Genomic DNA, 60,948 nt, shown 5'->3' with positions numbered 1-60,948 from the left:
ATGTAGTGGACTGTAAGTATCAAGAAGCATTAAATGGAAATACTCAAAGTATAAATATGTTGATAAACTACCGAGCTACAATACTTGAGTAAATGTACAACGGTATATATTTAGAAATAGCTGTGACGCAGTTGCAATATAAGAGGGAACAAATATTCATGCGTATTTTAACCTGTTAAGCCCGAGAGGACCCTAATCCGGGTCTGGCGGGTCGTTTTTTCACGAAACTGTCTCAGGGCTTCTTAATATTTAAAAACCTATTAATGTGTCATACTCACTTAACGGTTAGCCTGTTACGCACCATCCCCCCGGTACCGGGCGGATAAACGCGTCATTTGCAGGAAACAACGTCTAAGGAATCTTAATATTTAATAAACTATGAATGTTTTATATCCATGTAACGGGAAGAAACTCAGCTAACTGATCTTTTTAATTTTCGCCACGAGCGAAAAAATGTAACCTATCTCTGCACCTAAACTCACAATAACTCCCTTATTACTTATCCTAGATGCACAGCCAACCACTCGTTTTGCATCAGCTGGAGAAACAGAATCTGGGGGTGCCCACCTCAACACTCAGTGATAAACATTTGCGACACATCATAACATGTGGAGCTTGGTAGCTAGAAACGCTAACATGGCTTACCTTGGTCAAAACTGGTCTTCAATGGCATTAAAACGATAAAAAAACGATGCTGCAGTTAATCCATAGGTTAATCCAATGTGTCTGTGCCCTCTTTGAAATGATTTCTGATAATCCATAAGCAATAAAACTGCTTTTTCGTTTCCAAATGTCAGAGCTAGAGATAGGTCCACTCTGCTGCAAAATTACATGCGCGCAGCCCCCACCTTTTCTCTTCACAACGTGTGTGTGTGGGGGCCTCCCCCTTCGATTATATTGGCTCTAATGGTCAGAAAGAGGTGTCAACCATCAAAATCGACCAAGGGGGGCCAGAGATATGGCAAAAAACCCATTTTCACCCAAATCACCTCAGAGGTGGGGTGGTTTTGGCTAAACCTCTCTAAAAAGGTCAAATGTCACTTGTTTTGCTTTTAGTCTACTAACCCATCACCCAAGGGTAGTTTTCACTATCTGTAAAAAATAATTTTTGGACGGACACTATAATTTACAGTTTTTTACTATGTAAAATCTGAATTTTCTTTAAAATAAAAAACATCTATATTGATTCTGACACTTCTACATCCAACTCACAGATGTAACCTTGCTTTGATAAAATACATTATTCATATAACCCTTTTAGAAGTTAAGTTGTAGTCATTTGTTTTGGGCATGTCATTTTCGAGCCTGAAACATGAAAAACAGGCTTGGTGCTTAACAGGTTAAAGAGTCCTCTCCTGCTGATGTTCAGGTGTATATCAGTATGTAGTGTCTCTACTTTAAAGAGTCCTCTCCTGCTGATGTTCATGTGTATATCAGTATGTAGTGTCTCTACTTTAAAGAGTCCTCTCCTGCTGATGTTCAGGTGTATATCAGTATGTAGTGTCTCTACTTTAAAGAGTCCTCTCCTGCTGATGTTCAGGTTTATATCAGTATGTAGTGTCTCTACTTTAAAGAGTCCTCTCCTGCTGATGTTCAGGTGTATATCAGTATGTAGTGTCTCTACTTTAAAGAGTCCTCTCCTGCTGATGTTCAGGTTTATATCAGTATGTAGTGTCTCTACTTTAAAGAGTCCTCTCCTGCTGAGGTTGAGGTGTATATCAGTATGTAGTGTCTCTATTTTAAAGAGTCCTCTCCTGCTGATGTTCAGGTGTATATCAGTATGTAGTGTCTCTACTTTAAAGAGTCCTCTCCTGCTGATGTTCAGGTGTATATCAGTATGTAGTGTCTCTACTTTAAAGAGTCCTCTCCTGCTGATGTTCAGGTGTATATCAGTATGTAGTGTCTCTACTTTAAAGAGTCCTCTCCTGCTGATGTTCAGGTGTATATCAGTATGTAGTGTCTCTACTTTAAAGAGTCCTCTCCTGCTGATGTTCAGGTGTATATCCGTATGTAGTGTCTCTACTTTAAAGAGTCCTCTCCTGCTGATGTTACCGGGGTAATCCAGGTTTATTTAAAAATAAATTCCCAGTGCTTTTACCCTTTTAAAATCCAAACTACATCTTAAATTGTTCCCCCCGTAATCTATCCCACAAATTGCTGAATTAGAGGAATATAAGATGAGAGTTTTTCTGGAGAAATCGCCTTTCCGAATTTGCAATAAAAAAAAGTACAGAGACTGCATATAAAAGTCTATGATGCAATCATAACAAAAGCTGCATATTCAATATAAACAGCTCCATAATCACAGAGTGTGGTTCATAAAAACATGAACAGGTGGTGGTTTGCATATAATGTAGAAAAGTATGCACAGTAATGTCAGAGTGCATGGTGGTTAACACAGAAGCAACACCATTAGCCTTAGTGAGCATTGAGCGTTGAATAAATGTGAAATATTGTTCGAAATGTATTTAAATGTGTATTTTTGTAACCTGTGTGGACATGATTTATGATCAGCTGATGTTTTGCTGGAGTAAGCACATCCCTTTATTGTTCTGTACCACTAGAGGGAGGCAGTCACCTGTGAAACAGCTCATTGCTTTCATTTCACACACTTTTCATCATGCAGGGACATTTTAGCATAATAGGTGACCTTTAAATATAAACACAATCCACTTACCTACACTGTATGTATGTCAACATATTCATAGATATGTAAAAACTGGTGCAATGATTGTAATTGGATGGTGCTTTTATTGTCAAAAGACTTTCACTTGAAGACTATTTGCACAACAGAATATTCAGAGATAAAGATACGATAAGATAAGAAGGACTTTATTGATACTAATTTTGGGAAATGTTTGCGTTGCAGCAGAATAAAAAGACATGGCATTGTACCTTAGAGAAATTAATGATCTGGTTTCTAAATAATAGTTTTAGTTTAGATAAACGTACAATATTTCAGCTCACCATTAGTTGTAGTAGTTAATCAGAATCAGAATCAGAATCAGAAACAGGTTTATTACCAGGTAGGTTTACACGTACGAGGAATTTGACTTGGTGTCATGATGCATAACAACAAGAATTAAAAACACAGGTAGAGAACTAGAAAAATATTATACATTTTTGTGACCAGTTTACCCAAATGTCCCTCTACCCGATATAAGACCAATGAGCCGGTGTGGGACGAGGCGTTCACCTTCCTGATCCATAACCCCCGCAGCCAGGAGCTGGAGGTCGAGGTACGGAGGCTCAATCTGTCGTTTTAAAATATTTTCTTTGATGCTCTACTCTAAAATATATAAGCAGTAGAGGCGAGACAGTCTGTGGAGAGACTCGGGATCTTAATTTTGACGATTCAGTGAAGAAAGAAGATGTCGAACTCTTTCCAAATTAAAGATTAAATTATCTAAAACCCCACTTTATATAGAGCGAGAGAGAGCAGGAAACTGTTGTGCTTATTCATAAAGATTTAATCAACATTGCTATCATTTAATGGTTTGATTCTGCAAACTGTCTCCAAAAAGTCTCTCTCTGTGAGTCTTTTTAAAATATTTTCTTTGCTGCTCTAGTCTAAACATTATTCGCAGTAAAGGCGAGAGACACTCAAGACAAAAACAATGACTTCCCCTCCGTGTGTTTTCAGGTTAAAGACGAGAAACACGAGTGTACGTTGGGCGTTTTGACGGTGCCGCTGACTCGCCTTCTGGAGGCCGAGGAAATGACCTTAAATTAACGTTTCCCCCTCAAGAACTCCGGCCCGAGCTGCACGCTGAAGATGAAGATGGCTCTGAGGGTAAGATAAGAGAAGAAGTACTTTATTGATCTCAATTTGGGAAATGTTTGGCACAAGGCATTGCACATGACTATATAACACAGATTCTACACTGATTCTGATTCTGTTTTAATTTCAGGTGCTGAGCTTGGACAAATGCCCTCCCTCTTCCTCCTCCCCCTCCTCCCCCTCTTCAGTGCAGGTCAACAAGAACAAGAAAACAAACCCTCAACCTGCCGCCTCTTCCTCCGACTCCCCCGTTCCTCCCTCCTCCACCTTCGATATCCCTCGCTCCGCCTCAGTGTCGGCGCAGGACGTCATGAATCGAAGGAAAGAAGCCAACGATCCTTTGGGGCAGGGGGGAAGAGGAGGAGGTTTAGCTCTGAGTGGGAGGAGCTCCTCTAATCTCGCCATTTCCGGGTCGCAGCAATATCTGGCGGGCGGAAAAGAGCTGACTCCAAGCATCGCTTCTGATATCTCCAACCCTTACGCCACTCAGGAGCTCCAGCAGAGACTCGCGCAGCTGCAGAAGTAACTATCAAACTATCATATATCAATTTATCTCAAGTCAAGTCAACTTTATTGTCAATCTTTCAGTTTGTGTGTACCAAGCCCCAGGGAAGTGCCCCGGACTCTGAGGAAAATATTTGTTGTGGCCAAACGGCGGTACTACAACTCCTGTATCAGTCCGTGACGTCATCCGGCCCAGAAAGACTTTTCCCCATTGACTAACATCGGGAAAGAGTAGTCTGTAAATCAGCTTATCATTTTTTTTAAACGAAATAAACTACCCAGCACGAACACTATTACATCCCTTATTAGAATAATTCGGTCCTTAAAGTTGTAAAATGCACTAAAAGCCGAATCTAAATGTATTTTCTCTCTCCATTCATTCTATTGAGCCGAAGGTGGGCAGGGCTTAATGACAGGGGGCGGGGCTTACGGGAAAACGCAACTGCGCTCTATGAGCTACATACGGGTACTTCTGCTCTGACAGCAAGGCATGATGGGTAATTTGTGACGTTTTGCTCTTGAGAATGTCAGGCCATTTTGTCCTCATGCGCCAATGAGCAGCTCTCATAGGAAAGAACGAGACCCCGCCTCCCTCGCTGTATCCAGTTCTTATTATACATCCATGGTTTAACCCTCTCTCTCTCTCTCTCTCTCTCTGCAGTGGTTCTGGTCCTGGTCACTCCCCTCTGGGTGAGATCCAGCTCACCATCAGACACTCCTCCCAGAGGAACAAACTCATCGTGGTGGTGCACGGCTGCAGGTACGAACAACAAAGAACCAGGAGTTTTACTGACTCTATATATCAGGAGAGGGTTTTTTAAGTCTTCAGTTATAATCTGTTGTTTCCCTTCCCTCAGAAACCTGATAGCGTTCACGGACCACGGCTCGGACCCGTACGTCCGCCTCTACCTGCTTCCCGACAAACGGAGGTCAGTGTGAAAACTCACACCTTCAAGAAGACCCTCAACCCCGTTTACGACCAGACGTGAGTCCCACCTTCACTGGCCTTTTTGGACAACTTATTTTCATTAAAATGTCAAAAAATAACTAGATCTATGATGCGTAGTTTGTGGAGTTATCCCACATCTTTCTAACAATTGTCAAACCAGAGAAATCTGTCGTTATTAATCAGAATCAGAATCAGAATACCTTTATTAGTTCCACAGAGGGGAAATGTACATTTGTTACAGCAGAAAAGAGCCAAAGACAGCGTAATGTTACCTAAGAAGCATGCATGAAAAAAGTTGCATAATTTACTAAATGCACATCCAGTTCTGAGGATTTAGCAGCCAGGTATATATTGCACAGTTATTAACGGCATATATATATTGCACATATTGCACATAGTTGGTTGGTATTTAACAACAAGGGGTGTTATCGTCTGTTAACAAGGTCAGAAACCTTCAAGCCACATATTTACAATACACTTTGTAGATTTGTAGATAAAAAAACAGTGACTTGATGGGATGGTGAGAGCAAATGATATCACCAAACGCTGTCTTTAGTTAATTTGTTGATTGACAAGAATCAGAATCAGAATCCCTTTATTAGTCCCACAGAGGGTGTGGTGGGGGAAACTTCTGTAGCAATGGAGAGTCAGGACTCAAATGGCGCATTTCCACTACACGGTCGGCCTCGGCCACACTCGGTACGGCTCGGTACGGCTTGGCCGCGTTGGGCCTTAACAGGGCCGACTCACTTCATGCTGCGCTTCCATTACAGTTTAGGAACTGGGGTAGTTACTATAGTAACGCAGTGTAGGCGGAGCCGTGACGTCATCTTCAATGAGAAATCTAGAAACACAACACAGCCGTTAGCTGTGAGCACTCAGAGCTCACAGCTCCTTATATATGTTCAGAAACTCGACAAAAGTTAAACAAGTACACACCACAGACTGCCTGTGTCATGGTGAATACAGTCGCTGCTTTATTTATGTCTGTATAGGCCGTTGTTGTGAGTGTGGACGGTCGGGGCATATACTGCGTTAGCTTAGCCAATCTCCATCTAGAAAAACACGAATTTTAAAAGGTTTTTCGCCTGCCGTCTGTCTGCAGACTTGACAAAGCATTAATTCATGGTTTTTACTAACCGGTATCAGTATGTTGTTACTTCGGCATCATTTTGAAACGTGTATTACAATTAAATCACGGTCAAATATGTCCATCTTGTTGTAGTTCTAGCCCTCTTGCCAGCGCTCCTCTCTCTAGTTTAGCATACTCAGCCCGACTCAGCCCTGTTTGTTGGCCCCGATAGAACCACAATTTTCTAGGGCCAGAAAAGAGGGGAAAAAGTGGCCCCGCGCCGTGCCGCGCCGGAACGAGGCCTAGTGGAAGCACAACCAAAAAAGGGGACGGCACGACACGGCACGCTTAAAGCGAGCTACGCGCTGCAATGGAAATGCGCCAAAAGAGACACGAGGAGAGCTGGAGCTTTGATGGCAAACACTGACGGTTTATTTGGAGCTTCGGCCGGAGAATTGACAAGACAGGTGGTGTGTCACGAGTTGACACAGCGGTTGCCAAACCAATTCTGAAGAACTCTTTCTACAGCTCGAGGTTTTAACTAGTTCGGAGTGTAATAATCAACATTCTTCATCAGCGAGATTAAACAATTATGGACCCTGAATCCAGTGGCGTCGCCTGGCCTGGGCATCCGGGGCTTTAGCCCCGAATGTTTTTTCTGTAGCCCCGGACAATTCTCCCTCAATAATATAATACATTAACCGTGCTTTACGTGAACCTCATCATGACACAAGAGAGGACGGCAGCACTGTAATTTCCCGTGTTCAGTGAATGCAACAGAGGCATGACACCAGACCAATCAGAGAGTTGCATGGAAATAAACGTGTGCTTGTGTCATTCAAGCTCGGCTCTGTGTGTGTGTGGCAATAGCGCATTTAGTGTGATAGAGAGAGAGAGAGAGGGGCCGGTGTCAGCATGGACCGTGTTGTTAGCATCTGGTTAGCTAGCTGCACTAACGGACATAAGGAGCTGTTTGTTCCACAACAAGCTGGAGGAGAGTCCTCTCCTCTCAGACTGAGAGACTCAGGTGAGCTAAAGGACTCTCTGAGTGTTTAGATAGTTAACTTTAGTCTAAGTTATCTCAGTGGGTCTCAAACGGTTTGGTCACAAATTATTCAAAAGATTATTTCCGCGGCACACCTTCATATGATCATTATAGTTATTAAAAAAAAGAGAATAAATGAAAAACAGTTATGAAATACTATATGGCAGTAAAAAAAGAATAAAGTTTAAAAGGGGAGTGATTAGTAAAATATCCATAAAGAAAAAGTACATCTGTTTACAGTTCTGCTTCATATGGGTGTTGAGAGAGGTATCCATAGATCTCTTCATTTTGCTCTCAAAGTGCACCAGATTGATGCTTTTAACTTCAATATTTAAAAAAAAATCTTCCAGGGGGAGCATCCCCCGGACCCCCCGAGAGGAGGTGAGCCACCCACTCATAAAAAATACCACTTTACCCCTGCCTATATGCCGTGAGCTGATTATCGAGCCTTCATTGTAACAGTCGCGGGTGTACTGTGCGTGTGGGGAGTGTTGCAGTAAAAAATGCCACTGTAGTGCCGCCGCCACTGTGGGCTAAGCCCCGAATGTTTTCAGGTCCAGGCGACGCCCCTGCCTGAATCTAACTAGAGCTCTCGTCCATAGAAAAGAATGTGCGGCAGGGAACCTTCGTCCCTGAACAGTAAACTACCTCATGGCGGCTTGTGCTCGGTCATAGACTGGCAACAACAATGCGCCCAAGCTGCCCCTCCTTACGAGAGATAGCAGCAATACCCAAGGCCGTAGACCTATGCCATGGGAAGGAGAATGTGAGATGAGAACATGATGAACTGGGTCGAAGGTTGAATACCTAAGCATATTATTCCCTAACAGTGAGCATTTGGTGAGGGATATTGTCAGATATCTGGAACAAACTCCCAGAAACCTGCAGGTCCGCTGCAACTCTGACTACTTTTAAATCCAGGTTGAAGACTTTGTAACTTTTATTTATGTTTAATTATCTTTGCTTTTTAATGTTTCTAATGTGTTTTATGCTCTTAATGTCTTTGATTTTTGTAAAGCACTTTGAATTGCCTTGTGTTGAAAAGTGCTATATAAATAAACTTGCCTTGCCTTATAGTCTGGAGTGGCAGGAAAATAAATACTATAGGCGCTTTCACACCAAGTACTTTTCCCAGGAATAGTTCCCGGAACTGTTATTTCCTGGAACTATCTAGTAAATCGTGTTCAAACCGGAATAAGTCCCTGAGGGAGCCGCTGACGTCACTTCTTCTTCTTCTGCTTTGGGTTTACTGGCAGGCCGCAAACAACTTCACGGCGTATACTGCCACCCGAAGTCCGCGGCCGGAAGTCCCCGGAGTTGGGGACTGGCTTCAGTAGAAGCTGCTGGGACTCCCAGCAGCTTCTACTGAAGCCTTCCGAGTAAATTGCCAGAAGCGCCGACACCTCCTCATCTCCACCGCTCCCCTTTCTTTTGTGTTGCCATAAGTTAGTCTCTCTCCGTTTGTGCGCTGGGCTAATGCTAATGCTAATAATGCTAATGCGAGCAAATAAAATGGCGGCTTCACAAAAACTTTTCAGAGTTTTACGGGGCGTGGTTTGCAATTCGCCCAGCCAATCAGAAATTGGAACCTTTTCCTCCCCAGGAAAGTACCTGCTCTCTAGCAGGGACTAAAAAGGGGTGAAAAGGTTTGCAAAAAAAAGTTCTAGTTCTTTTTGGTGTGATCACAAAATCCCAGGAACTATCGGAAATATTCCTGGGAAAAGTACTCCGGTGTGAAAGCGCCTTGTGCTTTTAAACGTAGTATTTTAGCAGCTGATGATTGGTAATGTTTCCTCTCCTCCTCAGCTATGAGTTCAGTGTGTCTCTCGTGGAGCTCCACAGACGCACTCTGGACGTCGCGGTGAAGAACGGAGGAGGACTGCTCTCCAAACACAAAGGCCTTCTGGGAAAGGTACGCTCTCTCACTACAGATTCTACACGCTTCATTAAATACAGAAATGTCTTGAAATCAATCCAATTATCTATAAAGCAGTCTTTGTTTGAGGATTATGGATTTAAATCTTGAGTTTTGACAATATTCCAGTGTGTTCATCTACCTGAAATAGTGTTACAAGAGTATCTTCAAGGATGGTAGATTATTCTGCTCATGTCATATTTCAACTGTTTGCAGTCTTTTAAACACTTGATGTAGCATTTTTAAATAAGCTCTGTTGTCTTTTCTCCTCAGGTTCTGGTGGATTTGACGTACGAGGACACGTCTAAGGGTTGGACACAATGGTGAGTGATTGATATCTCACTTATTATTTATAAAACTCTGATCATACAAATATGAAGACCAACAAACAGCTCAGTTTCATGTATGTTGTTAAGAAATCTTTGAATAAAAATAAAAGCATGTATCTGTCAGACTTCCAAAATAAAAGCATGTATCTGTCAGATTTCCAAAATAAAAGCATGTATCTGTCAGATTTCCAAAATAAAAGCATGGCTCTGTCAGATTTTCAAAATAAAAGCATGTATCTGTCAGACTTCCAAAATAAAAGCATGTATCTGTCAGATTTCCAAAATAAAAGCGTGGATCTGTCCGATTTTCAAAATAAAAGCTTCTCTTTCTCCTCCTGCAGGTATGAGCTGAGTGAAGATGGTCTGACGAAACCTCAACAACTATAGAGCGAAACAACCATCACAATCACCATCATCATCATCATCACAATCATCATCACCACAACCATCATCATCATCATCATCATCATCATCATCACCACAATGATACGAGACATCTATTATTTTTACTAAGTGTACAAAGTAAAGAAGAAGCAGCTTTGATCCATTTAACCACATCAGTCGCAAGGCAGACCTCCCCTTTAAGAAGAGCCAGGCTTTAAAGGGAGTATTCCACATGTAGAATATTCAATATATCACCAATACTACTATGTACTGCTGTGGAAAATATATTCCATATTTATAGGAGAATATATATACCAGCTGTAGATGAAGACAATCTATTTTTTTGCGGTAAAATATGTAAAAGTTTGTAAATATATAAACGATGACGCTCGACTAAAGAGGGCGCCGTGTTTGAGAGAGATTCAGGCCAAATGATTGTTTGTCGTTTTCTTTGATTTCTTTGAAAACATTCTAGACGCCACCAAAGAGACGAGAAGTCATTTTTTGTATTCTCTTCCCTCGTTTGCTTTCCTCCGGTTTAATTCCACTTTGATAACATGTGTTTAAAACATCTTAAAGATAAGTATAAGTACACACAGGGGCGCCGCTTGCAAAGAGGCAAGGCAGGGCTTGGGGCCCCGGACCAGAAGGGGGCCCCCAAAGAAGGTAGATTAAGAAGGTCCACAACATGAAACACCCTTTCATTTACTGCAACGACATGTCGGGAAACCCCCTCAAGGCGGCCCCATGCATAGCGCGCCGTAAAATGCTGCTTCTTATTTTAAGTTTCGTTGCCTTGCTCCGCTCGGGGGGGGGGGGGGAGAGTGTGTTGGGGCGCCACTGATGGCTGGTTCGAGGGGCCCCCACTGAATTTTTGCCTAGGGCCCCCACAGACTCTAGAATCGCCACTGAGTACACAAAGGGTGTGTTAAATCCACAGTTTTTGTATCCGGAAATACACCTGTTGTTATTCTAGAATAAGGCCATTGTTATTGTTTTTAAAGCTGAATATTTTGTGTTTTTTTTATCTATCTGGGATCATCAGTCGGTTTTAGCGAGTAGTTCTTATCTCAAATTAAGAGTATTTATAATAAAGAATTGCCAAATTAAAGAGTCATGTACTGCAGTTATATAAATAACATATTTATGGAGTAGTGTTCCCTTCCTTTATGAGAAAAGACCTATTTTTTCTGTTAAATATGAAAGTTAGAAGTTGAAAAAAGACAGATTTATCCGTATTTCCCCAAATATTAGTATTGCAATTATCACGCATATTTTCTTCATTTATCTAAAGCCACTATATATAAAAACACATTTTATACACATTTATAGTATTGTCATGTTCCCCGATTAATGTGTATCATAAAGAAAACATCACTTCCTGTCGGCTTTTCACAATAAGATATCTCCAGTTTTTTGTCTTTTATTTTGAAAATACAGGAATAAACCAGTGAATAAAGACAGTGTTTGTGATGTTTAAATTACAGAAGAAATCTAATAAAAGTGGCTTTAAAAACTGATACAATTGGGAAAAAATGACATTAACAAAATGTACACATTAACAGTTTACACTTTAAATTTACACCAAAAATATTCCTAGTACAAATATGTTTGCACCACTTTTCACATTAATAAAAACACTTCTGATTGCTTTTTTTTTTTTTAAAAGCTTTTTAATACACAAAAAAGTTCATTTAAAAAATTCACATTGGTACCCAAACTAAGAGAAATTATCTGCAACACAAAAATGTTTCCCCTTTTTGTAACATTGTCAAAAATATGCGAAAAATAAGCTTTATTTACTGGCCAATAAATATGGACAAATAATGGCTTTAAAAATAAAGAAAATTGGAGTAAGATGACGACAAAATCTTCTGAAAAATATCAAATAATTACAAATAAATCCACAAATAACTACTTTTAAAGTTGAGAAAATTGGAATTAATTGACATCTCCTAAAATTTGAAATACGTTTTTTTTTTTTTTTTTTCTTTAGTTTGTCGCCATTTCAGTCTGGGTTTATATCGTCATGAGTTCCGCTATAATCAAGTTTTCCACATGTTGTTTATGAATCAACATGAGTCTTAACGTGTCAATAATACGTGTCATTTTTAGGTCTTGAAATTGTTGAAATTCACATTTACTTATTTTATTTGGTGTACATATATTTGTTACCACGCATATCATGTTAAAAAACTGCATTGATTTCACAGCACTTGCTCAAAAGGGATTTATATCAAACTACAACAGTAGTAGTACATATCCCGCTTCAATCTCATTAGTATGCATAAAAAAGTGACAGGTCACACCTTCTAAGTCCCGCCCCCTAATTATGTTAATGACCCCCCTTTGATATGCTAATGAGCCCCTTTGTTCGAGGTGTTATCGCGTACAGGTGTTACATCCTCACCGGTAGCCCCCACCCCCCTCAGCCCACCCCCCTCCCCCTCACATACAGGTGTTACATCCTCTCAGGTAGCCCCCCACCCCGCTCAGCCCCCACCCCTCTCAACCACCCCCTCCTTACAGCAGGTTTCACATCCTCCCTGTCGCCCCCCATCCCCTCCTCAGCCCCCACCCCTCTCAACCCCCTCCTCCTCCCCCCTCCTGTCCGGTCGGCATGTTCGTTACAGTTTAAATCTTCCGTGGCAAAATTAGAAAAGTGCCGGCTAAAGGTCTTCTATGTTATTTAATGAGCTTTGAAACAAACTGATATGATTCGATATTAAACCAACTAGTTATAGTAGATTAATTAACTATTCAAAACGTGTACAGTAATTTACAATAACACGGGAATAATAAACGGACTGCTCTCCCCCCTCCTGACAACACGCCAGTATCATGCAGCTCGCGGGTCCAATAATGAGTGACTCGACAGTAAAACTAAAACAAACTTTAACTAGTTTAGGTAGTTTGAGAGGTAATTAAAATAGCTACGTGTGTTATCTACGAGTGTGTTTTGTTCCGCTCACCGCATGCAGAGATGCATGTCGAATAGTCCGCAGCACCGGGGTCTCCCTCCGTCAGCAACAGTGGGTATCCCCCGTCAGATTAGACGTTACTAGCGTTTATGTCCATGCATAATCAGCCCCTATAGGACATCTTTTGTCTGTCACACACTATTCTTGTATGTCACATAAGAGGTGCAACTGATGCGGTATTGCGCTAAAGGGGATATCCTTCTGGCCGGAGAGATTTCCATCCATCCACACACACACACACACACACACACACACACACACACACACACACACCCATACCCGTATTCCCCTCCTACCCCGCCTTTTAAAAAAAAATAAGAGTTGGGTTAATAACTAAGGAGGCTCTCTTGAAGTGTACGGATGGTGAACTAATGTTTAATTACTATACTAACTATAAGGGCCTCTCTTTGTTGAAAGGAGGGGTAATCTGGTAATAAATGCAACAAAGTCTCTCTGAAGAGGTTGGCAATAAATTAAAGATCTTAATGACCCCATGGCGTTTGTTTTTTTTCCTTATGTTTAATTACATCAAATCCACTAATAAAATAATCCCTATATGAAGTTATATGTGTCATCTTTCCTGAAACTGAAGTGCTGTCCGTTTTACAAACAAGTTATCTTTCTGCTTCTTCACCCCTGAATTGTCCTCCCCCGTCCCTATTACTTCAGCCATCACATCAAGTCAGATCTGTGAAATTAAACACCTCTTCTCAAAGCGTGACTTCCCTATTGGGGGAGTGGGGCAGTAGGGCCTAACCCGATTTGGCCAAATATACTAACATGCAGAACATATGGTATGTTTTGAAAAAAGACTAACCATCTATCCAGTTCAAGCTGTCTTTAAGATGTGACATTGCGCTCTGACTTTTTCCCGTAAAATCGTGACAAACTATTACTTATTAAATTTGACCTCATACTGCTTGGTTGAAAATGATAGATGAGCATTTTACCAACAGATCAACGCGCAATCAACCCATACAGGACATCTCTTTCTACACATTATGTGTTATCACTATAATATCATGTCATTATTTAATGTTGTTTTGTTTGTGTGTGTGTGTGTGTGTGTACAACGAAGTCTCTTTGAGAGGAAAATTATAATTTAAAGATCTTATTACCCCCTTATTGTTTAACTACTTCACACAACTATTAAAGAATCCCTATATGAAGTTACATGAGGCTACATTTACTGGTGTGCTTCCCTAGATGATGTAAATAGTCTAAGTGTCATGTTAGGGGGGCATTACGGACCTCAGGAGTCCGCCCTTGGAGGCTTGGAGAGCGGATAAAGAGAGGTGTAGAACTAACAAAAAATAATTAAGTATTTGCAATGCATAAACATAGAAGTTATCACTGTCATATTATGATCACTTAATGTAAGTAAGTTTAAGTAAAACTAACACAAGTCAATATTATTCACCTAGGCATTAGTGGGCTTGAGGGTCTCAGGGAGCGTGGACAAAGTGACTTGTCTCTGTATTTGAGGATTCTCAGTGCAGGCACTAACAGGAAGCTGCTGTGCATTAGTGGAGAGTCCTCTGAAGGCAGCTGTTATTTCATTCACACACTCATCTGTTACCTGCTGACTCCTCATAGTAAGTCTAGCCAAGTCAGCTGTTAAGTTGTCCATACCATCGCTTGATAACTGGTAACTTTTGATTGACAGTCCAGCCATGGCAGCTGCCAACTCGTCCATATAATTCTTAAGAACGTGGTGCCAATACTACAAAAAAGTATATATATTAGGTCAGTTAACCTTGAAGAGCTAAACAGTTCAAGTGGTAAGTAACTAAGTATTTGCAATGAATAAACATAGAAATGATCACTGTCATATTATATAATCACTTAATATGGAGATAAGTAAAACTGACACAGACAGTTTAAACTGCTTGTTAAAACGCTATTGCTTATTGTGTTTTCTCAGCCCACTAACATAAATAAGGATGTATAATATAAAAAACTAGAAAACGATATAGTATTTTCAAGTCTTACTTTAGTATGGTAAAATTAAGAATAAGTCACATTAAAGTGTGTCATGATTTTCCGTAAAAAAGTCAAGTATAGTTTGTCAAAAGAATATGAAAAAATCATTTTGTAGAGTAGTATGTTGAAAATCTCAGTGTTTAACTGAACACACCTACATGTGATAACGCCTCGAACAAAGGGGTAATTAGCATACAAAGGGGGGTCACTAGCATCAGTGGGGGAAAGGTGCTACGGGAATGAACTTTGAGGAGGGGGAACTTGTAAGAATTTCCAGCTTTTGAAGACAATTATGTGGTACCCGTCCTTACAGCTAAACAAATCCTATGCCAGGTATTCAACAGACCACAAGAAGCACAAGAAGCCCCAGAAAGGATTACATTCAGAGCTAATAATGGTGAAACCGAAGAAGAAGCAAAGCAGATTATAATCGTTGCGGGTGAAAGGATAGAGAATTTGCAAGTGATGTTAATGCACTTATCTGATATAAAAAATGCATTCATTTACTTCCAAGAGACCCCTAAACATCTAGTTGGGCAATGTGAATTGAACGATAAACCGATCACTGTAAATGAAACGCGGAGAGAGGCAGCAGTGCAAATCGTTAAGTCTATTACCTTGTATGCACTACGACATTAACTTGGTCAAATGTAATATGTCTTTCCGAAGATGTGGCGAATGGTGTGTTTTTCAATTAAACAACCATAACAAATGAAAATGTGTTTTATTTTTGCTTTCATATATAGTAATAGTATTAACTCCTCTGACTAGACTGTACTAAAATAAGACGTTTCACTGTTAAATAAAAATGGAAGTAGAAAATCGAGATAATGATGAGGCTCGTTATGTATCCAGTAACTATGAACAGCAGTTTGAAAATGTTATTTAACCCTTTAACTCTAATTGACAAATCTAAAATAGCCTCTAGCTTATCTATAAGTTTGTGATTTTCACACTTATTCACTGACACAAGGCAGATTATGGCTTTTTTCTCTTGCCAAGATACTTTTAGACACACTCTGAGGTATGCAAAACCTTAAAACTAGAAAATGAAGTACATTGTCTGATTAGATTTTTTCGTAAAGACTGTTTCTCTAAAAGGCAAGTTTGTGATTTTTAACACTTATTTACTGACACAAGGCAGATTTTGACTTTTTTCTCTTTTCATGTGTTACCAAGATACTTTTTAGATACACTTTTATGTATGCAACACTTAACAAAGGGGTATAATATGAAGTACTTTGTAAGGGAATGGGGGTTTCTTTAATACCCCTTTTTTTATTTCTAAAAAACACTTGTACAGTTAAATAATGTAGGTTTTTCTCTGATATTCTAGTTATTTTCAGCTACCAAGATACTTTTGTTGATACACTTTTATGTAGGAACATTTGGCAACTGGTAGAATGTCAATTATTTTGTAACAAAAATGTATTTTCTTAAAGACTGTGACTCTAAAAGGGAAGTTGGTGATTTTAACACTTATTCACTGACACAAGGCACATTATGGCTTTTTTCTCTTGCCAAGATACTTTTAGACACACTCTGAGGTATGCAAAACCTTAAAACTAGAAAATGAAGTACATTGTCTGATTAGATTTTTTTCGTAAAGACTGTTTCTCTAAAAGGCAAGTTTGTGATTTTTAACACTTATTTACTGACACAAGGCAGATTTTGACTTTTTTTTTTTCTTTTCATGTGTTACCAAGATACTTTTTAGATACACTTTTATGTATGCAACACTTAACAAAGGGGTATAATATGAAGTACTTTGTAAGGGAATGGGGGTTTCTTTAATACCCCTTTTTTTTATTTCTAAAAAACACTTGTACAGTTAAATAATGTAGGTTTTCTCTGATATTCTAGTTATTTTCAGCTACCAAGATATTTTTGTTGATACACTTTTATGTAGGAACATTTGGCAACTGGTAGAATGTCAATTATTTTGTAACAAAAATGTATTTTCTTAAAGACTGTGACTCTAAAAGGGAAGTTGGTGATTTTAACACTTCTATTTTTCCCCCGTTGTCTTTCACTTACTGTTTTGATACAGTTTTATGTATGACAACTTTACAACTGGTAGAAAGTTAAGTACTTTTTCTTTCATATTATTTAACACAACATTACTTTTTTCATATTTTTCAACATACTGTGATATATATATATATATATATTTTTTTTTCCTCTCCATTATATTTTTGAATATACAGCAAACTCCTGGACTACTATCGTCACCACCAGTGTGGACACCCACATATTGCAGTACTACTGCTGCTGATGTTACTCCTGGGGCCAAGACGTCTCTGTTTCTGAACATAGTGAAATCGGAGTTGGTTGATATTCTGGAGAGGGTGCTGCATTGGTACAGAGAAGAAATCTGCAATGGATGTCGAGTCAGCCACCCCAGCCAGAGGCAACACGATTGTCTGAATGACATTCCAGAATATGTCTTCAGAAACAATTACAACGCGTTAATGAAAAGACTTTGGCTCGCCGACTTCATTACTGTGATTGACCAGAGGCTTAATGATAAAAACATTTACACGGCTGAATGGAGGATCCAAGGCGCTTCGGAGGCTTTTATGCACAATCTCAAAAACTGCAGACGCCTCAAGGAGAGACTTGAAAAGATCCATGCCGAGCTGGATGGAGAAGAAGAAGACTAATAACCAGCGGTTGATTGAAGCCAGGGATTTTTATTTTATTTTTTTTTCCGATACTTTGACTTTTCTTTAAAGTAAAATTAAAAAAAAAAAAAAAAAAAAGGGATAACTACTATGGAAAACAATCTGTATATATTTATCAGAATGCAGTCAATACCTGTTTAATAAGTGTGTTGTTGATGACGATTGAAAACAGAATGAGTAGTGACCCCCGTGTAAACAGAATGGCTGAAGTTTGTAAACTAGAAGACATTTTGGATATCGTTCATTCTGGCAGTACTATTCCGGGTCATGGGGAAACGATTACAAACGAAACATTTAAAGTGGTACTGGAATCTTCATTTTCCGAAACATTCTGTAACATTAGTCAAGTCATAGTATAGTTTGACAAAAAGATCTTGAAAAAGTCATGACATTGTGTGTTGAAATGGTTTTGAATAAACACATCAGTATTTAAAAAAGTAAAATTGTATCAAGTGCATCAGACAACTCAAATTACTCCATTTGAACCATATTATAAATAAGTAAAGAATGGTCATAGTATATAGCAGGGCTGTTTAATAGTTTTCTGTGTTCTGTATTTTGTGTGTCAGTGTGTCAGTGTTGCATTGTTTCAGTGTTTCAGTGTTTCAGTGTTCTGTGTTTCAGTGTTGCAGTTTTTCAGTGTTTTGGGTGTCAGTGTGTCAGTGTTGCAGTGTTGCAGTGTTTCAGTGTTTTGTGTGTCAGTATTTCAGTGTGTCAGTGTTTCAGTGTTTCAGTGTTTTCAGTGTTTTCAGTGTTTTGTGTTTCAGTGTTTCAGTGTGTCAGTGTCTCAGTGTTTCTGTGTGTTTGTGTTTCAGTGTTTTCAGTGTTTTGTGTTTCAGTGTTTCAGTGTTTTTGTGTTTTTGTGTTTCTGTGTTTCTGTGTTTCTGTGTTTTTGTGTTACAGTGTTTCAGTGTTTTCAGTGTTTTGTGTTTCAGTGTTTCAGTGTTTTTTGTGTTTCAGTGTTTTTTGTGTGTCAGTGTTTTCAGTGTGTCAGTGTTTCAGTGTTGCAGTGTTTCAGTGTTTTCAGTGTTTTGTGTTTCAGTGTTTCAGTGTGTCAGTGTTTCAGTGTTTCAGTGTTTCAGTGTTGCAGTGTTTCAGTGTTTTGGGTGCCAGTGTGTCAGTGTTGCAGTGTTTCAGTGTTTTGTGTGTCAGTATTTCAGTGTCAGTGTTTCAGTGTTTCAGTGTTTATGTGTTTCAGTGTTTTCAGTGTTTTTGTGTTTCAGTGTTTCAGTGTTTCAGTGTTTTTGTGCTTCAGTGTTTCAGTGTTTCAGTGTTTTGTGTGTCAGAGTGTCAGTGTTTACAGCCTTTCTTTGCTCTGATCAATCCCCAGGGATCCTCCCCTGGAAGGAATATAGCAGGATGAGAGAAAAACATTTAAAAAAAAAAAAAAAAAAACGTATCTTAGAAGTGGCTATAACATTTGATGCAATTCTAAAAGATAGTCAGATTCCTAAAAAGTTACAAACGGATGCTGGAAAATAATTATTTAACAAGATTTTTGAAGCCTTGCTGAAGAAACAAATAATTATTTTCCAGCATCCGTTTGTAACTTTTTAGGAATCTGACTATCTTTTAGAATTGCATCAAATGTTATAGCCACTTCTAAGATACGTTTTTTTTTTTTTTTTTTAAATGTTTTTCTCTCATCCTGCTATATTCCTTCCAGGGGAGGATCCCTGGGGATTGATCAGAGCAAAGAAAGGCTGTAAACACTGACACTCTGACACACAAAACACTGAAACACTGAAACACTGAAGCACAAAAACACTGAAACACTGAAACACTGAAACACAAAAACACTGAAAACACTGAAACACATAAACACTGAAACACTGAAACACTGACACTGAAATACTGACACACAAAACACTGAAACACTGCAACACTGACACACTGGCACCCAAAACACTGAAACACTGCAACACTGAAAACACTGAAACACTGTAACACAAAAACACAGAAACACAGAAACACAGAAACACAAAAACACAAAAACACTGAAACACTGAAACACAAAACACTGAAAACACTGAAACACAAACACACTGAAACACTGAGACACTGACACACTGAAACACTGAAACACAAAACACTGAAAACACTGAAAACACTGAAACACTGAAACACTGACACACTGAAATACTGACACACAAAACACTGAAACACTGCAACACTGCAACACTGACACACTGACACCCAAAACACTGAAACACTGCAACACTGAAACACAGAACACTGAAACACTGAAACACTGAAACAATGCAACACTGACACACTGACACACAAAATACAGAACACAGAAAACTATTAAACAGCCCTGCTATATACTATGACCATTCTTTACTTATTTATAATATGGTTCAAATGGAGTAATTTGAGTTGTCTGATGCACTTGATACAATTTTACTTTTTTAAATACTGATGTGTTTATTCAAAACCATTTCAACACACAATGTCATGACTTTTTCAAGATCTTTTTGTCAAACTATACTATGACTTGACTAATGTTACAGAATGTTTCGGAAAATGAAGATTCCAGTACCACTTTAAATGTTTCGTTTGTAATCGTTTCCCCATGACCCGGAATAGTACTGCCAGAATGAACGATATCCAAAATGTCTTCTAGTTTACAAACTTCAGCCATTCTGTTTACACGGGGGTCACTACTCATTCTGTTTTCAATCGTCATCAACAACACACTTATTAAACAGGTATTGACTGCATTCTGATAAATATATACAGATTGTTTTCCATAGTAGTTATCCCTTTTTTTTTTTTTTTTTTTATTTTACTTTAAAGAAAAGTCAAAGTATCGGAAAAATAAATAAAATAAAAATCCCTGGCTTCAATCAACCGCTGGTTATTAGTCTTCTTCTTCTCCATCCAGCTCGGCATGGATCTTTTCAAGTCTCTCCTTGAGGCGTCTGCAGTTTTTGAGATTGTGCATAAAAGCCTCCGAAGCGCCTTGGATCCTCCATTCAGCCGTGTAAATGTTTTTATCATTAAGCCTCTGGTCAATCACAGTAATGAAGTCGGCGAGCCAAAGTCTTTTCATTAACGCGTTGTAATTGTTTCTGAAGACATATTCTGGAATGTCATTCAGACAATCGTGTTGCCTCTGGCTGGGGTGGCTGACTCGACATCCATTGCAGATTTCTTCTCTGTACCAATGCAGCACCCTCTCCAGAATATCAACCAACTCCGATTTCACTATGTTCAGAAACAGAGACGTCTTGGCCCCAGGAGTAACATCAGCAGCAGTAGTACTGCAATATGTGGGTGTCCACACTGGTGGTGACGATAGTAGTCCAGGAGTTTGCTGTATATTCAAAAATATAATGGAGAGGAAAAAAATATATATATATATATATATATCACAGTATGTTGAAAAATATGAAAAAAGTAATGTTGTGTTAAAATAATATGAAAGAAAAAGTACTTAACTTTCTACCAGTTGTAAAGTTGTCATACATAAAACTGTATCAAAACAGTAAGTGAAAGACAACGGGGGAAAAATAGAAGTGTTAAAATCACCAACTTCCCTTTTAGAGTCACAGTCTTTAAGAAAATACATTTTTGTTACAAAATAATTGACATTCTACCAGTTGCCAAATGTTCCTACATAAAAGTGTATCAACAAAAATATCTTGGTAGCTGAAAATAACTAGAATATCAGAGAAAACCTACATTATTTAACTGTACAAGTGTTTTTTAGAAATAAAAAAAGGGGTATTAAAGAAACCCCCATTCCCTTACAAAGTACTTCATATTATACCCCTTTGTTAAGTGTTGCATACATAAAAGTGTATCTAAAAAGTATCTTGGTAACACATGAAAAGAAAAAAAAAAAGTCAAAATCTGCCTTGTGTCAGTAAATAAGTGTTAAAAATCACAAACTTGCCTTTTAGAGAAACAGTCTTTACGAAAAAAATCTAATCAGACAATGTACTTCATTTTCTAGTTTTAAGGTTTTGCATACCTCAGAGTGTGTCTAAAAGTATCTTGGCAAGAGAAAAAAGCCATAATGTGCCTTGTGTCAGTGAATAAGTGTTAAAATCACCAACTTCCCTTTTAGAGTCACAGTCTTTAAGAAAATACATTTTTGTTACAAAATAATTGACATTCTACCAGTTGCCAAATGTTCCTACATAAAAGTGTATCAACAAAAGTATCTTGGTAGCTGAAAATAACTAGAATATCAGAGAAAAACCTACATTATTTAACTGTACAAGTGTTTTTTAGAAATAAAAAAAGGGGTATTAAAGAAACCCCCATTCCCTTACAAAGTACTTCATATTATACCCCTTTGTTAAGTGTTGCATACATAAAAGTGTATCTAAAAAGTATCTTGGTAACACATGAAAAGAGAAAAAAGTCAAAATCTGCCTTGTGTCAGTAAATAAGTGTTAAAAATCACAAACTTGCCTTTTAGAGAAACAGTCTTTACGAAAAAATCTAATCAGACAATGTACTTCATTTTCTAGTTTTAAGGTTTTGCATACCTCAGAGTGTGTCTAAAAGTATCTTGGCAAGAGAAAAAAAGCCATAATCTGCCTTGTGTCAGTGAATAAGTGTGAAAATCACAAACTTATAGATAAGCTAGAGGCTATTTTAGATTTGTCAATTAGAGTTAAAGGGTTAAATAACATTTTCAAACTGCTGTTCATAGTTACTGGATACATAACGAGCCTCATCATTATCTCGATTTTCTACTTCCATTTTTATTTAACAGTGAAACGTCTTATTTTAGTACAGTCTAGTCAGAGGAGTTAATACTATTACTATATATGAAAGCAAAAATAAAACACATTTTCATTTGTTATGGTTGTTTAATTGAAAAACACACCATTCGCCACATCTTCGGAAAGACATATTACATTTGACCAAGTTAATGTCGTAGTGCATACAAGGTAATAGACTTAACGATTTGCACTGCTGCCTCTCTCCGCGTTTCATTTACAGTGATCGGTTTATCGTTCAATTCACATTGCCCAACTAGATGTTTAGGGGTCTCTTGGAAGTAAATGAATGCATTTTTTATATCAGATAAGTGCATTAACATCACTTGCAAATTCTCTATCCTTTCACCCGCAACGATTATAATCTGCTTTGCTTCTTCTTCGGTTTCACCATTATTAGCTCTGAATGTAATCCTTTCTGGGGCTTCTTGTGCTTCTTGTGGTCTGTTGAATACCTGGCATAGGATTTGTTTAGCTGTAAGGACGGGTACCACATAATTGTCTTCAAAAGCTGGAAATTCTTACAAGTTCCCCCTCCTCAAAGTTCATTCCCGTAGCACCTTTCCCCCACTGATGCTAGTGACCCCCCTTTGTATGCTAATTACCCCTTTGTTCGAGGCGTTATCACATGTAGGTGTGTTCAGTTAAACACTGAGATTTTCAACATACTACTCTACAAAATGATTTTTTCATATTCTTTTGACAAACTATACTTGACTTTTTTACGGAAAATCATGACACACTTTAATGTGACTTATTCTTAATTTTACCATACTAAAGTAAGACTTGAAAATACTATATCGTTTTCTAGTTTTTTATATTATACATCCTTATTTATGTTAGTGGGCTGAGAAAACACAATAAGCAATAGCGTTTTAACAAGCAGTTTAAACTGTCTGTGTCAGTTTTACTTATCTCCATATTAAGTGATTATATAATATGACAGTGATCATTTCTATGTTTATTCATTGCAAATACTTAGTTACTTACCACTTGAACTGTTTAGCTCTTCAAGGTTAACTGACCTAATATATATACTTTTTTGTAGTATTGGCACCACGTTCTTAAGAATTATATGGACGAGTTGGCAGCTGCCATGGCTGGACTGTCAATCAAAAGTTACCAGTTATCAAGCGATGGTATGGACAACTTAACAGCTGACTTGGCTAGACTTACTATGAGGAGTCAGCAGGTAACAGATGAGTGTGTGAATGAAATAACAGCTGCCTTCAGAGGACTCTCCACTAATGCACAGCAGCTTCCTGTTAGTGCCTGCACTGAGAATCCTCAAATACAGAGACAAGTCACTTTGTCCACGCTCCCTGAGACCCTCAAGCCCACTAATGCCTAGGTGAATAATATTGACTTGTGTTAGTTTTACTTAAACTTACTTACATTAAGTGATCATAATATGACAGTGATAACTTCTATGTTTATGCATTGCAAATACTTAATTATTTTTTGTTAGTTCTACACCTCTCTTTATCCGCTCTCCAAGCCTCCAAGGGCGGACTCCTGAGGTCCGTAATGCCCCCCTAACATGACACTTAGACTATTTACATCATCTAGGGAAGCACACCAGTAAATGTAGCCTCATGTAACTTCATATAGGGATTCTTTAATAGTTGTGTGAAGTAGTTAAACAATAAGGGGGGTAATAAGATCTTTAAATTATAATTTTCCTCTCAAAGAGACTTCGTTGTACACACACACACACACACACAAACAAAACAACATTAAATAATGACATGATATTATAGTGATAACACATAATGTGTAGAAAGAGATGTCCTGTATGGGTTGATTGCGCGTTGATCTGTTGGTAAAATGCTCATCTATCATTTTCAACCAAGCAGTATGAGGTCAAATTTAATAAGTAATAGTTTGTCACGATTTTACGGGAAAAAGTCAGAGCGCAATGTCACATCTTAAAGACAGCTTGAACTGGATAGATGGTTAGTCTTTTTTCAAAACATACCATATGTTCTGCATGTTAGTATATTTGGCCAAATCGGGTTAGGCCCTACTGCCCCACTCCCCCAATAGGGAAGTCACGCTTTGAGAAGAGGTGTTTAATTTCACAGATCTGACTTGATGTGATGGCTGAAGTAATAGGGACGGGGGAGGACAATTCAGGGGTGAAGAAGCAGAAAGATAACTTGTTTGTAAAACGGACAGCACTTCAGTTTCAGGAAAGATGACACATATAACTTCATATAGGGATTATTTTATTAGTGGATTTGATGTAATTAAACATAAGGAAAAAAAACAAACGCCATGGGGTCATTAAGATCTTTAATTTATTGCCAACCTCTTCAGAGAGACTTTGTTGCATTTATTACCAGATTACCCCTCCTTTCAACAAAGAGAGGCCCTTATAGTTAGTATAGTAATTAAACATTAGTTCACCATCCGTACACTTCAAGAGAGCCTCCTTAGTTATTAACCCAACTCTTATTTTTTTTTAAAAGGCGGGGTAGGAGGGGAATACGGGTATGGGTGTGTGTGTGTGTGTGTGTGTGTGTGTGTGTGTGTGTGTGTGTGTGGATGGATGGAAATCTCTCCGGCCAGAAGGATATCCCCTTTAGCGCAATACCGCATCAGTTGCACCTCTTATGTGACATACAAGAATAGTGTGTGACAGACAAAAGATGTCCTATAGGGGCTGATTATGCATGGACATAAACGCTAGTAACGTCTAATCTGACGGGGGATACCCACTGTTGCTGACGGAGGGAGACCCCGGTGCTGCGGACTATTCGACATGCATCTCTGCATGCGGTGAGCGGAACAAAACACACTCGTAGATAACACACGTAGCTATTTTAATTACCTCTCAAACTACCTAAACTAGTTAAAGTTTGTTTTAGTTTTACTGTCGAGTCACTCATTATTGGACCCGCGAGCTGCATGATACTGGCGTGTTGTCAGGAGGGGGGAGAGCAGTCCGTTTATTATTCCCGTGTTATTGTAAATTACTGTACACGTTTTGAATAGTTAATTAATCTACTATAACTAGTTGGTTTAATATCGAATCATATCAGTTTGTTTCAAAGCTCATTAAATAACATAGAAGACCTTTAGCCGGCACTTTTCTAATTTTGCCACGGAAGATTTAAACTGTAACGAACATGCCGACCGGACAGGAGGGGGGAGGAGGAGGGGGGTGAGAGGGGTGGGGGGCTGAGGAGGGGATGGGGGGCGACAGGGAGGATGTGAAACCTGCTGTAAGGAGGGGGTGGTTGAGAGGGGTGGGGGCTGAGCGGGGTGGGGGGCTACCTGAGAGGATGTAACACCTGTATGTGAGGGGGAGGGGGGTGGGCTGAGGGGGGTGGGGGCTACCGGTGAGGATGTAACACCTGTACGCGATAACACCTCGAACAAAGGGGCTCATTAGCATATCAAAGGGGGGTCATTAACATAATTAGGGGGCGGGACTTAGAAGGTGTGACCTGTCACTTTTTTATGCATACTAATGAGATTGAAGCGGGATATGTACTACTACTTACAACATAAATGTTAGTATTTAAAACAGTAAATAATATCGCTTTTTTTTCAAATACACTCTCTTGCCATCAAGAAAGTATTTTACGCACATGTATGAACGCTCTGTTATGTATGTAATGTTTTATTAGGTGTATTTTGCAGCTGCCACCCATTTCTCTTCCTTGTTCCTGTTTTATTTTGAAAGGATCAAACTGTTTTCTCTTTTGGATGCGAGAGCTTCTCTGAAAGGCGGTTTTGTTGTTCCCCGTCTTCTTAATTTATCTTGTGCCTTAAGAGATATTTACGTGTATAAAAAAATAAGAAGATGCTTCAACGGTTTTTCCTCATGTGTCACAATGTCTCCTAAATGTCTTTTAAAAACAAATAAAGAGCTTTAGCTGGCTATAGCAGCATGGAGCTGTACAGCACTGTGTTTCTCATCATTTCTGTATTTATCATTGCACTCCTATTGGCTAGCGCTCCAACACATTGTACGTGATAGGCTAAGGGGCGGGACATCTCTAAGCGGTCGACCAATCACAACTGAACATTAAAGCATGGAGACATGTCCCAGTAGAGACACTACATACTGATATACATCTGAACATCAGCAGGAGAGTACTCTTTAAAGTAGAGACACTACATACTGATATACATCTGAACATCAGCAGGAGAGGACTCTTTAAAGTAGAGACACTACATACTGATATACACCTGAACATCATCAGGAGAGGACTCTTTAAAGTAGAGACACTACATACTGATATACACCTGAACATCAGCAGGAGAGGACTCTTTAAAGTAGAGACACTACATACTGATATACATCTGAACATCAGCAGGAGAGTACTCTTTAAAGTAGAGACACTACATACTGATATACATCTGAACATCAGCAGGAGAGTACTCTTTAAAGTAGAGACACTACATACTGATATACACCTGAACATCATCAGGAGAGGACTCTTTAAAGTAGAGACAATACATACTGATATACACCTGAACATCAGCAGGAGAGGACTCTTTAAAGTAGAGACACTACATTCTGATATACACCTGAACATCAGCAGGAGAGGACTCTTTAAAGTAGAGACACTACATACTGATATACATCTGAACATCAGCAGGAGAGTACTCTTTAAAGTAGAGACACTACATACTGATATACACCTGAACATCAGCAGGAGAGGACTCTTTAAAGTAGAGACAATACATACTGATATACACCTGAACATCAGCAGGAGAGGACTCTTTAAAGTAGAGACACTACATTCTGATATACACCTGAACATCAGCAGGAGAGGACTCTTTAAAGTAGAGACACTACATACTGATATACACCTGAACATCAGCAGGAGAGGACTCTTTAAAGTAGAGACACTACATACTGATATACACCTGAACATCAGCAGGAGAGGACTCTTTAAAGTAGAGACACTACATACTGATATACACCTGAACATCAGCAGGAGAGGACTCTTTAAAGTTGAGACACTACATACTGATATACACCTGAACATCAGCACGAGAGGACTCTTTAAAGTAGAAGCACTACATACCTAAACATCAGCAGGAGAGGACTCTTTAAAGTAGATACACTACATACTGATATACACCTGATATTCATATCAAAAATCCAAAGGAGCACAAAAACAACAGCAGGAAACCTCCATTTGAAAAACAGCTGCAGTTTACTTTTTTTTTTTAACCTTTTGAAATAAAATCTCAGAAATCAGAAAAATGCTCAATTTAATTTCTGAGGTGTTGTTTTTTTTTGGCAGCTAGACTTCATCACTTATGTTGCTCTCACAGCAAAAATGCATTCATGACACAATCTTAATTGTGTTTATAAAAGATTTAAGGGTAATTCAGGTTTATTTTAAATAATGTCCCTGTTTTTTAACCATTAAAAGTCCAAATTACATCTTAAATTGTTCACATTTCACCTTAAGTATCACACTCTGCTCTCATTACACCATACCCATGTGTAGACACTGATGTTTTTAGGCTCCCTATATTTCATATTACAACTTGGCATATTTGTATTGCAGACTACTTATCCGTAAGGGAATACAGAATACAGTACACAGAAATGCAATAGCACAATGTACTGTTTGGGGCTGATAATAGAGGTAGAGTAGCTCTGTTTTACGACTTACAATGCTTGACAGAAACCCTGCACACTCCCAGATAACACAGATAAGAATTCAAGTAGGCTATATTATATGTAATGTAGAACAACTTTCATGGCTGTATGAATGTAAAAGATGGTGTTTTAGTATATTAAAAAGTCGCTGAATGAAGAACTGGACAAAGTTCTTGCTGCTGTGTGCAGGTAACTGTGTTATTTCATCAACAATGTTACTTGCAAGAAGTGTGCAGGAAAGGGTTAACAAAGGGTTAAAGAAGTCAGCAAAACAGCCCCCAACACTTTGTTTTCCCTCAGTGGGATTGACTTGGAGCCTCACTAACTTATTATAAGGACTTTGGAACAGGGTAATAGTCCTCTGCCACGTTGCCACTATAAAACCCTGATGAGCTATCCGTCTTCTTCCTGCTCTCATGCATATTTAAACTTATAAAACATAGCTTTTTCCACTGTCTCCTACAAAGGATGTTCATATGCACTATACTAATGCATGTTTTAAGACATCAGCCTATATGCTGCAGTTGTAGTAGATCTTCCAAGCATGACTGGACAAAGTGCTTGCTGCTGTGTTAATTTCAATTTCCTCAATTTCCTCACAGAAATCTCTCATTAAGTCAGCGAGAGAGCCTCAAAGCACCTTGTGTTTTCACAGTTTGATCAGCCTGAAAACTCTCACATTTACTGAAGGAAGCAGTGAGAGTGGACTTTGGAGCGGACTGTCTCTTTAACAACGCTCCCCCTTATGAATTGCGTCATACTTCCTGGTTCCCTCTCCTGTAGAGCTGCAGCTGGAGGATGGGTGTAACCAGTGCATGAGCTGACAGGCCCTATTCACTGCACACTCACATGATCAGATCACACTCACACTAGTTTCAGGTTTCAGGAAGTGAAACTCAGACACTCGCAGTCACTGAGAGGTGAAATGGCGCAGAAAGGAGTTCAGCTGGACCGGGAAACCTTCTCTTGTTCGATCTGTCTGGATCTACTGAAGGATCCTGTGGCTACTTCCTGTGGACACAGCTACTGCATGAAGTGTATTCAAACCCACTGGGATAAAGAGGATGAGAAGAAAGTCTACAGCTGCCCTCAGTGTAGAAAGAGCTTCACACAGAGGCCTGTCCTGCTGAAAAACACCATGTTAGCAGATTTAGTGGAGGAGCTGAAGAAGACTGGACTCCAAGCTGCTCCTGCTGCTCACTGCTATGCTGGAGCTGAAGATGTGGCCTGTGATTTCTGCACTGGGAGAAAACTGAGAGCCTGTAAGTCCTGTCTGCAGTGTCTGATCTCTTACTGTGATAAACACCTCCAGCCTCATTATGAATTGCCTGCCTTTGGAAAACACAAGCTGGTGGAGCCTTCCAAGAAGCTCCAGGAGAACATCTGCTCTCGTCACGACGAGGTGATGAAGATGTTCTGCCGCACTGATCAGCAGTGTATCTGTTATCTCTGCTCTGTGGACGAACACAAAGGCCACGACACAGTGTCAGCTGCAGCAGAGAGGACTGAGAGGCAGAGAGAGCTGGAGGGGAGTCGACTAAACATCCAGCAGAGAATCCAGGACAGAGAGAAGGAGGTGAAGCTGCTTCAGCAGGAGGTGGAGGCCGTCAATGGCTCTGCTGATAAAGCAGTGGAAGACAGTGAGAAGATGTTCACTGAGCTGATCCGTCTCATGGAGAAAAGAAGCTCTGATGTGAAGCAGCAGGTCAGATCCCAGCAGAAGAGTGAAGTGAGTCGAGTCAAAGAGCTTCAGGAGAAGCTGGAGCAGGAGATCTCTGAGCTGAAGAGGAGAGACGCTGAGCTGAAGCTGCTGTCTCACACAGAGGATCACAACCAGTTTCTGCACAGCTACCCCTCACTGTCAGCCCTCAGTGAACCTACACACTCATCCAGCATCAACATCCGTCCTCTGAGCTACTTTGAGGACGTGACGGCGGCCCTGTCAGCAGTCAGAGACAAACTACAGGACGTCCTGAGAGAGGAATGGACAAACGTCTCACCGACTGAAGTGGATGTTTTACTGTCAGCAGCAGAGCCCACCACCAGAGCTGGGTTCTTGCAATATTCACAGGAGATCACACTGGATCCAAACACAGCATACACACGGCTGTTATTATCTGAGGGGAGCAGAAAAGCAACATACATGGGACAAGATCAGTCTTATTCTAGTCACCCAGACAGATTCACTGCACGTTCTCAGGTCCTGAGTAGAGAGAGTCTGACTGGACGTTGTTACTGGGAGGTGGAGCGGAGAGGGAGAGGAAATCGTGTAGCAGTCGCATACAAGAATATCATCAGAGCAGGGAGGGGGAATGAAAGTGTATTTGGATACAATGACAAATCCTGGGCGTTAATTTATGAGCAAAACAGTTATTCATTTAGTTACAACAGTATCAAAACTCCCGTCTCAGGTCCTCTGTCCTCCAGTGTAGGAGTGTACCTGGATCACAGAGCAGGTATTCTGTCCTTCTACAGCGTCTCTGAAACCATGACTCTCCTCCACAGAGTCCAGACCACATTCACTCAGCCGCTACATGCTGGAGTTTATCTTTTTGGTGATGGAGCCACTGCTGAGTTTTGTAAACTGAAATAGCCTGAAGTCATTTGAGGAACTCTTCTACTTCTTAAACTCATTGTGTGTCCATCATTGTTGCTGAGAGCTGATTGTTCATGTCTTCACTGCACAGAGATCAGCTGTCAATCAAACATTATGGGATGTGCTTTAACATCTTCTCACTAGCAGGAACCACGCCACAACAGTGTGATGTTTGTAAGTTTATTGAAGTAACATGTGAATGATATGAGGGGAGTGAAGGGATGTTCTGGGAGGACGAGCTGTGGTCCGTGCAGTGGGAGACTCAGAGTGGGGGTTTCGGCTCCGGCATGATCTGCGTGGGCTGATTACGGGTCTCCAGACGATACCTGGAATTAAAATGTTAGTATACACAGTATATAAATATGTTTAAATATAAGTGGTGACGGGCAGAGGATGAAGGGATGAGGGATGAAGGGATGTAGGGATGAAGGGATGAGGGATGAAGGGATGTAGGGATGTAGGGAAAGGATGGAGACAAGCAGTGGCCGGAAGTTTTGCCGGATATAAATAGGGGTGGCCGTGGTTCGAGGCGGAGTTTTAGGCGTGGCCATGCTCCTGAACCTATGTTAACAATTGAACCTCTTCTCATGAGTTGTTCTGTAGATGTTGGAGTTTCTTTAGGCGGCGCTCCTTCCTGTGTCTGTTTAGCCATGGAGGCTGTCACTGCTCAGGAGGATTTCTGTTAACCTCAACTCATATTTCTCTGCATGGAAATGTAAACTTTGCTCTAAATATTTGTTGAATATCGTTATTGATTTATTTGTATGTTGTTGTTTCTCTTGTAAAGCATGAGAGAGAGAAAGCACCAGAGCTTCTTTCATTGTAGATATTTTATTCTAAATGTCTTCAATGTGTTACTAAGTCTCAATGTGTTGAATGCATAAAGGAAAGTTTGAAGAAGGAAATAAAACACATTCAAAGTAAAGCTAATAAATTGTGTTTCTATTTTCAAGATGTGAGATGAGTGCCACATTTACATGTCTGTACAAAATAAAATGTTGAGGTTTTTCTTGTTAACCTGTTTCACACCTTCCCCCTGGTACCGGGCGGATAAACGCGTCATTTGCAGGAAACAACGTCTAAGGAATCTTAATATTGAATAAAACTATGAATGTGTTATATCCATGTAACGGGAAGAAACTCAGCTAACTGATCTTTTTAATTTTTTTTTTCAAAAAAACCCCACATTGCTAGCACTCAGCCTCTGAATTAGCCTCAAGCGAAAAAAACGTAACATACTAAGGCAACTAAACTCACTCTAACTCCCTTATTACTTATCCTAGATGCACAACCAACCACTCTTTTTTGGTGTCCTGGAGACACTGAATCTAACGGTGCCCTCCTCAACACTCAGTGATAAACATTCGCGACGCTCTAAACGAAAGCGTACATCATCACATGTGGAGCTAAGAAGCTAAACACGTAAATATGGCTTACCTTGGTCAAAAGTGGTCTTCAATGGCATTAAAACGATAAAAAAACGATGCTGCAGTTAATCCATAGGTTCCTCCTATGTGTCTGTGCCTTCTTTGAAATTATTTCTGATAATCCATAAGCAATACAACTGCGTTTTAGTTTCCAAACTCCAGAAGGAGACATTCCTCCACTTTGGTTTCGTTTTCCACACGCGAAGCAACCACATTTTTTCTTTACAACGTGTCTGGGTGGGAGCCTCCCCCTTCGATTCTATTGGCTCTAACGGTCACAAGGGTATGTCAACCAACCAAATCGAGCAAGGGGGGCCAGAGATAGGTCAAATCCACCCAAATGACCCCAGATGGCCCAGTTTTTGGCTAAATCTCTCTAAAAAGGTCAAATTTCACTTGTTTTGCATCAATCTTGATACAGGGTACTTATTATATGTTGTACTTTGGATTCCTAAAGCTTTTAGTCTACTAACCCATCATCCAAGGGTAGTTTTCACTATCTGTAAAAAATAATTTTTGGACGGACACTATAATTTACAGTTTTTTACTATGTAAAATCTGAATTTTCTTTAAAATAAAAAACATTTATATTGATTCTGACACTTCTACATCCAACTCACAGGTTTATCATTACTTTGAGAACAAAGATTATTAATTTAACCCTTTTAGAAGGGAAGATATGGTCATTTGTTCTGGGAATGTCATTTTCGAGCCTGAGACCTGAAAAACAGGCTCAGAGTGGAACAGGTTAATAAAAGATTTAAGAGGACAAAATCTCAGTCTTTTGTTTTTTTAATTTAAAAAATATTTGTAAATAATTTTTCTGAAACAAGATATTTGCATTTTTTATTTATTTTTAGGATTAAGAAATAATAATAAATGAATGTGTATATCAGTATCTAGTGTCTCTACTTTAAAGAGTCCTCTCCTGATGTTCAGGTGTATATCAGTATGTAGTGTCTCTACTTTAAAGAGTCCTCTCCTGCTGATGTTCAGGTATATCAGTATGTAGTGTCTCTACTTTAAAGAGTCCTCTCCTGCTGATGTTCAGGTGTATATCAGTATGTAGTGTCTCTACTTTAAAGAGTCCTCTCCTGCTGATGTTCAGGTGTATATCAGTATGTAGTGTCTCTACTTTAAAGAGTCCTCTCCTGCTGATGTTCAGGTGTATATCAGTATGTAGTGTCTCTACTTTAAAGAGTCCTCTCCTGCTGATGTTACCAGGGTAATTCGGGTTTATTTAAAATACATTCCCAGTGCTTTTACCCTTTTAAAATCCAAATGACATCTTAAATTGTTCACATTTCACCTTAGTATCTTGTAAATATGACTAATGTGTGGCTGCTAAGCATGAGTTTGTACCAAATTGACCCTAAGTATGAAGAGATTATTTTATATCACTGATATGTTTTACTTTTGCAACAAACTTCACCTTTTTGTGAACGGTTTACCTCTTCTTATAAACCACTACAACTTACATAAACCCCCCCCCCCCCCCCCCCCCCCCCCCCCCCCCCCCCCCGTAATCTATCCCACAAATTGCTGAATTAGAGGAATACAAGATGAGAGTTTTTCTGGAGAAATCGCCTTACCGAATTTGCAATAAAAAAAAGTACAGAGACTGCATATAAAAGTCTATGATGCAATCATAACAAAAGCTGCATATTCAATATAAACAGCTCCATAATCACAGAGTGTGGTTCATAAAAACATGAACAGGTGGTGGTTTGCATATAATGTAGAAAAGTATGCACAGTAATGTCAGAGTGCATGGTGGTTAACACAGAAGCAACACCATTAGCCTTAGTGAGCATTGAGCGTTGAATAAATGTGAAATATTGTTCGAAATGTATTTAAATGTGTATTTTTGTAACCTGTGTGGACATGATTTATGATCAGCTGATGTTTTGCTGGAGTAAGAACATCCCTTTATTGTTCTGTACCACTAGAGGGAGGCAGTCACCTGTGAAACAGCTCATTGCTTTCATTTCACACACTTTTCATCATGCAGGGACATTTTAGCATAATAGGTGACCTTTAAATATAAACACAATCCACTTACCTACACTGTATGTATGTCAACATATTCATAGATATGTAAAAACTGGTGCAATGATTGTAATTGGACGGTGCTTTTATTGTCAAAAGACTTTCACTTGAAGACTATTTGCACAACAGAATATTCAGAGATAAAGATACGATAAGATAAGAAGGACTTTACTGATCCTAATTTTGGGAAATGTTTGCGTTGCAGCAGAATAAAAAGACATGGCATTGTACCTTAGAGAAATTAATGTTCTGGTTTCTAAATAATAGTTTTAGTTTAGATAAACGTACAATATTTCAGCTCACCATTAGTTGTAGTAGTTAATCAGAATCAGAATCAGAATCAGAAACAGGTTTATTACCAGGTAGGTTTACACGTACGAGGAATTTGACTTGGTGTCATGATGCATACAAACAAGAATTAAAAACACAAGTAGAGAACTAGAAAAATATTATACATTTTTGTGACCAGTTTACCCAAATGTCCCTCTACCTCCTCTCTGTTGTTTCCTCCTTCAGACCCGATATAAGACCAATGAGCCGGTGTGGGACGAGGCGTTCACCTTCCTGATCCATAACCCCCGCAGCCAGGAGCTGGAGGTCGAGGTACGGAGGCTAATCCTAGTCTTTTTTTATATTTTCTTTGCTTCTTAAATATATAAGCAGTAGAGGCGAGACAGTCTGTGGAGAGACTCGGGATCTTAATTTTGACGATTCAGTGAAGAAAGAAGATGTCGAACTCTGTCCAAATTAAAGATTAAATTATTATCTAAAACCCCCACTTTATATAGAGCGAGAGAGAGCAGGAAACTGTTGTGCTTATTCATAAAGATTTAATCAAAATTGCTATAATTTAATGGTTTGATTCTGCAAACTGTCTCAAAAAGTCTCTCTGTGAGTCTTTTTAAATATTTTCTTTGCTGCTCTAGTCTAAACATTATTCGCAGTAAAGGCGAGACCAGTGGCGGTTCGAGAACATTTTCCATGGGGTGGCAAAGGGGGGGCAAGAGGTCATGCCAGGGTGGCATGGGAGGGCGGACAGTACGTGGTATTTTATACTGTATATAACCTATTTATTGTTCATTCATGCCCTAACACAAGTGTTCTTAATTCACAAGAGAAACCAGGTGTTCAGACAAACAATCGGGTGCCCTTTGAGTCCCCCAAGCTTACTTCAACAATTTTAAATGAAAGGAAACTACAAAATGTATTTTAAAGCAATGAATTAATGGAACAGGTTGTTTTGCATTACAATGTAAAACTAAATATATATATATATTTTTTGTTTTTAAAAAATTGGTTGTCTTAGTAGAAGACAGACATATTTCCTCACTAAGCATTATTACATATTAATTTAATATTAAACAAATCAAAATGGCCAATTATCCCAAAATGTTGCTGCTAATATAATCATATGCTTGTCAACTTTAACTGATCAAAAAGAAATTCTGAAAAAATACTTGAATTATCTATGAAATTGCAATATTGACACACGTCCCTCAGTTTGTTTCAACCCCGTCACGCCATACCATTTACCCTCCTATTAAGTTAAAATAATGGATCAGTCCATGTGTGATCTGCATTGAGGGAATTACATCACAAAAGTCTTCTGAAGAAAAGATGGCAAAGAAAGGCAAGTGTCAGTTTCTTCTCTTACCTATATTTCAGTTTTTGTATTTTCAGATTAAGATTGACAAGCTCAACATTTCAACTCTGTTATATGAATTAATAATAGTAAATCATTGTTTATTACAAAATAAACAATAGTTTTGCAAAATATTACAATTGTGTAATGTCCTTGACTTCCATGTGGTGCCATATCTTAGCTAAACAAGGTCTCATGGCTACTGTTTGTCAAAAACTTCAACCCTGTTACATTTTTTCAAGGAAATTCCTAGTAATTATTTATATGTTGTGCCTGAGGTGGGAAAATGTAAGTAGTCCACTACCAGATGTTATGACCAAACATTTTGGTTTCATTTTTCAAAGATGTAAAGACCCAAAAGGCACCCGATTCAGAGAATACTCAGAATTCTGCTTACTGTAAGTACAGTAAAAGTACTTAGTTATAATTAAGTACACAAATGATATCACCCATCTCTTAGAGAGCTAAAGGTGACCTGTGCAGCAACACATTTCAATATGTGTCAATACTAAGAGCTGCTAGATTTTGCTGCTGTGATGGAATATGTAAGGAGAATAAGAACATACCATGTGGTCCAGCTGGAGTCTCCTCTGCCTCCTGATCCCTGCCTCTGTCCCTCTTTCTGACACTTCATCTGTATTCCTCACATGTCTTCTTCTTCACTAATGTCTTCATCTCCTCCTCTTCCTCCTGCTCTGACCCTCCTGGTCTCTTCAGTGAACTCTCTTCTTCTTTCTGTTCATCCTGATCACTTCTCAGATATGTTCATTTCAAACCTTTATTGTTGTCTGTCTTTGTGTTGTTGTTGAATCACTCCAGCTACTCTGGCCTGCAAGAGTCTACTTGTGAAAAGCACTGGTACAAATGCTTGTATAACTTTACACGTTAGGGCCATGTAGCTAATAAGTAGCATATCATAAATATAACATCAGAAAGTATTTATCAAACGCACACAGGCAGCTGTGTTCAGACCCAGTTTGACGGTAAAGGATGTATCCTGGTTTCATTGATCTGGCCCAGGGCTGGACTGGGACAGCAAATCGGCCCTGGCATTTAGACCCAGACCGGCCCAAATCCATAAAACAAACGAATAGTAGCGGTTCCTGACAAGAAGAATAACTCAGTATAATTTAAAAAAACGCTATTATCCTTTTTACGTACCAGGGGCAAACAAAACTAATACATACCACAAGTATGTGTAACTATCAATCATTAGAAATTAGACCTTCAAACCCTCTCACAAAGCGAACAGTGACCGAGCACTAATAGGGGGGTCTGGTGGGGTATGCCCCCCCCAGAAGATTTTTTTTTTAAATAACCCCTTAAATTATGACTTCTAGTGAATTTAGGGGGGGGGGGGGGACCCTATAGTGCCCTGCCTCCCCTTTCTATGACAACACAATAGAGATAGGACCAGATGAGTCTACAGGATGAGTCGACGGCATCTTTTTTATATACATTGACGCTTTCATTTAATTTTTCCATCCTTTTTTTAATCGCTGTAATTGTATTGCCTTTTTCATCTGTACACACGACACCTATTGCACGTCTGTCCGTCCTGGGAGAGGGATCCCTCTTCTGTTGCTCTCACAGAGGTTTCTTCCTACTTCCCACTGTTAATTGTGAGGTCTGTTTTGGGGAGTTTTTCCTTGAGCGCTGCAAGGGTCTAAGGACAGAGGATGTCGTACCTGTACACACTGTGAAGCCCTCTGAGACAAATTGTAATTTGTGATATTGGGCTATATAAATAAAATGTGATTGATTGACGCACGCAAGGGGCTATAGTGCAAGTCTTAGGCGGCTGGTTTCTCAGAACCTCACAGAGCACACAGAACTGAAGGAACACAGGCTTAACCAAAAATACTATCCACTGTCTTTATTTTTTTTTCCTGAGAATAGGTTTGAAAGAGACAGATTTAAATGTACAAAGAGAGTTGAAGCAACATTTGACAGAAATCCCACATAAATTACAAAAGTACACAACTAGCAAGATATATATACTGTATATATATACTGTACACACAAAGTAACTTATATACTAGACTGAAATAACTCAAATGAATGCTTGTTGTGGAGAGGGGCACTATGTCCAGCGTCCATTCCTCGGTGTGTGTGTGTGTGTGTGTGTGTGTGTGTGTGTGTGTGTGTGTGTGTGTGTGTGTGTGTGTGTGTGTGTGTGTGTGTGTGTGTGTGTGTGTGTGTGTGTGTGTTTGCATGTGTGAGTGTAGTTGGGGGGGTTTGGGAGAGTCAAAAAGGATGCAGGTGAACTCTTTGGTCCCTGATAGAGGTCCATACAAATAGGCATTGACATAACAATACCACACAGTTAATGGTCAAAACTACATGTGTGCCTCAATTTTTTTTATCTATTTCTATATTATTCATTCTATATATTGTCAATCAAAACTACCACAAAAAGCTGACTATAAACATTTTTTTCAGGTCCCAAAAGACCACTTATACCTTATAACCACATAAGTAAATAAACTAAACAAAACAAGCTGCCATCTGACAGTAATTGTTCATGAATGGTGGTTAACAAAATAATGACATTCTTTCAATGAGACAACGTATCAGAGTCCCATTAAGCTATATTTTAACTTGCCAGGGAAAACCTAAAAAAAGCCAGCTTACTAGCTTGTAGGCTAACGAATGTTTCTCTTATAATATTTGTCTTATTAGTGCTTCATCAAGGGGATATTAATGGGTTCCAGAACTACAGAGTATCATAACCTTAATAATAATCTTTTCCTAATTTTCTTAGCTTCTGCTTACCGCGAGTTCTCCTCCCTCTCCTCACTCGCGCTGATCTCTCTCCCTCTCATCATCTTCCTCACCACCAATATCGGCCACGGGTGCTGAAGATGGACCTGCACCTGTACTAAACATGTCGGTTATTTTGACACAAGCGGCAGCATCAGCACGAAGGGCCTGCTTTTTTCTTGCCTCGAAAAAAAAAGGCAGTTTTGCTTCAACGGCCGGCTCACCTCCTGGGGGCGTGATTTAATGATGCACACCGAGCGGCCCAAAGGGGGAGGTGATTAAAGATTTGATTGGGCCGGCCCAGTGTCAATTACTTAAAACATTTAAACAGAGGGCCAATCTACCCGTCTTATGGGCCGTGACTTCAGAAAAAAAAAAAATGACGTGTCGGCCCAAAAGGCACGTCGGCCCACCGGGAAAATGCCCGGTATGCCAGATGGCCAGTCCAGCCCTGATCTGGCCTCATTGCTGTGATGTGTAGTTTACGTGGATTTTACCGTACCGCATAGTTTAGCAAAGTGATCGATCTCCCAGCTAGCGCTGTCTGTGTAGTATTTTGTAACGTAACGCCCCAAACAGCGACCGTCTGTTAAACGCTATCGATTCAAACGGCTGCGTTTTATTAATATTTAGTTTCAAGCTCTCGTCCTTAGTAAAAACAAAACTAGTGGAAGGGGAAATGCTCCCAGGGGAAGCTGATCCACCTTCAGGTGCTGGGACAGCTCGCTCCCTCTCTGCAGCTCTGTGAGCGGCGGTCTGTGTGAACGCCGCTCCGCAGTTTAATGCAGGGCCGGAGCTGCGTTTTTAACGGGCCTAAGTAAGATGATATTTAAAATGATTCACTTTTAATTAATGAACTGCTTGTTTCTTTGCTTGAGAAGCTTGTGGACAGAGTGTAGGTTTGTTTTAGTACAGTTTTAGGGAAACAAAAGTTAGGGGGGCAGCTGGGGGGGCAAGGCTCTCCAGTGGGGAGGCAGCTGCCCCCCTTTGCCCCCCCGTAGATCCGCCCCTGGGCGAGACACACTCAAGACAAAAACAATGACTTCCCCTCCGGGTGTTTTCAGGTTAAAGACGAGAAACACGAGTGTACGTTGGGCGTTTTGACGGTGCCGCTGACTCGCCTTCTGGAGGCCGAAGAAATTACCTTAAAGTGGACCTATCATGCTATATTTGAATAATATAGTGTAGGACCATACCTATATAAGGCATATTTATACTTTTTTTTTTTCAAAATACCAAACAGATCATGCATTTTAGCCATGCCTCATTTTCCTCAATTTGACATTTTGTAGCTCTGTTTTTGAAAGGGCAGATTCAGTGAGAACAGCACCACCTACAGGCCTGGCATATGTACTACAGCGTCTCCAGCGCTTTCGAACGGCAATGGCCGTGGCTGTCTCCTCCTGATTGGTGGAGTTGGCCCAATAGCCGTAGCGCCACTGTCCTGACGTCAGGACAGTGTTCAAATCTGGATCAGTTTTGATCAGATCCGTTGCAGCCCCTTTTTTAGAGATTTGGGTATGGAGGAAAATAGAGAGGGTTGTGTTTTCTGACACTTGGTGAGTTCCCTGGAACACCGGGGACACATATTCATGTATAAAAGATGTACAAAAGTGCATTTTGCATGATAGGTCCCCTTTAAATCAGCGTTTCCCCCTCAAGAACTCCGGCCCGAGCTGCACGCTGAAGATGAAGATGGCTCTGAGGGTAAGATAAGATAAGAAGTACTTTATTGATCCCAATTTGGGAAATGTTTGGCACAAGGCATTGCACATTATTATATAACACAGATTCTACACTGATTCTGATTCTGTTTTAATCTCAGGTGCTGAGCTTGGAGAAAAACCCTCCCTCCTCCCCCTCCCCCTCTTCGGTGCAGGTCAACACACCGAAGAGGGGGTGTTGACCCCCTCAAGCTGCCCCTCCTTACGAGAGATAGCAGCAATACCCAAGGCCGTAGAACTATGCCATGGGAAAAGAGACAGTGAGAGGAGAAAATGATGAACTGTGTCGAAGGTTGAATACCTAAGCAAATTATTCCCTAACAGTGAGCATTTGGTGAGGGATATTGTCAGATATCTGGAACAAACTCCCAGAAACCTGCAGGTCCGCTGCAACTCTGACTACTTTTAAATCCAGGCTGAAGACTTTGTAACTTTTATTTATGTTTTATTATCTTTGCTTTTTAATGTTTCTAATGTGTTTTATGCTCTTAATGTTTTTGATTTTTCCCAGGAATAGTTCCCGGAACTTTTATTTCCTGGAACTATCTAGTAAATCGTGTTCACACCGGAATAAGTCCCTGAGGGAGCCGCTGACGTCACTTCTTCTTCTTCTGCTTTGGGTTTACTGGCAGGCCGCAAACAACTTCACGGCGTATACTGCCACCCGAAGTCCCCGGCCGGAAGTCCCCGGAGTTGGGGACTGGCTTCAGTAGAAGCTGCTGGGACTCCCAGCAGCTTCTACTGAAGCCTTCCGAGTAAATCGCCAGAAGCGCAGACACCTCCTCATCACTCCACCGCTCCGCTTTCTTTTGTGTTGCCATAAGTTAGTCTCTCTCCGTTTGTGCGCTGGGCTAATGCTAATGCTAATAATGCTAATGCGAGCAAATAAAATGGCGGCTTCACAAAAACTTTTCAGAGTTTTACGGGGCGTGGTTTGCAATTCGCCCAGCCAATCAGAAATTGGAACATTTTCCTCCCCAGGAAAGTACCTGCTCTCTAGCAGGCACTAAAAAGGGGTGAAAAGGTTCTCAATTTTTTTTTCAGAACTATTCCTGGGAAAAGTACTCCGGTGTGAAAGCGCCTTGTGCTTTTAAACGTAGTATTTTAGCAGCTGATGATTGGTAATGTTTTCTCTCCTCCTCAGCTATGAGTTCAGTGTGTCTCTCGTGGAGCTCCACAGACGCACTCTGGACGTCGCGGTGAAGAACGGAGGAGGACTGCTCTCCAAACACAAAGGCCTTCTGGGAAAGGTACGCTCTCTCACTACAGATTCTACACGCTTCATTAAATACAGAAATGTCTTGAAATCAATCCAATTATCTATAAAGCAGTCTTTGTTTGAGGATTATGGATTTAAATCTTGAGTTTTGACAATATTCCAGTTTGTTCATCTACCTGAAATAGTGTTACAAGAGTATCTTCAAGGATGGTAGATTATTCTGCTCATGTCATATTTCAACTGTTTGCAGTCTTTTAAACACTTGATTTAGCATTTTTAAATAAGCTCTGTTGTCTTTTCTCCTCAGGTTCTGGTGGATTTGACGTACAAGGACACGTCTAAGGGTTGGACACAATGGTGAGTGATTGATATCTCACTTATTATTTATATAACTCTGATCATACAAATATGAAGACCAACAAACAGCTCAGTTTCATGTATGTTGTTAAGAAATCTTTGAATAAAAATAAAAGCATGTATCTGTCAGATTTCCAAAATAAAAGCATGGATCTGTCAGATTTTCTAAATAAAAGCATGTATCTGTCAGACTTCCAAAATAAAAGCATGTATCTGTCAGATTTCCAAAATAAAAGCATGTATCTGTCAGATTTCCAGATTTTCAAAATAAAAGCATGTATCTGTCAGACTTCCAAAATAAAAGCATGTATCTGTCAGATTTCCAAAATAAAAGCATGTATCTGTCAGATTTCCAAAATAAAAGCATGGATCTGTCAGATTTCCAAAATAAAAGCATGTATCTGTCAGATTTCCAAAATAAAAGCGTGGATCTGTCCGATTTTCAAAATAACAGCTTCTCTTTCTCCTCCTGCAGGTATGAGCTGAGTGAAGATGGTCTGACGAAACCTCAACAACTATAGAGCGAAACAACCATCACAATCACCATCATCATCATCATCATCACAATCATCATCACCACAACCATCATCATCATCATCATCATTATCACCACAATGATACGAGACATCTATTATTTTTACTAAGTGTACAAAGTAAAGAAGAAGCAGCTTTGATCCATTTAACCACATCAGTCGCAAGGCAGACCTCCCCTTTAAGAAGAGCCAGGCTTTAAAGGGAGTATTCCACATGTAGAATATTCAATATATCACCAATACTACTATGTACTGCTGTGGAAAATATATTCCATATTTATAGGAGAATATAAATACCAGCTGTAGATGAAGACAATCTATTTTTTTGCGGTAAAATATGTAAAAGTTTGTAAATATATAAACGATGACGCTCGACTAAAGAGGGCGCCGTGTTTGAGAGAGATTCAGGCCAAATGATTGTTTGTCGTTTTCTTTGATTTCTTTGAAAACATTCTAGACGCCAACAAAGAGACGAGAAGTCATTTTTTGTATTCTCTTCCCTCGTTTGCTTTCCTCTGGTTTAATTCCACTTTGATAACATGTGTTTAAAACATCTTAAAGATAAGTATAAGTACACACAGGGGCGCCGCTTGCAAAGAGGCAAGGCAGGGCTTGGGGCCCCGGACCAGAAGGGGGCCCCCAAAGAAGGGGGCCCCCAAAGAAGGTAGATTAAGAAGGTCCACAACATGAAACACCCTTTCATTTACTGCAAGGACATGTCGGGAAACCCCCTCAAGGCGGCCCCATGCATAGCGCGCCGTAAAATGCTGCTTCTTATTTTAAGTTTCGTTGCCTTGCTCCGCTCTGGGGGGTGGGGGGGAGAAGAGTGTGTTGGGGCGCCACTGATGGCTGGTTTCGTGGGGCCCCCAGTGAATTTTTGCCTAGGGCCCCCACAGACTCTAGAATCGCCACTGAGTACACAAAAGGTGTGTTGAATCCACAGTTTTTGTATCCGGTAATACACCTGTTGTTATTCTAGAATAAGGCCATTGTTATTGTTTTTAAAGCTGAATATATATTTTGCATCTATCTGGGATCATCAGTCGGTTTTAGCGAGTAGTTCTTATCTCAAATTAAGAGTATTTATAATTGAAAAAATGCCAAATTAGAGAGTCATGTATTGCAATTATATAAATAACATATTTATGGAGTAGTGATCCCTTCCTTTATGAGAAAAGACCTATTTTTTCTGTTAAATATGAAAGTTAGAAGTTGAAAACAGACAGATTTATCCGTATTTCCCCAAATATTAGTATTGCAATTATCACGCATATTTTCTTCATTTATCTAAAGCCACTATGTATAAAAACACATTTTATACACATTTATAGTATTGTCATGTTCCCCGATTAATGTGTATCATAAAGAAACCATCACTTCCTGTCGGCTTTTCACAATAAGATATCTCCAGTTTTTTGTCTTTTATTCTGAAAATACAGGAATAAATCAGTGAATAAAGACACTGCTTGTGATGTGATTAATGTGTAGCTATCCTAAAGAAAACATCACTTCCTGTCGGTTTTTCACAATAAAAGATATCCAGTTTTTTGTTTATTTGAATATCTTTTATTTTGAAAATACAGGAATAAACCAGTGAATAAAGACAGTGTTCGTGATGTTTAAATTACAGAAGAAATCTAATAAAAGTGGCTTGAAAAACTGATACAATTGGGAAAAAATGACATTAACAAAATGTACACATTAACAGTTTACACTTTAAATTTACACCAAAAATATTCCTAGTACAAATATATGTTTGCACCACTTTTCACATTAATAAAAACACTTCTGATTGCTTTTTTATTTTTAAAAAGCTTTTTAATACACAAAAAAGTACATTTAAAAAATTCACATTGGTCCCCAAACTAAGAGAAATTATCTGCAACACAAAAAAATGTCCCCTTTTTATAACATTGTCAAAAATATGCGAAAGATAAGCTTTATTTACTGGCCAATAAATATGGACAAATAATGGTTTTAAAAATAAAGAAAATTGGAGTAAGATGACTACAAAATCTTCTGAAAAATATCAAATAATTACAAATAAATCCACAAATAACTACTTTTGAAATTGAGAAAATTGGAATTAATTGACATCTCATAAAATTAGAAATAAGGTCTAAAAAAATTTGCTTTTTTTCTTTTTTTTTTTTAGTTTGTCACCATTTCAGTCTGGGTTTATATCGTCAAGAGTTCCGCTATAATCAAGTTTTCCACATGTTGTTTATGAATCAACATGAGTCTTAACGTGTCAATAATACGTGTCATTTTTAGGTCTTGAAATTGTTGAAATTCACGTTTACTTATTATTTTATTTGGTGTACATATATTTGTTACCGTGCATATCATGTTTAAAAACTGCATTGATTTCACAGCACTTGCTCAAAAGGGATTTATATGAAACTACAACATAAATGTTAGTATTTAAAACAGTAAATAATATCGTTTCTTTTCAAATACACTCTCTTGCCATCAAGAAAGTATTTTACGCACATGTATGAACGCTCTGTTATGTATGTAATGTTTTATTACGTGTATTTTGCAGCTGTCACCCATTTCTCTTCCTTGTTCCTGTTTTATTTTGAAAGGATCAAACTGTTTTCTCTTTTGGATGCGAGAGCTTCTCTGAAAGGCGGTTTTGTTGTTCCCCGTCTTCTTAATTTATCTTGTGCCTTAAGAGATATTTACGTGTATAAAAAAATAAGAAGATGCTTCAACGGTTTTTCCTCATGTGTCACAATGTCTTCTAAATGTCTTTTAAAAACAAATAAAGAGCTTTAGCTGGCTATAGCAGCATGGAGCTGTACAGCACTGTGTTTCTCATCATTTCTGTATTTATCATTGCACTGCTATTGGCTAGCGCTCCAACACATTGTACGTGATAGGCTAAGGGGCGGGACATCTCTAAGCGGTCGACCAATCACAACTGATCATTAAAGCATGGAGACATGTCCCAGTAGAGACACTACATACTGATATACACCTGAACATCAGCAGGAGAGGACTATTTAAAGTAGAGACACTACATACTGATATACACCTGAACATCAGCAGGAGAGGACTATTTAAAGTAGAGACACTACATACTGATATACACCTGAACATCAGCAGGAGAGGACTATTTAAAGTAGAGACACTACATACTGATATACACCTGAACATCAGCAGGAGAGGACTCTTTAAAGTAGAGACACTACATACTGATATACACCTGAACATCAGGAGAGGACTCTTTAAAGTAGAGACACTACATACTGATATACACCTGAACATCAGCAGGAGAGGACTCTTTAAAGTAGAGACACTACATACTGATATACACCTGAACATCAGCAGGAGAGGACTCTTTAAAGTAGAGACACTACATACTGATATACACCTGAACATCAGCAGGAGAGGACTCTTTAAAGTAGAGACACTACATACTGATATACACCTGAACATCAGCAGGAGAGGACTCTTTAAAGTAGAGACACTACATACTGATATACACCTGAACATCAGCAGGAGAGGACTCTTTAAAGTAGAGACACTACATACTGATATACACCTGAACATCAGCAGGAGAGGACTCTTTAAAGTAGAGACACTACATACTGATATACACCTGAACATCAGCAGGAGAGGACTCTTTAAAGTAGAGACACTACATACTGATATACACCTGAACATCAGCAGGAGAGGACTCTTTAAAGTAGAGACACTACATACTGATATACACCTGATATTCATATCAAAAATCCAAAGGAGCACAAAAACAGCAGCAGGAAACCTCCATTTGAAAAACAGCTGCAGTTTACTTTATTTTTAACCTTTTGAAATAAAATCTCAGAAATCAGAAAAATGCTCAATTTAATTTCTGAGGTGTTGTTTTTTTTTGGCAACTAGACTTCATCACTTATGTTGCTCTCACAGCAAAAATGCATTCATGACACAATCTTAATTGTGTTTATAAAAGATTTAAGGGTAATTCAGGTTTATTTAAAATAATGTCCCTTTTTTTTAACCATTAAAAGTCCAAATTACATCTTAAATAATTCATATTTCACCTTAAGTATCACACTCTGCTCTCATTACACCAGACCCATGTTTAGACACTGATGTTTTTAGGCCCACTACATTTCATATTACAACTTGGCATATTTGTATTGCAGACTACTTATCCGTAAGGGAATACAGAATACAGTACACAGAAATGCAATAGCACAATGTACTGTTTGGGGCTGATAATAGAGGTAGAGTAGCTCTGTTTTACGACTTACAATGCTTGACAGAAACCCTGCACACTCCCAGATAACACAGATAAGAATTCAAGTAGGCTATATTATATGTAATGGAGAACAACTTTCATGGCTGTATGAATGTAAAAGATGGTGTTTTAGTATATTAAAAAGTCGCTGAATGAAGAACTGGACAAAGTTCTTGCTGCTGTGTGCAGGTAACTGTGTTATTTCATCAACAATGTTACTTGCAAGAAGTGTGCATGAAAGGGTTAACAAAGGGTTAAAGAAGTCAGCAAAACAGCCCCCAACACTTTGTGTTCCCTCAGTGGGATTGCCTTGTAGCCTCACTAACTTATTAGAAGGACTTTGGAACAGGGTAATAGTCCTCTGCCACGTTGCCACTATAAAACCCTGATGAGCTATCCGTCTTCTTCCTGCTCTCATGCATATTTAAACTTATAAAACATATCTCAGTGGTGACCCCTCCTCATCGATGGTGGGCGGTGACGTAGGGAGGGAACTTCCCTCCTCTTTCTCATTGTCTTAGTTTCTCTGATTAGATCATCTCTCTGAGTGAATCTTAAATGTATGTGTGATCAACAGATGCTTTTTTAGGGTGAGATGGTTTTGCATACAGTGACAGAGGGGGTATCAGCTGCTATGACAAAGCTTGTAGGTGTAATTTCTAACACCTCCCCTTCTCAGGTTGCAACGAGTAACATGTTAAATGAGAAAGCTGTTTCCTCATTCTCTGCATTGAGTGAGCAAAAGCAGGAAGAGAGGAGATTTGTCGTCCGTCAGAGATTGTTTCTGTTCAGAGAAAGTGGATATTTTACCTTCTGTCTGCAGTCCGTAACTATCACTGAGAGGTGAGATGGCACATGGAGGAGTTCAGCTGGACCGTGAAACCTTCTCTTGTTCGATCTGTCTGGATCTACTGAAGGATCCGGTCACTATTCCCTGTGGACACAGCTACTGCATGGACTGTATCAAACACCACTGGGATGGAGAGCTAAGCCACAGCTGCCCTCAGTGTAGAAAGATCTTCAAACCGAGGCCTGTCCTGCTGAAAAGCACCATGTTAGCAGATTTAATGGAGGAGCTGAAGAAGACTGGACTCCAAGCTGCTCCTGCTGATCACTGCTATGCTGGAGCTGAAGATGTGGCCTGTGATGTCTGCACTGGGAGAAAACTGAGAGCCTGTAAGTCCTGTCTGCAGTGTCTGGCCTCTTATTGTGACGAACACCTTCAGCCTCATTATGACGCAGCTACGTTTAAAAAACACAAGCTGGTGGAGCCCTCCAAGAAGCTCCAGGAGAACATCTGCTCTCGTCACGACGAGGTGATGATGTTCTGCCGCACTGATCAGCAGTGTATCTGTTATCTCTGCTCTGTGGAGGAACACAAAGGCCACGACACGGTGTCAGCTGCAGAGCCCACCACCAGAGCTGGGTTCTTACAATATTCACAGGGAATCACACTGGATCCAAACACAACATACACAGAGCTGTTATTATCTGAGCGGAGCAGAAAAGCAACATTCATGAAACAACATCAGTCTTATTCTAGTCACCCAGACAGATTCACTGTATATTCTCAGGTCCTGAGTAGAGAGAGTCTGACTGGACGTTGTTACTGGGAGGTGGAGTGGAGAGGGGTAAGAGTTCATGTAGCAGTCGCATACAAGAATATCAGCAGAGCAGGGAGGGGGCTTGAACGTGTATTTGGATACAATGACAAATCCTTGTCCTTAGAGTGTCACCAAAACAGATATTCATTTTGTTACAACAGTATCCTCACTCCCGTCTCAGGTCCTCCGTCCTCCAGAGTAGGAGTGTACCTGGATCACAGAGCAGGTATTCTGTCCTTCTACAGCGTCTCTGAAACCATGACTCTCCTCCACAGAGTCCAGACCACATTCACTCAGCCGCTACATGCTGGACTTGCATATGGTTATGGTCATGGAGACACAGCTGAGTTTTGTAAACTGAAATAGCCTGAAGTCATTTGAGGAACTCTTCTACTTCTTAAACTCATTGTGTGTCCATCATTGTTGCTGAGAGCTGATTGTTCATGTCTTCACTGCACAGAGATCAGCTGTCAATCAAACATTATGGGATGTGCTTTAACATCTTCTCATGAGTTGTTCTGTAGATGTTGGAGTTTCTTTAGGCGGCGCTCCTTCCTGTGTCTGTTTAGCCATGGAGGCTGTCTCTGCTCAGGAGGATTTCTGTTAACCTCAACTCATATTTCTCTGCATGGAAATGTAAACTTTGCTCTAAATATTTGTTGAATATCGTTATTGATTTATTTGTATGTTGTTGTTTCTCTTGTAAAGCATGAGAGAGAGAAAGCACCAGAGCTTCTTTCATTGTAGATATTTTATTCTAAATGTCTTCAATGTGTTACTAAGTCTCAATGTGTTGAATGCATAATGAAAGTTTGAAGAAGGAAATAAAACACATTCAAAGAAAAGCTAACAGGTTGAGTTTGAAATAAATTGTGTTTCTATTTTCAAGATGTGAGATGAGTGCCACATTTACATGTCTGTACAAAATAATATGTTGGTGTTTTTCTTGTTAATAAAAAAGCTAAGAGGACAAAATCTCAGTGTTGTTTTTTTAATGAAAAAAATATTGGTAAATAATTTTTCTGAAACAAGATATTTGCATTTTTTATTTATTTTTAGGATTAAGAAAATAATAATAAATGAATGTGTATATCAGTATGTAGTGTCTCTACTTTAAAGAGTCCTCTCCTGCTGATATTCAGGTGTATATCAGTATGTAGTGTCTCTACTTTAAAGAGTCCTCTCCTGCTGATGTTCAGGTGTATATCAGTATGTAGTGTCTCTACTTTAAAGAGTCCTCTCCTGCTGATGTTCAGGTGTATATCAGTATGTAGTGTCTCTACTTTAAAGAGTCCTCTCCTGCTGATGTTCAGGTGTATATCAGTATGTGGTGTCTCTACTTTAAAGAGTCCTCTCCTGCTGATGTTCAGGTGTATATCAGTATGTAGTGTCTCTACTTTAAAGAGTCCTCTCCTGCTGATGTTCAGGTGTATATCAGTATGTAGTGTCTCTACTTTAAAGAGTTCTCTCCTGCTGATGTTACCAGGGTAATTCAGGTTTATTTAAAATACATTCCCAGTGCTTTTACCCTTTTAAAATCCAAATTACATCTTAAATTGTTCACATTTCACCTTAGTATCTTGTAAATATGACTAATGTGTGGCTGCTAAGCATGAGTTTGTACCAAATTGACCCTAAGTATGAAGAGATTATTTTATATCAGTGATAGGTTTTACTTTTGCGACAAACTTCACCTTTTTATGCACGGTTTACCTCTTCTTATAAACCACTACAATTTACATAAACCCCCCCCCCCGTAATCTATCCCACAAATTGCTGAATTAGAGGAATATAAAATGAGAGTTTTTCTGGAGAAATCGCCTTACCGAATTTGCAATAAAAAAAGTACAGAGACTGCATATAAAAGTCTATGATGCAATCATAACAAAAGCTGCATATTCAATATAAACAGCTCCATAATCACAGAGTGTGGTTCATAAAAACATGAACAGGTGGTGGTTTGCATATAATGTAGAAAAGTATGCACAGTAATGTCAGAGTGCATGGTGGTTAACACAGAAGCAACACCATTAGCCTTAGTGAGCATTGAGCGTTGAATAAATGTGAAATATTGTTCAAATTCTATTTAAATGTGTATTTTTGTAACCTGTGTGGACATGATTTATGATCAGCTGATGTTTTGCTGGAGTAAGAACATCCCTTTATTGTTCTGTACCACTAGAGGGAGGCAGTCACCTGTGAAACAGCTCATTGCTTTCATTTCACACACTTTCATCATGCAGGGACATTTTAGCATAATAGGTGACCTTTAAATATAAACACAATCCACTTACCTACACTGTATGTATGTCAACATATTCATAGATATGTAAAAACTGGTGCAGTGATTGTAATTGGACGGTGCTTTTATTGTCAAAAGACTTTCACTTGAAGACTATTTGCACAACAGAATATTCAGAGATAAAGATACGATAAGATAAGAAGGACTTTACTGATCCTAATTTTGGGAAATGTTTGCGTTGCAGCAGAATAAAAAGACATGGACCTTAGAGAAATTAATTATCTGGTTTCTAAATAATAGTTTTAGTTTAGATAAACGTACAATATGTCAGCTCACCATTAGTTGTAGTAGTTAATCAGAATCAGAATCAGAAACAGGTTTATTACCAGGTAGGTTTACACGTACGAGGAATTTGACTTGGTGTCATGGTGCATAAAAACAAGAATTAAAAACACAGGTAGAGAACTAGAAAAATATTATACATTTTTGTGACCAGTTTACCCAAATGTCCCTCTACCTCCTCTCTGTTGTTTCCTCCTTCAGACCCGATATAAGACCAATGAGCCGGTGTGGGACGAGGCGTTCACCTTCCTGATCCATAACCCCCGCAGCCAGGAGCTGGAGGTCGAGGTACGGAGGCTAATCTTAGTCTTTTTTTATATTTTCTTTGCTTCTTAAATATATAAGCAGTAGAGGCGAGAGTCTGTGGAGAGACTCTGGATCTTAATTTTGGCGATTCAGTGAAGAAAGAAGATGTCGAACTCTGTCCAAATTAAAGATTAAATTATCTAAAACCCCACTTTATATAAAGCGAGAGAGAGCAGGAAACTGTTGTGCTTATTCATAAAGATTTAATCAAAATTGCTATAATTTAATGGTTTGATTCTGCAAACTGTCTCCAAAAAGTCTCTCTCTGTGAGTCTTTTAAAATATTTTCTTTGCTGCTCTAGTCTAAACATTATTCGCAGTAAAGGCGAGACCAGTGGCGGTTCGAGAACATTTTACATGGGGTGGCAATGGGGGGGCAAGAGGTCATGCCAGGGTGGCATGGGAGGGCGGACAGTACGTGGTATTTTATACTGTATATAACCTATTTATTGTTAATTCATGCTCTAACACAAGTGTTCTTAATTCACAAGAGAAACCAGGTGTTCAGACAAACAATCGGGTGCCCTTTGAGTCCCCCAAGCTTACTTCAACAATTTTAAATGAAAGGAAACTACAAAATGTATTTTAAAGCAATGAATTAATGGAACAGGTTGTTTTGCATTACAATGTAAAACAAAATATATATATATATTTTTTGTTTTTAAAAAATTGGTTGTCTTAGAAGAAGACAGACATATTTCCTCACTAAGCATTATTACATATTAATTTAATATTAAACAAATCAAAATGGCCAATTATCCCAAAATGTTGCTGCTAATATAATCATATGCTTGTCAACTTTAACTGATCAAAAAGAAATTCTGAAAAAATACTTGAATTATCTATGAAATTGCAATATTGACACACGTCCCTCAGTTTGTTTCAACCCCGTCACGCCATACCATTTACCCTCCTATTAAGTTAAAATAATGGATCAGTCCATGTGTGATCTGCATTGAGGGAATTACATCACAAAAGTCTTCTGAAGAAAAGATGGCAAAGAAAGGCAAGTGTCAGTTTCTTCTCTTACCTATATTTCAGTTTTTGTATTTTCAGATTAAGATTGACAAACTCAACATTTCAACTCTATTATATGAATTAATAATAGTAAATAATTGTTTATTACAAAATAAACAATAGTTTTGCAAAATATTACAATTGTGTAATGTCCTTGACTTCCATGTGGTGCCATATCTTAGCTAAACAAGGTCTCATGGCTACTGTTTGTCAAAAACTTCAACCCTGTTACATTTTTTCAAGGAAATTCCTAGTAATTATTTATATGTTGTGCCTGAGGTGGGAAAATGTAAGTAGTCCACTACCAGATGTTATGACCAAACATTTTGGTTTCATTTTTCAAAGATGTAAAGACCCAAAAGGCACCCGATTCAGAGAATACTCAGAATTCTGCTTACTGTAAGTACAGTAAAAGTACTTAGTTATAATTAAGTACACAAATGACATCACCCATCTCCTAGAGAGCTAAAGGTGACCTGTGCAGCAACACATTTCAATATGTGTCAATACTAAGAGCTGCTAGATTGTGCTGCTGTGATGGAATATGTAAGGAGAATAAGAACATACCATGTGGTCCAGCTGGAGTCTCCTCTGCCTCCTGATCCCTGCCTCTGTCCCTCTTTCTGACACTTCATCTGTATTCCTCACATGTCTTCTTCTTCACTAATGTCTTCATCTCCTCCTCTTCCTCCTGCTCTGACCCTCCTGGTCTCTTCAGTGAACTCTCTTCTTCTTTCTGTTCATCCTGATCACTTCTCAGATATGTTCATTTCAAACCTTTATTGTTGTCTGTCTTTGTGTTGTTGTTGAATCACTCCAGCTACTCTGGCCTGCAAGAGTCTACTTGTGAAAAGCACTGGTACAAATGCTTGTATAACTTTACACGTTAGGGCCATGTAGCTAATAAGTAGCATATCATAAATATAACATCAGAAAGTATTTATCAAACGCACACAGGCAGCTGTGTTCAGACCCAGTTTGAAGGTAAAGGATGTATCCTGGTTTCATTGATCTGGCCCAGGGCTGGACTGGGACAGCAAATCGGCCCTGGCATTTAGACCCAGACCGGCCCAAATCCATAAAACAAACGAATAGTAGCGGTTCCTGACAAGAAGAATAACTCAGTATAATTTAAAAAAACGCTATTATCCTTTTTACGTACCAGGGGCAAACAAAACTAATACATACCACAAGTATGTGTAACTATCAATCATTAGAAATTAGACCTTCAAACCCTCTCACAAAGCGAACAGTGACCGAGCACTAATAGGGGGGTCTGGTGGGGTATGCCCCCCCCAGAAGATTTTTTTTTTAAATAACCCCTTAAATTATGACTTCTAGTGAATTTAGGGGGGGGGGGGGACCCTATAGTGCCCTGCCTCCCCTTTCTATGACAACACAATAGAGATAGGACCAGATGAGTCTACAGGATGAGTCGACGGCATCTTTTTTATATACATTGACGCTTTCATTTAATTTTTCCATCCTTTTTTTAATCGCTGTAATTGTATTGCCTTTTTCATCTGTACACACGACACCTATTGCACGTCTGTCCGTCCTGGGAGAGGGATCCCTCTTCTGTTGCTCTCACAGAGGTTTCTTCCTACTTTCCACTGTTAATTGTGGGGTCTGTTTTGGGGAGTTTTTCCTTGAGCGCTGCAAGGGTCTAAGGACAGAGGATGTCGTACCTGTACACACTGTGAAGCCCTCTGAGACAAATTGTAATTTGTGATATTGGGCTATATAAATAAAATGTGATTGATTGACGCACGCAAGGGGCTATAGTGCAAGTCTTAGGCGGCTGGTTTCTCAGAACCTCACAGAGCACACAGAACTGAAGGAACACAGGCTTAACCAAAAATACTATCCACTGTCTTTATTTTTTTTCCTGAGAATAGGTTTGAAAGAGACAGATTTAAATGTACAAAGAGAGTTGAAGCAACATTTGACAGAAATCCCACATAAATTACAAAAGTACACAACTAGCAAGATATATATACTGTATATATATACTGTACACACAAAGTAACTTATATACTAGACTGAAATAACTCAAATGAATGCTTGTTGTGGAGAGGGGCACTATGTCCAGCGTCCATTCCTCGGTGTGTGTGTGTGTGTGTGTGTGTGTGTGTGTGTGTGTGTGTGTGTGTGTGTGTGTGTGTGTGTGTGTGTGTGTGTGTGTGTGTGTGTGTGTGTGTGTGTGTGTTTGCATGTGTGAGTGTAGTTGGGGGGGTTTGGGAGAGTCAAAAAGGATGCAGGTGACCTCTTTGGTCCCTGATAGAGGTCCATACAAATAGGCATTGACATAACAATACCACACAGTTAATGGTCAAAACTACATGTGTGCCTCAATTTTTTTTATCTATTTCTATATTATTCATTCTATATATTGTCAATCAAAACTACCACAAAAAGCTGACTATAAACATTTTTTTCAGGTCCCAAAAGACCACTTATACCTTATAACCACATAAGTAAATAAACTAAACAAAACAAGCTGCCATCTGACAGTAATTGTTCATGAATGGTGGTTAACAAAATAATGACATTCTTTCAATGAGACAACGTATCAGAGTCCCATTAAGCTATATTTTAACTTGCCAGGGAAAACCTAAAAAAAGCCAGCTTACTAGCTTGTAGGCTAACGAATGTTTCTCTTATAATATTTGTCTTATTAGTGCTTCATCAAGGGGATATTAATGGGTTCCAGAACTACAGAGTATCATAACCTTAATAATAATCTTTTCCTAATTTTCTTAGCTTCTGCTTACCGCGAGTTCTCCTCCCTCTCCTCACTCGCGCTGATCTCTCTCCCTCTCATCATCTTCCTCACCACCAATATCGGCCACGGGTGCTGAAGATGGACCTGCACCTGTACTAAACATGTCGGTTATTTTGACACAAGCGGCAGCATCAGCACGAATGGCCTGCTTTTTTCTTGCCTCGAAAAAAAAGGCAGTTTTGCTTCAACGGCCGGCTCACCTCCTGGGGGCGTGATTTAATGATGCACACCAAGCGGCCCAAAGGGGGAGGTGATTAAAGATTTGATTGGGCCGGCCCAGTGTCAATTACTTAAAACATTTAAACAGAGGGCCAATCTACCCGTCTTATGGGCCGTGACTTCAGAAAAAAAAAAAATGACGTGTCGGCCCAAAAGGCACGTCGGCCCACCGGGAAAATGCCCGGTATGCCAGATGGCCAGTCCAGCCCTGATCTGGCCTCATTGCTGTGATGTGTAGTTTACGTGGATTTTACCGTACCGCATAGTTTAGCAAAGTGATCGATCTCCCAGCTAGCGCTGTCTGTGTAGTATTTTGTAACGTAACGCCCCAAACAGCGACCGTCTGTTAAACGCTATCGATTCAAACAGCTGCGTTTTATTAATATTTAGTTTCAAGCTCTCGTCCTTAGTAAAAACAAAACTAGTGGAAGGGGAAATGCTCCCAGGGGAAGCTGATCCACCTTCAGGTGCTGGGACAGCTCGCTCCCTCTCTGCAGCTCTGTGAGCCGCGGTCTGTGTGAACGCCGCTCCGCAGTTTAATGCAGGGCCGTAGCTGCGTTTTTAACAGGCCTAAGTAAGATGATATTTAAAATGATTCACTTTTAATTAATGAACTGCTTGTTTCTTTGCTTGAGAAGCTTGTGGACAGAGTGTAGGTTTGTTTTAGTACAGTTTTAGGGAAACAAAAGTTAGGGGGGCAGCTGGGGGGGCAAGAAACACGAGTGTACGTTGCGCGTTTTGACGGTGCCGCTGACTCGCCTTCTGGAGGCCGAAGAAATTACCTTAAAGTGGACCTATCATGCTATATTTGAATAATATAGTGTAGGACCATACCTATATAAGGCATATTTATACTTTTTTTTTTCAAAATACCAAACAGATCATGCATTTTAGCCATGCCTCATTTTCCTCAATTTGACATTTTGTAGCTCTGTTTTTGAAAGGGCAGATTCAGTGAGAACAGCACCATCTACAGGCCTGGCATATGTACTACAGCGTCTCCAGCGCTTTCGAACGGCAATGGCTGTGGCTGTCTCCTCCTGATTGGTGGAGTTGGCCCAATAGCCGTAGCGCCACTGTCCTGACGTCAGGACAGTGTTCAAATCTGGATCAGTTTTGATCAGATCCGTTGCAGCCCCTTTTTTAGAGATTTGGGTATGGAGGAAAATAGAGAGGGTTGTGTTTTCTGACACTTGGTGAGTTCCCTGGAACACCGGGGACACATATTCATGTATAAAAGATGTACAAAAGTGCATTTTGCATGATAGGTCCCCTTTAAATCAGCGTTTCCCCCTCAAGAACTCCGGCCCGAGCTGCACGCTGAAGATGAAGATGGCTCTGAGGGTAAGATAAGATAAGAAGTACTTTATTGATCCCAATTTGGGAAATGTTTGGCACAAGGCATTGCACATTATTATATAACACAGATTCTACACTGATTCTGATTCTGTTTTAATCTCAGGTGCTGAGCTTGGAGAAAAACCCTCCCTCCTCCCCCTCCCCCTCTTCGGTGCAGGTCAACACACCGAAGACGGGGTGTTGACCCCCTCAAGCTGCCCCTCCTTACGAGAGATAGCAGCAATACCCAAGGCCGTAGAACTATGCCATGGGAAAAGAGACAGTGAGAGGAGAAAATGATGAACTGTGTCGAAGGTTGAATACCTAAGCAAATTATTCCCTAACAGTGAGCATTTGGTGAGGGATATTGTCAGATATCTGGAACAAACTCCCAGAAACCTGCAGGTCCGCTGCAACTCTGACTACTTTTAAATCCAGGCTGAAGACTTTGTAACTTTTATTTATGTTTTATTATCTTTGCTTTTTAATGTTTCTAATGTGTTTTATGCTCTTAATGTTTTTGATTTTTCCCAGGAATAGTTCCCGGAACTTTTATTTCCTGGAACTATCTAGTAAATCGTGTTCACACCGGAATAAGTCCCTGAGGGAGCCGCTGACGTCACTTCTTCTTCTTCTGCTTTGGGTTTACTGGCAGGCCGCAAACAACTTCACGGCGTATACTGCCACCCGAAGTCCCCGGCCGGAAGTCCCCGGAGTTGGGGACTGGCTTCAGTAGAAGCTGCTGGGACTCCCTGCAGCTTCTACTGAAGCCTTCCGAGTAAATCGCCAGAAGCGCAGACACCTCCTCATCACTCCACCGCTCCGCTTTCTTTTGTGTTGCCATAAGTTAGTCTCTCTCCGTTTGTGCGCTGGGCTAATGCTAATGCTAATAATGCTAATGCGAGCAAATAAAATGGCGGCTTCACAAAAACTTTTCAGAGTTTTACGGGGCGTGGTTTGCAATTCGCCCAGCCAATCAGAAATTGGAACCTTTTCCTCCCCAGGAAAGTACCTGCTCTCTAGCAGGCACTAAAAAGGGGTGAAAAGGTTCTCAATTTTTTTTTCAGAACTATTCCTGGGAAAAGTACTCCGGTGTGAAAGCGCCTTGTGCTTTTAAACGTAGTATTTTAGCAGCTGATGATTGGTAGTGTTTCCTCTCCTCCTCAGCTATGAGTTCAGTGTGTCTCTCGTGGAGCTCCACAGACGCACTCTGGACGTCGCGGTGAAGAACGGAGGAGGACTGCTCTCCAAACACAAAGGCCTTCTGGGAAAGGTACGCTCTCTCACTACAGATTCTACACGCTTCATTAAATACAGAAATGTCTTGAAATCAATCCAATTATCTATAAAGCAGTCTTTGTTTGAGGATTATGGATTTAAATCTTGAGTTTTGACAATATTCCAGTTTGTTCATCTACCTGAAATAGTGTTACAAGAGTATCTTCAAGGATGGTAGATTATTCTGCTCATGTCATATTTCAACTGTTTGCAGTCTTTTAAACACTTGATTTAGCATTTTTAAATAAGCTCTGTTGTCTTTTCTCCTCAGGTTCTGGTGGATTTGACGTACGAGGACACGTCTAAGGGTTGGACACAATGGTGAGTGATTGATATCTCACTTATTATTTATATAACTCTGATCATACAAATATGAAGACCAACAAACAGCTCAGTTTCATGTATGTTGTTAAGAAATCTTTGAATAAAAATAAAAGCATGTATCTGTCAGATTTCCAAAATAAAAGCATGGATCTGTCAGATTTTCTAAATAAAAGCATGTATCTGTCAGACTTCCAAAATAAAAGCATGTATCTGTCAGATTTCCAAAATAAAAGCATGTATCTGTCAGATTTCCAGATTTTCAAAATAAAAGCATGTATCTGTCAGACTTCCAAAATAAAAGCATGTATCTGTCAGATTTCCAAAATAAAAGCATGTATCTGTCAGATTTCCAAAATAAAAGCATGGATCTGTCAGATTTCCAAAATAAAAGCATGTATCTGTCAGATTTCCAAAATAAAAGCGTGGATCTGTCCGATTTTCAAAATAAAAGCTTCTCTTTCTCCTCCTGCAGGTATGAGCTGAGTGAAGATGGTCTGACGAAACCTCAACAACTATAGAGCGAAACAACCATCACAATCACCATCATCATCATCACAATCATCATCACCACAACCATCATCATCATCATCACCACAATGATACAGTACATCTATTATTTTTACTAAGTGCACAAAGTAAAGAAGAAGCAGCTTTGATCCATTTAACCACATCAGTCGCAAGGCAGACCTCCCCTTTAAGAAGAGCCAGGCTTTAAAGGGAGTATTCCACATGTAGAATATTCAATATATCACCAATACTACCATGTACTGCTGTGGAACATATATTCCATATTTATAGGAGAATATATATATCAGCTGTAGAGGAAGACAATCTATTTTTTTTGCGGTAACATATGTAAAAGTTTGTAAATATATAAACGATGACGCTCGACTAAAGAGGGCGTCGTGTTTGAGAGAGAATCAGGCCAAATGATGGTTAGTCGTTTTCTTTGATTCATTCGTTTTTACGAATGAAAAACACTCTAGACGCCACCAAAGAGACGAGAAGTCATTTTTTGTATTCTCTTCCTTCGTTTGCTTTCCTCTGGTTTAATTCCACTTTGATAACATGTGTTTAAAACATCTTAAAGATAAGTATATAAGTACACACAGGGGCGCCGCTTGTTGTGTGTTAAATCCACAGTTGTTGTATCCGGTAATACACCTGTTGTTATTCTAGAATAAGGCCATTGTTATTGAATATTAACAATGAATATTTTGTTTGTTTTTTTATCTATCTGGGATCATCAGTCGGTTTTAGCGAGTAGTTCTTATCTCAAATTAAGAGTATTTATAATAAAGAATTGCCAAATTAAAGAGTCATGTACTGCAGTTATATAAATAACATATTTATGGAGTAGTGTTCCCTTCCTTTATGAGAAAATAACTCTTTTGTCTGTTAAATATGAAAGTTAGAAGTTGAAAACAGGCAGATTTATCCGTATTTCCCCAAATATTAGTATTGCAATTATCACGCATATTTTCTTCATTTATCTAAAGCCACTATGTATAAAAACACATTTTATACACATTTATAGTATTGCCATGTTCCCCGATTAATGTGTATCATAAAGAAAACATCACTTCCTGTCGGTTTTTCACAATAAGATATCTCCAGTTTTTTTGTCTTTTATTTTGAAAATACAGGAATAAACCAGTGAATAAAGACAGTGCTTGTGATGTGATTAATGTGTAGCTATCCTAAAGAAAACATCACTTCCTGTCGGTTTTTCACAATAAAAGATATCCATTTTTTTGTTTATTTGAATATCTTTTATTTTGAAAATACAGGAATAAACCAGTGAATAAAGACAGTGTTTGTGATGTTTAAATCACAGAAGAAATCTAATAAAAGTGGCTTTAAAAACTGATACAATTGGGAAAAAATGACATTAACAAAATGTACACATTAACAGTTTACACTTTAAATTTACACCAAAAATACTCCTAGTACAAATATATGTTTGCACCACTTTTCACATTAATAAAAACACTTCTGATTGCTTTTTTTTTTTTTTTAAGCTTTTTAATACACAAAAAAGTACATTTAAAAAATTCACATTGGTACCCAAACTAAGAGAAATTATCTGCAACACAAAAAAATGTCCCCTTTTTGTAACATTGTCAAAAATATGCGAAAAATAAGCTTTATTTACTGGCCAATAAATATGGACAAATAATGGCTTTAAAAATAAAGAAAGTTGGAGTAAGATGACGACAAAATCTTCTGAAAAATATCAAATAATTACAAATAAATCCACAAATAACTACTTTTAAAATTGAAAAAATTGGAATTAATTGATATCTCATACAATTAGAAATAAGGTCTAAAAAAATTTGCTTTTTTTTTTTTTTTTTTCTTTAGTTTGTCACCATTTCAGTCTGGGTTTATATCGTCATGAGTTCCGCTATAATCAAGTTTTCCACATGTTGTTTATGAATGAACATGAGTCTTAACGTGTCAATAATACGTGTCATTTTTAGGTCTTGAAATTGTTGAAATTCACATTTACTTATTTTATTTGGTGTACATATATTTGTTACCGCGCATATCATGTTTAAAAACTGCATTGTTTTCACAGCACTTGCTCAAAAGGGATTTATATCAAACTACAACATAAATGTTAGTATTTAAAACAGTAAATAATATCGCTTTCTTTCAAATACACTCTCTTGCCATCAAGAAAGTATTTTACGCACATGTATGAACGCTCTGTTATGTATGTAATGTTTTATTACGTGTATTTTGCAGCTGTCACCCATTTCTCTTCCTTGTTCCTGTTTTATTTTGAAAGGATCAAACTGTTTTCTCTTTTGGATGCGAGAGCTTCTCTGAAAGGCGGTTTTGTTGTTCCCCGTCTTCTTAATTTATCTTTTGCCTTAAGAGATATTTACGTGTATAAAAAAATAAGAAGATGCTTCAACGGTTTTTCCTCA

The 60,948-nt window shown here is 39.1% G+C and overlaps 1 protein-coding gene, 1 long non-coding RNA gene and 1 pseudogene across 3 annotated transcripts; all 3 read left to right on the top strand.

The window, feature by feature from the left end:
- Positions 1-3,766: 3,766 nt before the first annotated feature.
- On the top strand, positions 3,767-10,685 carry LOC117483765 (annotated as a pseudogene).
- An 18,143-nt stretch (positions 10,686-28,828) lies between these two features.
- On the top strand, positions 28,829-48,764 carry LOC117483757 (tripartite motif-containing protein 16-like). 2 transcript variants are annotated; one of them, XM_034132107.1, is made up of 2 exons: positions 28,829-30,725; positions 48,662-48,764. In XM_034132107.1, exon 1 carries the CDS (start codon positions 28,924-28,926, stop codon positions 30,589-30,591), a length of 1,668 nt encoding a protein of 555 aa, XP_033987998.1. In that variant the 5' UTR covers positions 28,829-28,923; the 3' UTR covers positions 30,592-30,725; positions 48,662-48,764. The 2 variants fall into 2 exon arrangements, with proteins under 2 accessions (XP_033987998.1, XP_033988000.1); XM_034132109.1 differs by having other exon boundaries at positions 28,829-30,715; positions 48,652-48,748.
- Positions 48,765-57,569: 8,805 nt separating this feature from the next.
- LOC117483766 lies at positions 57,570-58,802 on the top strand. Its single transcript, XR_004556019.1, has 3 exons — positions 57,570-57,683; positions 57,960-58,009; positions 58,485-58,802. It is a non-coding gene; the product is annotated as an uncharacterized LOC117483766 (long non-coding RNA).
- Positions 58,803-60,948: the final 2,146 nt, after the last annotated feature.

The sequence above is a fragment of the Trematomus bernacchii genome, unplaced genomic scaffold (assembly GCF_902827165.1).
Source record: "Trematomus bernacchii unplaced genomic scaffold, fTreBer1.1, whole genome shotgun sequence".
In the NCBI taxonomy this organism is placed as follows: domain Eukaryota; kingdom Metazoa; phylum Chordata; class Actinopteri; order Perciformes; family Nototheniidae; genus Trematomus; species Trematomus bernacchii.
This window is presented reverse-complemented; position numbering and strand designations above follow the sequence as displayed.

Bases quoted from the DNA above. Each gene is read 5' to 3' on its own strand.
- LOC117483757 (XM_034132107.1), top strand. From the start codon at position 28,924: ATGGCGCAGAAAGGAGTTCAGCTGGACCGGGAAACCTTCTCTTGTTCG.